Source organism: Tachypleus tridentatus, chromosome 7, assembly GCF_004210375.1.
Source record: "Tachypleus tridentatus isolate NWPU-2018 chromosome 7, ASM421037v1, whole genome shotgun sequence".
NCBI classification, from domain to species: domain Eukaryota; kingdom Metazoa; phylum Arthropoda; class Merostomata; order Xiphosura; family Limulidae; genus Tachypleus; species Tachypleus tridentatus.
This window is the reverse complement of record NC_134831.1, coordinates 11705161-11777249: the sequence shown is the minus strand read 5'-3', so window position 1 is coordinate 11777249 and position 72089 is coordinate 11705161. Positions and strand designations below refer to the sequence as shown.

At 32.5% G+C, this 72089-nt stretch overlaps 2 protein-coding genes and 1 long non-coding RNA gene across 8 annotated transcripts in view; 2 read left to right on the top strand and 1 right to left on the bottom strand.

Moving 5' to 3' along the window:
• Positions 1 to 3486, top strand: part of LOC143255121 (proton-coupled zinc antiporter SLC30A2-like) — a 23954-nt gene extending 20468 nt beyond the window's left edge. Inside the window, exon 8 of the mRNA XM_076510305.1 lies at positions 1 to 3486. This exon is cut by the window's left edge and continues 1043 nt beyond it. The gene's annotated coding sequence lies outside the window, so the exon portion shown is untranslated.
• Positions 3487 to 15197: 11711 nt separating this feature from the next.
• Positions 15198 to 23540, top strand: LOC143255120 (uncharacterized). Its single transcript, XR_013030442.1, has 2 exons — positions 15198 to 15340; positions 23327 to 23540. It is a non-coding gene; the product is annotated as an uncharacterized LOC143255120 (long non-coding RNA).
• On the bottom strand, positions 20263 to 49029 carry LOC143255119 (uncharacterized). 6 transcript variants are annotated; one of them, XM_076510300.1, is made up of 12 exons: positions 48819 to 49028; positions 45788 to 45922; positions 45032 to 45200; positions 43894 to 43981; positions 39177 to 39380; positions 32150 to 32296; positions 31650 to 31752; positions 29823 to 29954; positions 28605 to 28691; positions 25971 to 26069; positions 23721 to 23770; positions 20263 to 23356 (listed from the first exon to the last, which is right to left on the bottom strand). In XM_076510300.1, the coding sequence occupies exons 1-11, from the start codon at positions 48884 to 48886 to the stop codon at positions 23740 to 23742; spliced, it is 1263 nt and encodes a 420-aa protein (XP_076366415.1). In that variant the 5' UTR covers positions 48887 to 49028; the 3' UTR covers positions 20263 to 23356; positions 23721 to 23739. The 6 variants fall into 6 exon arrangements, with proteins under 6 accessions (XP_076366415.1, XP_076366414.1, XP_076366419.1 ...); XM_076510299.1 differs by having other exon boundaries at positions 20263 to 23079; XM_076510304.1 differs by lacking the exon at positions 48819 to 49028 and adding an exon at positions 47708 to 48111 and having other exon boundaries at positions 20263 to 23079.
• Between the last annotated feature and the right edge of the window lie 23060 nt (positions 49030 to 72089).

Sequence of the window (72089 nt, the reverse complement as noted above, 5' to 3'; positions counted from 1 at the left end):
AGTAAAAAATTACAAATGTTTTGTAAATAAAAAAGTTAGATTTTTGTAATTTACTTGTTTTTTAAAGATTGGTTTTTGAACCTATGAAATGTGAGTGTAACTTGAACTCTGAATAGTCCATGTGCAAGGTGGTTTCATGCTAAGATTAAAAACACTTTTTTCATTTTTTATTTTGTAGTTTTCACATTTCACTTTCATAACCTCTAGAACCTTGTTTTAAATATCAAACGTTTTGTTGTTTTACAGGAGAACTTTATGTTTTATCCATTATTTTCCCTACCTTAAAACCATATCAATTTGGTCAGTTTGACTTTCCCTTTAAACATTTTAAAAACAAACTATGAAGTAAATCTAATCTACCCTTTTTTTTTTCTTTCTTTCTACAATGGCAGCAGATTTTAATACAATTATAAATCCTAAACAGCTTAAGGCTTCTAACAATTCATATCTGTTTCTGTTTGAATCATATATATGATTATATAACTAATAATTCTACAATATAGGTTTCAAATCATGCAGTGAATGCATAACTTAAGATATTAAATGGCATAATGCACGAGACCTACTCGTGAGCATTTCTTGTGAAGACTTTTTTCATTTCCTTTTCTTTACCCTAACAAGTTTTTAGTTTTTGTTTTATTGGTGTTAACCCTACAACAAAACATAACTATAATTTATTACTGTAATATTACCAATAACTCCGTTTTTATTTGAAACACACTTGACATCATACAGTAAAAACATGAATAGAACAAATAGTGTTCTTTTACATCTAATTTAACTGGCTTTCTAAGGCATATGTGCCTTGAAGTAACTCCCTTAGCTATTTGAGCTAAACTTTGCAAAATCAACTTTGAATCTGTAGGCAAAATAAAATGTCTGGTAAGAATAAGGCAGGATTATAAATCATTCATTAAATTAAAACTTTCTATCTGCTATAAATAACACACTAGCAAATGTCGGAAAGAATTATTAGTAATTTGTGAAGGAGATGATACAATAGGATTGTATATAAACAAGTGGGTTGGAGGGTTATAAAAATTAGACTTTGCTCTAATAGTATCTGTACTATAGTGAGTAACTTGTGTTAAACTCAGGAAATGTTAGAGGCAGCTTGATGGAAAAATAAAAAAATGGCAAACTAGAGCAAATAAGTACTGTTACTTGGACTTCCATAGATTAGTTATTTAAATATTTCTTTTTAAGTTAAATTCAATTATTGACCCCACTTTAAACATTCTCCATAGTTCATAGTGTGTACATAGAAATTCTGGTTGAGATTGGCACAATAGGCTCAGCGTAGTTAAGGTGCAAACAAACACACATTTCATCTTTATGTGTAGAAATGTTTTGGTCAGCAGTGTAGATTTTTTACACCCTATGGGGGGGGGGATGACTTTCGCAATCACTTATGTGGACTGTTCAATTTGCAAATTGGTAATCTATGGTTATGTGAACCTGAAAGCCGTAAATATGCAGTCACAGAGTAATCTTGTTGCCACAGTACTTGCATGTATACTTAGGCCTACTGACTGATACTTACGAATTATCGCTTAGATCGAAAAGCTTAGAAACACGCCTATATTAAAGATGTACATTTCGGCAACTGAAAAAGCCTTCATCTAGGCCTAATTATGTAATTCAGTTGGTAAGAACACAAGAATCACAAGAACAAACACACAATTTGTAGGCCTGTGATGCAATAAAACAATTCATCAGACCAAACTGTAGGGGGGATGATTGTATGCACCATACCCTCCACCTAAAATGAAGGGGGGTTATTCCCCTATCCCCCAGGATCTATGCCCTTGGTTTTGGTGCAAGTTTATTTGCATGATATAAAAATAGAGTTGTGACATGCACACTTTTATTACCTACTGGTCTTGAGGGGATTAAAGACAAAACTTAAATTTGTGCAGCAAAATTATGGGGTTAAAAACAAACCACAAGCAGCAGACAATACACACACTGTTATGAACATTAGCCTTTCATTTTTTATTGAAAGTACATGCATTCTTGTAGCTTCTTCAGTGAGAATATTGTGAAAGAGTTACAAGTTAAAAAAGGAAAAAAGGATAAAGTGTGCTATATTTATAAAGTCAAGTAACATAGTTGTTAACCCTCAGCACAATATGCCTGATACACTATTACAAAAACCAGTTTGAGATTTTAATTCATGAATTTCAAACTTCTGTTTTTTTTTTCTTGTTTATAAATTTGTGAACTATGTATATACATTTACTGACATTTTACTGTTGGTATTTTTTGTTTGATTGAGAGTAAGTACAAAGGTACACAATGAACTATCTGTGCTCTGCCCACTGTGGGTATTTTGAAACCAGTTTCTAATGGTGTGAGTCCACAGACATACAGTTTATTAAAATTCTTGCAGTTCCTATAGACTATACCTTTTTTTTGTAGCTAAAGTCAAAAGATCAGTAAGTGTTTTTATATCTGTACATATGTCACATTGATCTTATAGTTGGAGTAAATGTTTGTACTTAAGTTATCAGCTCTAAAGATGTTTACCATTAGAACCAATTATTTTCAGATACTCAGTTGTTTTATACTTTTTAGCATGTTTATATGGTTTCTTTCCACTGCACATATGTTTGTTAACCTAGAACAGTCTGTTTAGTTCCAAGAGCCCAGTATTTTGATGAAAATGCTTTTCTCATATACTGGGAGGTTTTTTCTTATAATTCCAACAACACTTAGTCAAATTTGAATATTTTAATCATGAAATGATTCAGTTACACCATTTTGTTGGTGTGAAGAGGGGTGTTCAAACCATTCAGTCTTTCTAGCCAGATTTTGTTCCAGCATGATGCTAAATGGTGGTGGGTAATGTGTTGTTTAAGAACACAGACTTTGGTTAAGACTTTAGTTAATTTAAGTATGTTACTGTTTAAGGTCATATTAAAAGGTACAGAGGTGTAAGTTGTATTGTAGGGTTACTAAAGTGTGTACCACATGATGTTTAAGAACTGTAATAAAGATGGCTGTGACATGCATTATGAGGACCAGTCCTAAACTTCCACAAACTGTATATTTGGCATCCCTTCCCTGAGATATTGATGTTTTCAATTGTGATTTTAATGTTGGTTGTGTGTATTTTAACAGGTAAAAAAAGAAACATAATGATGCATCTGAGATGTATTCAGTTAATATACCGGTTAAAGGGAAATATTAATTAGTTCTATTTTTGTGTTTTTTATAAAATAAAAATTGAGTTTTGTATGAAAAATTTATACATACACTTTTTTGCAATGTCATTAATTACCATAAAAATTTATAATTTATTATGATTTTCATGCAGAAAAAATGGATTATTTTCTGGTTAAAAAAATGTTTTGCATCAACTGCAGTTTCTTATGTATTAACACGTAAGTAGATACTTAGTTTAAAGAAATATCAGTTTCTCAATATTAAGTTCTTGTGTAGTGTTCTGATTTTCTTCAATTTCAGTTTTTGAAGTAGTGTAGAACTGCACAGAGCTGTAAATATAAGAAGTTGTAAATTCACTCTTTATAGTGAGTTGTTTTTTTTTAAATGCAGAATAATTAATATTTGACCTGTCAGTACAAAATCGTTGTTCTGTGGAAATTATTTTAGCATTGAAAAATCCAACAGTCTTCTACTATTGATTTAATTGTTTTTGGTTATAGTACTATAGATTAGTTTTTGTATAGTTATTTAATTTGAAAAAGTAAATGCAATTCAGTTATATCAACTCTCATTCTTTGCCATTCCAAGCAGTTGAAATTACTTGATGTGCTATGGTACAAGTTGTCCCCTTCAATAGCCACTTGTCTAGTTCCCTCATTTATTAGTTGTTGACAGTTTATTACTCAAATAATAAATATTTGTCCACCTAATTAAACTTAGCTCAGAGTGTGCAAACTGTTGGTTTCCATAAGCTTAAATGGCTACACATTTCTACAAAGTGTTGGGCTCAATATATGGTAAATACTGGAACCTTCTTAAATAAAAAAGTGATGAAAACAAGGTGAGTTGTATGTTTCATAAATATTTTGTTTATTATGACCATGGTTTTGCCAGTAAAAGTGCCAGAATTTACTTTTGAAACTATGTTCTTAATAAACGAAATATTTATGAAATCTATAGTTGTTTTTGTTTTTCTCAAATCTGTATAGAGCTTGATATTAACAGTTATCCATAGCTTGTGACAGGTGAAACCATCAGTAATAAAACTGAATTTCTATAAGTACTTACATACTGTAACAAGTGAAAAGTGTTTAGATAAACTCAAAATGGACAAATGGCTATGAAAATTAATGTTCAAAGATCTAGTTTTTACTAAAAATGTTTGTTCTCAGAGTTGATACACTACTGGAAACATCCAGTTCTGATTTCCTTCTCAATTTCATCGATGCTCAGAAACAAGACAAGCAATAAACGTATGCATTTTTTTCCTCTGAAAGACTTTAGTGAAAAACAAAGTGTGTGATAAAAAAATTTCATATTCCTTTTCCCTAAACTTACTTAAATAATTCGTGAATTAATTATTCAATAGAAATGTAACCCAATTTTACTTACTGCAAAATGAATAAAAAATTGATCAGTGTCTTCATTATTAGTTAATTACTTCATATACTTAATGATTTTCATTGAGCTTGTAAGACCCAGAAATTTGGGTTCATTAAAAACTTTGATCAGTGAACAGTTTTGTTCATAGATTTTTCTGTTTTGATCAGTCTTCATTACCTCTATCTTGTTTTCTGTCATGAATTCCTGTTTCTAATTTTTTTCACCAGCAAATTGTTTTTTTCTAAGCATTTCATCTTTTCCTTTCTGTTGTTCACAAATGGATTACCAACTTGCACTACTAAACTGTACAGTGAACAGATTGAGATACCTTTATGTGTAGTTTTACATTAAGCATCATCACAGTTACATTTAAATCATCTGTTCTGTACCTTCTTCCTTCATTCAATTCAAGTTTATCTTGCTTCATTCATGTTCACTGTTGGCAAATTTTTATTCAAAATTCTTTAAATTTCCTTTTCATTTTAAATCTATAGTACTGACACAAGTAATCTGTGGAGAATAACTTTGTAAGTAGTTTGGAATAAGATTTTCTTTCTTTTTAGGTTAGCTTTGAATTTAAGTTACTTGCAAATTTCTTAATGCGTTCCATTGAATATTATAATTTTCTATTTCATTTATGGCCATTTTGTTTTTGTGTGGACAAAAGTAAGGTGAGGAATGTTTTATAAAATATAACATTATTCATAAATGGATCATATTATGTTGTAAACATAATAAGTGTATGGATAATGCAATGGGGTAAAGGTGATTTTTTGATAAGCAAAATAGAACTTTCAAAAGAAAAAAAAATGTACTTACTTTTCTGTGTATATTTTGTATGCCAGGAATAATAGAAGGAAATGATACTAATGTGACCAAACACTGGTCAGTGTAGTAATATAAGTTGCATAAAGAAGATAAATGTATAAACATGTACAACTGTGTGAAAAGAAATTAAAATCAAGTATTTTTTGAAAAACGTTTTTGAACTTTTTGTACCTATAATAGATTTAATGAAAAGTTAACAAAACATCATTCTGTTGTACAGTTCATGAGGAATTAGAATAAATATGTTTTATTAAAGTACTTTATTATGTATATACAGAATAGCTAATGACTTTTAAATCATATTACTAATTTAAACAATTGTAAAAAAATAGTATATTAATTATGCCCATCATTGGCTGTGATATATGTAAATGTATTCACTACTGAAATAACATTGTATGCTCTGTTATTCTGGAATGCTCCTCTATAAATAACTTGTATGCAATTTAAATGTTTATAGCACTGTCATACTAATTATATATTAAAGCTATAGCACTCGGTCTTTCTTCGGTTTGTGTACACCTTCAATCAGTGGAGAGTAGAAGTCGAATGTTTATGTGAGTATAAATTTAGTGGCAAAGAACTTTGGTAACATAAAGGTATTTAGTACAATGGCACACACTTTTACAAAAAAGAATTATTTAAATCTTTGGATGTAACTGTAAAAAACATTTTGTATATATGCTTGACTTGTTTTAATACATTATTTTAAAATAATTGGACTGTTTTGCTGTTTGTTTATTGTTAAAATTTATCACCAACAAGCCACAGAATACAAAGAATCCGGCTACAAAATCTGACAGTAGCAATACGGCTTCAAGAATCCATTTGCAAAATATTAATAGAAGTTATTGTATGCAACTATTTCAAGCCAAAGAATGCTAAGAAAGTATACCATGTATAAAACACTAAATACTGTAAGCAGCTTCCCAGTAACTATATAAACATAATTATTTTACATAAAAGAAATAGGGAGTTCAGTTGAAACCATTCTTGCAGAATGTGTGTGATGTTAGGAAAAAAGGATCTCGGTTAATGTTAAATCAATCAATCGAAATTATTTCTGATTATTCCATCAATCAAATTTCCTATTGCCACGAAAGTAATTAACTAATTAAAAATAGGATTTACAGTTATTCCCGTTTTTGACCATTCATATTATCCAATAATCGAAATGTTATCACTAAAGTTACACGTCCTGTTTTTCTTCCATATGGGATTGGTTCTTTGTTTTTTTGTCGTTACGTCTGCTGATGCATTGTTAAATCATAAAACAGGATATTATTGTAAAAGTGTTCATATGAATGTGGATTAGTTTTATGTAATTGTGTAAAGTGTCTCAGATTTGTCAAATTATCTGAGGTGATATTAGTCGGGGTTGTGGGTGACTTAGAATCAGAGGTACAATGAACAACTATACAAACCAGTATTACACCTCTGCCGTCGTAAATCGAGAACGCGACTCCAACGCAAAAAAAAATCATAATACCAGAAATTAGCGATTTTGTTTTTATTTAATTTGAAACTCCACGTTTTGTTTCACAGCTTCTTCAGGAGCGTTCACTAAACACAAACGAAAAACTGTTAGTACAAAATAAGATCGAAAATGTATACCGATGTATACTGATGATGCACAAGGTAACAAAGCTCTCTTGTTCCAAAAGTTTTCTAAAGATATTAAGAGAAGGTTGGTTTGTTTGGAATTTAGCGCAAAGCTACACGAGGGCTATCTGCGCTAGCTGTCCCTAATTTAGCAATGTAAGACTAGAGGGAAGGCAGCTAGTCATCACTACCCACCGCCAACTCTTGGGCTACTCTTTTACCAACGAATAGTTGGATTGACCATCACAATATAACGCTCCCACGGCTGAAAGAGCGAGCATGTTTGGTATAACGGGAATTCGAACCCGAGACCCTGGGTTGACGAGTTAAGTGCCTTAACCACCTGGCCATGCTGGACCGGCTAAGAGAAGGAAACAGTGGTTTGTAAAGATCCAATACGATGAAGGACCTCCATTTTCTGTAAATAATAAAAAAATTAAACTGCAAATTAGCTTGGTATTAGTAGTAGGTCCTATAATAACAACGTATTGGGATAAAATGGGACCTATCGGTTCATCTCGGGTGTCTCATCCTCTAAACTAAAACTATTAATAACTAAATTAAAAAAAAAAAATAGTTCAGCCAGCCATTATAATTCATATGCTAATAAAGCTTTCTCTGAAATGTACTTAAATTCACTGCCTCCACAACATCCGAAGACAACCCATACCAAAAGTCAATCACCTTCTTATCAAAATAACACTGTCTTATTTGATGACTCCTATCCCGAAAAAAATTATATGTGTGTCCTTGATTCCATATTATTTTCAATGTTGAGTATAAAGAAAGGTGATGCATTGACACTCCCAATTTTTCTTACAATCTGGTCAGGTGGTTAAGACATTAGACTCGTAATCTGACGGTGGGGGTTCGAATTCCCATCACACCAAACATGCTTGCCCTTTCAGCTGTGGGGGTGTTATAATGTTACAGTCAATCCCACTATTCGTTAGTAGAAAAGTAGCCCAACAGTTGGCAGTGAGTGAGTGGTGATGACTAGCTGCCTTCCCTCCAGTTTTACACTGCTAAATTAGGGATGGCTAACGCAGATAGCCCTTATGTAGCTTTGCACAAAATTCAAAACAAATCAAACCCTTACAATCTTAAAGACCTCAATCAGATACACCCTAAGCTTTTTAGGGGCAAAATCAATTTGAGATAAATTCCTCCGTCCGAGGGACCTTTCTTGTAATCCTTCTTTGAATCCTTTTCAACAATTTGGCATCTTTCCCAAAATTTAATACAACATTCCAAATGTGGCATAACTATGGTCTGTACAAAGAAATGATAACCTCTTTAGTCATGTATTCAATATTTTTGTAAGTGCAACCTAAAATTCTATTTACCACTAGCAACAGCACACTGCTTGAATAGCTTGAGAGACTGATCGACTATTACACCAAGATAATTTTCCTTCATAGCACTTTTAAGGTTATCGCCATGCAGGTTGTATTTATTCAGATTATGATAATCCACGTGCATTATAATTAAAATCCATCTGCCACCTATTTGCCCAACTCACTAATTGATTTAAATCCTTTTGTAAACTAGGAACATCTTTTCACAGCCAACAATACCCTATATCTTAATATAATCTGCAAATTTAAGTAATTTATTGACAGTTCTTTCATCCATATCATTAATGTAAAAAAAAGAGCAATGGCCCTACGATTGAGTCTTGAAGTATCCCACTTATGATATCAATCCAGTTTGACTGAACTCCATTTGTAACAACCTTCTATTTTCTTCCATCCAATTTGCTAACTTATCTCTCACACCTATAAAGATAAGTTCCTTTACAACCTTTTAAGTGGCACTTTGTCAAATGCTTTCTAAAAATCCAGATACACCAAATCCATGCCCTTAGCCTCATCTACGTAAGGAGTAACCTTTTCAAAGAATGTTAAAAGATTTGTAAGACAAGATTTTCTCTTAGTGAAAGCATATTGACTGTTCAATACAATTCTAAACTTTGTTAAATGACTTTGCAAAGCCTATTTATATTAAGCTTTCCAAAACTGATGTATGACTAATAGGTCTCCAATTACTGGAACAATTTTTATCATCTCCGTTGAAAAGAGGAGCTTCATTAGCTAATTTCCAATCCTTTAGTACCTGCACGCTGTTCAAGGACTGACACAAAATACAGTGGAGCCCCTCGCTAACGACTTCAAAAATGCCTCGACAAAAAGGTCGTTAATGAGGGGGAGTCGTTAGTGAGGGGTGGATACCCAATTCGCTACCAAGATTTAAATTATGTACGTTTTTATAAAAGGCAATCGGTCTCTGTTCATTGTAAGGGTATGGAGTATTTAAAAACGAAATAAAAAATGCAGTAATATGTAATGCAAAATATATTTTCACTAGTTCTCACTACTTTACCTTGATTTTATGAGGCTATTAAATGTTTAAACACAAGTCTATTCACCATTCTGTACACAAAAAATGTTCAAATGCAGGTTTAAAATACGATCCTAAAATACATTTCTTAAAAAAATCACTGTAAAATGTTACACGCAAAAGTATTCAAATACTGACTGGATATACGATCGTAAACTAAAGAAATCACTAATGTTCATGCAGACTTAAAATACGATCATAAAAGACATTTTCTTAAATCACTAATGCTCATGCAGACTTAAAATGCGATGATAAAATACATTTTTATAAAGAAATCACTGTAGAAGAAATGCTACACACGCACAAAAATGATCAAATACAGACTTAAAATACGATAAGAAACTACATTTTCTTAAAGAAATCACTAATTTTTGTTTGTATTTTCTTCGAAAATTGTACAGTTTCAATGTCTTTGCTCACTGCTACCATGCAATCTACAATGTCCATTTTGCCGTGTTTGAGACCAAACTGTAAAAGTTTTTCTGCATATGACATTGCAGTGGCACAGTCAATTGGCTCGAAAGACTCTACAGTTGTGTCGTCACATTCTTCACCATCATCACTCTCGATTTCTTCAGGACACGCGATAATATTGTCAGAAACTGAATCATCACAAACTGGAGTTTCGTTGTCGAAGTTGACATATTCGCCAAGAGTTACACCATTCAAGACAGGCCTGAAGTCGGGATCAGATTGGTTTTCTGAAACATTGTCTTCACTTTCGTTTGACACTTCGCCTAAACAGAAGTTAAAGCCGCATTTAAAGAAACACTTTTGAATTGTGGAAGTCTTAATTCGAAGTAAAGCGACGCGTAACCACACAATTGTGTTCAGAAGAGTGATTTTTTTGCACAACTCGGGACCTGTAGCCGTCTGGTCGTTATCCATGTGAAACAAAAGTTGTCTCAAGAATGTTTTGCGATACAGCAGTTTGACGGTCTGTATAACTCCGGTGTCACAAGGCTGTAGCTTAGAAGTTGCATTAGGAGGAAGTAAAACGATTTTTACATCAGATAGAGGGATTGCAAAATGGGCAGTGCAGTTGTCGATAAAAAGCAGAATATTGCGTTTCTGAAGTTTCATTTTGTTGTTAAATTTTTTTGCCCATTCGGTAAATATGGGAATTGTCATCCAGGCTTTTCGGTTGTGATAATAATCTACACCCAATGAATTTATATCAGAATTACGAAAGCAACGCGACTTAGCACTATGACCAATAACAAGTGGCCGAACTTTCTCTCCCGACATGCTACAGCAAAGCATTACTGTAACTCTTTCTTTCGAAACTTTTACACCGGATGTCGTTTCTCCCTTCTTGACCATCGATTTCGTTGGAAGTGATCTGTATTGTATCCCAGTCTCATCAGCGTTAAATATGTCATTAGGGGAATAGCCTTCACAGATGGATGGGAGACGAATAGTCCAATCTTCAACTGCTTCTTGAGAAACTTCAGCACTTTCGCCACAGAGAATAGCTGCTTTGATATTATGCATTTTTACGAATCTATCTAACCATCCATTGCTAGCAGAGAAGCCTTCATTGCCAAGCTGAGACGCCAATATTAATGCTTTTTCTTGAATTAGTTTCCCGGTAATTGGTAGATTCCTGGATCTTGTATTCACAAACCACTGCCACACCTTCTTATCCAACTCGTCGTATAGGCATCTTTTCTTGTTCTGCTTTTTTTTCTGGATTTTCGTCTGTTTCCCACTTTTTCAAAATTTTTTCTTTCTCTTTAATGATTGTCTGAATTTGGGTTTTACCAACTCCAAGATCCGTGGCGATTTTTATTGCAGTTTCCCCTTTGTCGTGTCGTTTAATGACGGAAACTCTCTCTTCTAAGTTAAGCAACTTTCTCTTCAACATTCTGGTGAAAAATGAGTCTGTGTTATGAGGAATCTTCATATTATGCTCACTAATCCTGTCTGTTAAATAATCCGATTTAATGTTCCTAATTCATTATGTACTATAGAATAAGCGCACTGAGCGCATTGAGAATAAGATTAATTTACCAATGAAAATTAATCTTCTTTTCGATTCGACGCACTGGAAATAGATTTATTGTTGAAGTAGATTACGTAATACTGTTTAACTACGGAATAATGAAACTCATTTGTAATATGCCATAAATGAAAAGGCAGACCGCTATGTAACTTCACAGAATATGCCACATAATAATGTCACTTAGTCGTTAGTGAGAGGTAAAATAATCAAAATTGTTCAATTTGGTAGGTCGTTAGTCGCGTTTGAGGGAAGTCGTCCACGAGGGGTCAATTTAATGCAAACAAGGTACCGTCAAAAATTTTCCGGTCGTATGACAGGGGAAGTCGTTAATAAGGGGGTCGTTAGTGAGGGGTTCCACTGTAGTAGCAAGTGGCTCACATAGGCAGTTTTTAACTTTCTCGTAAACCCTTGAAGAAATATCTTGTTTCTAAAATTATATGAAATTTTAAACTCATACACGAAATTATAGTGCTAAATGGACCTCTACATTCAATAGTCTTAGCTAATCTATATAATATTTGTATTTGAAGATTTAATATTATAATAAGCTCATATTTCCTCACTCTATATCAGGTCGTCTCTTCAGTAATATCCGATTTTAAGTTTGGAGAAAGGTAAAGGATTTCAAACGCTTTTAATGCTAATTAAGCAATAATGTATGCTCCATTACTATTTAATACTTTCTGCCAACGATTCATAAGTTCCTAAATGCCACTTCTATAAAATTCTTGGGGTTTGGAGGAAAGGAATGTTGAGAGGGCAGTTTTGACATCATGCGTTCCAAGTTCTTTTTCATCAAGATAGTTCTGCAAGCTTCGGAATTGAATGATAATCAGATGGAGCAAGGTCTGGAGAATAAGGAGGATGTGGAAGTTTTCCCAGTCTAGCTTTTCAATCTTTGCAGATGTGATTCTTGCTGTATGGGGCTGTGCATTATCCTGGTGTAACATAACACCTTTACGACTGATCAAAGCAGGGCGTTTTCCTTTAAGTGCGGCATTTAAGCACTCTAACGGTTGACAATAGAAGTCTGATGTAATCGTTACATTGAGTGGCAGCAACTCAAAATGGATCACACCAACAATATCCCACGAAACGCTTAACAAGATTTTCCTTGGATGGAGGCCCATTTTGAGCTGTGATTCAGCCATTTACCTGCGTTGAGCCATTGTTTTAAACGATTAACATTTTTATAAAATATCAATTTTTCATCTCCAGTCACTAACCTGCCCGAATAAGATGAGTTACGTTCACGAGAGTGCAGAGAAGTGCAAATGTCCACTCTTGCTCTAAGGCTGGTTTCTGTCAATTCATGGGGGACCCATTTCCCAAGTTTTAACACCTTTCCAAGCTGTTGCAGATGACGGTGAACTACTGAATGGGTTGAATTAAGCTTCTATGCTAGTTTTTAAACTGTTACAGCACAATCTTCACCAAGTGGAGCTAGCAGCATGTCATCGTTAAACTCAACAGGATGACCTGAACGTGGCGCATCACTTAAACTGTAGTCACCTGATCTGAACTTCTGAAACCACCTTCGACATTTTCTTTCATTGAGAGACTCCACATTATAAACACTTTGAATGTTTCGCGTAGTGTATGCCGCACTATTGCCATTTTAAACTCATAAAGTATTACATGCCTAATGTGCTCCTCAGACACAACCATCTTCATAAGTTTATTTGATTAATGATCTGAAAAAGTGGAGTTTAGTTTCTTTTATTTGTCCGAACATTTTTATACACGTCCTACTACATATTTTAGTCATTAAAGCCTTCTACAATGATAGAAATGATGATGCACTTTCTGTATTAACTTTTCGGGCATTACTTGTGGGATGACCTGATATGTTGGTATATAAGAACACCACTGAATGGTAGTGGTGGTTGAGACACAGAGAGTAGTCCATTGTAGTCCATATTCAAGTGATAGCACTCATCCTCAATATAGAAGCATACAAAACTGACAAAGTAGTAACAATGTCCCAACTAATAGGTAAATCATTTGTGGACAGTTTTAAGTTCTAACTACATTTTTACATGCTTAGATTGTGTGATGTTACTGAAAAACGATTGCTTTTGGGAAGGGTATGTAAAAAAGTCTTTCTGAAGTGAAATTTTCATGCACTCAGATCAAAAAGGTGTGTTCACCTCAAGAATTAACTTAGAAAACCAAGACCCTTTGTAAACAGACCTACAATAAATATCAAAGTGCAGCATTTTCAACAGGTAAGAGTCCCACAGCCATAAAAGTAATTTGCAAAAGTCATCAGTGCAACTTCTTCAAGAACGATTTCCACCTGGAAAAACAATGAAAGCCACATATTATTTGTACATGTCTATCCAATCAATGCATACCTCTAACAGCTGGAGAATGAAATAGGTAATCATGGTATGACATATGCAGACTTAGTGGTCAAGTTATCAGATACAGTGCCTATCGATTCCTATGTCATCAGATTGTTAAGTTGGTCCAGGGAAACTATTACCTTCATAAAAAAAAAAATATAGAAAGCCTCAGGGATTAGTGGTGTGATTAGGACTTGACAGCCTTTAGTAATTTACATAAATTATACATTTTTATAGAATGCTTTGTCGATACTGACAGATGCAGTGTTGTTGAAATATTATACTTTCGCCTTTTCTGTCACTCGCGGGTTCGTATAATTTATAACAAGTCCTTCTGCTTACTGCCGTACAGGATGCATCAGCACCATCATAGGTTATTCATATTAGAACAACGGTCTTAATGCCTCCATTTTATATTGCTGGATTAGTAAGACTGCTCAACCTAACGTGTACGAGGAAAAGCATTCTGCTTTCTATATCTGCATGCATTTTTTACGTCTCGCTCAAATTAATTATATAAAATAAACGTAGGTAATCTAGTAGTAAACTGACCAGTTCAGATAAACGAAAATATATGCCACTGTAGTGTACCTGTAGACCTTTTTTTTTTGTCGATTTACACATTAAATGTACATGTATATTTCGTTATAGTGGTAAAGAAAAGCTAACAACAAAGTATTATTTGTATATATGTTTTGTGTTGCTGTCACTCATTAAAGAGAGAGTATATTTAGTTTAAAAAAACAAATATAAATTGCCTATTTCACAACTTATCTGTACAAACATTTTGATAGGGAAATAATTTTTTGAAGTATTAAATGTATGACTACATCTGTGTTTACAAAATGGAGTTATGCAGTTATAAGAGGTAAATTAAAACCAAGTTTAAATGCATAATTTGTAATTATAATTCCCTTGGAAGAATATAATCTATAGGTAAAACTAGAGTTACTAAATCTAACCATACCCTACAAGTACTTTGTTTTCAACAATGTTTGGGTTTAAATTCACGTTTCAAGAGGCATTCCAGTTTTTAAATCAAAGCTACATGTCTGATGGAATTCTGAGCTAGTGGCAAGGAAAGTCTGCTACCATGGCCAGCGTCACGTCTTATGCAGCTTATTAACAGTGGAAGGAAGTTCTTCAAGTTGAAAATGTTGCACAGAAGTAAAGATCTTTCTCGACTGTTAATAAAAACCATCTGATAGCTCGTAACATCAGTAGCAGTTGTCAATGTTTAAACACTGTATAATGTTCAGCATTAAATTTAATGCATAACTATACTATGGTAATTTTTTAACATGATACATAAATTACATTAAAAATTAATAAAAAAACCTTTAAGATGATTTGAAAAATGTACACATATGAAGTATCAAAATTTATTATGAGTAGGCTTCACATGCACTTTTGTGCAACGTGTGTATACTTGGCACATTTTGCACACGCTACCCACCCTTGAAAGACCCTATGGTCTTAAAATGGTGATCGACTTGTGTTATTGCTATTTCATAGTATTGGGATACTATACCTGCTATTAAAATATTTCAATTGAGAGTACCAACTTTCTGAGCTGTTCAAATATTGGAAAAGTAAAAATGCAAAGGTCAGTGGCAGCTCTTAGTATTTCTGAATCTTTAACGGGAAGGTTGTAGTCATATCAGAATTTGAGATATCTAAATAAAACTTTCTTTCAAAGTGAACATTTAATTACTAAACATAATATTAAATATAAACATAATAAACTAAATATAATATTTATACTAAAAGCTGTTTAACAAATATTACAGATATCTAAAAAGGTTTATAGAAAAACTTCTACACCACGTACTGATTGCTATCTTTACAAGCTGTCTAAGAATCACCAGTTCACTATCCATGAACTCACATTATACAGGGTGTTCGGAAAGTCACTGTGCAGTTTTGTCTGTTAATAAATATATAAGTGCACAGTGACTTTCCGAATACCCTGTAGTTTGGTAGAATGATCAACTTATTAACAGATCTTATGCATCTAGCTTAAGATGAAGAAGATTTCCTTCAATTGACTTTACTGTGTATTTAGATTTCAGTAAAGATAGTATATTTGGTAAGAATGCTAATGGACTACCCTAGTCTTCATAGATGAATCAGTTTAATGTGCTTACAGTTGATACACAGATCTATGTCTGGAGGTTCAGATGAAATATCTGTTTAATACATATTAAATATGACTTGGGATGCAAGATGGTATTGGTATGAATGGATACAAATCTTACCATGCTTCTGAAAGATGAATTTGTATTTACTGGTTACATAACTTTTTGAATATGTATTTAGACAATACATTGTCCTATTTTAGAACAGTAGTTTATACCATACTCTCAAAACTATGAAATCGAAAAAACCCAAACAAACAAAAATCATAGCTTGACAAGCTAGAAGGCCTGATGCCACTTCATAGAATATCTCTGAGGCCTTGGAGATTAAACCACTACATGGTGGTGGCATTTCATTGGCTGAGGATAAGGACGAGATTCCTTATAATGTTCTCTGATGGACCAGGAGTCTGCTCTGTAGACATGATTATATGTATGCCAGAGATGGTCCATTATTATTAGCTTACCATCATAAATTTTAAGGTACTCATCTCATTGGTTACAACTTACAATATAATGCCAATGAAGCTAGTTCATTACCTCCACAAATTAAACTACAGTTGTGTGCAACAAAAAAAACAGTGTACCAAACCAAACTTAAAATATTACTTTTCTTGCTATTACATATATATATAAATATATATATTTGAAAACATGTTTATAAAGCAAACAATAATTTTAAATAAAGGCAAAATATATAATTAAAGCTCTACATGTTTCAGTAGAAACAAATTTCACTAAAACATGTAGGTTTAATTGCATATTTTGCTTTTAAGTTTATAGAATAAATTATTGTGTAATTTTAAAATAAGAAAGATCTTCAATGTTTATATTTTGAAGTCATTCAAGCAGAGAAGTAAATGGTTTTTATTTTTGTTGAAAATTCTGTACTCTGTTGTGGTATGTATTAATTCTAAGAAGGTACTAAAATATTAATAAAGACTACATATTTGCATAAATTTTATCCAGCTATGAACAGCCTTGAGATTTTTTAAATAGGGGATAAATGAACAAATAAAATGTAATTTTAATTACATTATCTTTGCACGTGTAAATCTATTATCATTAAAGTTATTATTAGTTTAACGAAGCAGTCCACAACTTTAATCATCTGTGGATTTGTAAATAAAATGTTCAAAGTTATTGAGTTGTAACTTGTATTCTTCTAAAGTGTTCCAATGTATTTTCTTACAAGAAGGTATTAATAAAAGGAAATGGTAAATATAATATTTATAGCTAAAATAAACATTCACTTATATTTATTTATAAAAGCTCTAGAACGTCACATTTGAAATGATTTAGTATTTGAGAGAAAAATGTTTACAAAAATAAAACATATATTTTCATAACTGTTTCAAGCATACTGTAGACAAAAGTTTTGTTGAACAAACAAAACAAACTGTCCAACAGTCTTTCACGACATCAAACAAGTGCTTGATATTGCTTGGGTGTGGAGGTTCAATTTTATTTCTACACTGTACACAGTGAACAAGTCTTTTTGCCACAGAAACAGTGTAAACCCTGAATGAAGTGTTCTGTAACCTTTTGAAGTACCATATAACAGTGATATAATAATTTTGGGCAAAAAATGCACAAGAACAAACCACTGAATTAACACAGTTGATATATTTGGATGGTTAGATGAAAGTTTGGAAGAATAAAATGTTTAATGTGATGCATCAGATGCAAGTCTATAAATTAAAAGTAGATCACATTACTGTTTTATATTCTTGTACTTACATTTTTACCGATTTTTCTTGTTTTAAATTTAAAATACTTGATAATTTCAACACCACTAAATAACAGAATTTGTAAGTTCTGCAATGAACATTTTAAAACACTGAATTATTTTATTTAATATTTTGTCAGGTTTAATGTTCATAACGAATTATGACATCTCTCAATATTCTTTTATATTTTTATCTTCACAGTTTGCTAAATCAATCTTCAGTACCTTGTGTTACAAAATCTCCGATTCCTTACTAACTCAATACAGTTCATATATTTAAAAAAGAACCCCTTCTTTCCTCTTGTCTATAATACTTTCAAAATATATGTGTAAATATAATTTGCTATAAACAAAAACAAGCCAAAACAATATAAAAAATGCTGCACCAACTGAAAAGATCCTCAGGCTACAGGCTATAATGTGGGATATAAAATGTACCAAGGTTTTGAAGGTGACTGTGAGAGTAGGATCCATACTAAAGTGGGGATACACCATCCATCAGTCTTAACTTTTGTTCACCTGTCTCACACAAAGAAAAATAAATTAATCAAAGCAATACAAATTAGGAGAGTGAGATGTGGGTACTCAAGTCGACAATGTCCCACATCTATATCACCCATCACTGCTTGCAAACAGTTGTGGGAAAGTGACTGCTCTCCAAGATACAGAAGAATAAAAAAAGAAAGAAAAATACTAATAAGGTACTACCACTTGGGGCTAAGCAAGTTAAATAAATTTACCTCCTGAAGTTGGCATTTCAGCCCCCGTTTTGGTAGTAAGGCACTAATTATTTCTTGATGACAAGAAACCCACCTGAAATAAAAATATGTCTCAGAATGGCTGGTAAGGGTATTAACACTTACTGATAAGCAGAAAACAATGTTTTGACCTTCCTAGGTCATCTTCAGGTTAAGAAAAAATGTTTGAATGTGACCGTTGATGGACACGTAAGACGTTGATGGGATGAGAGTATAAATGGGTACCAGATTGTAGGGGGCGTTGCAGGTGGATGTTAGGTTATTAATTAGTGTAGGTATAAAGGTGTTCCTTTATACTGGTTTAATTTTGGTTTTAGTTACTGTATAAGTAGGGCTTCTTTGATTTTGCATTTGTTTCCCTACCTAGTTTTTGAATAAATTTGGTGTTTACTGGAATGTTGTGTTTTTCCAAATGTTGGTTATTTTTTCACTGATGTCAGGAATGAATGTTATGCAGCAGTACAAGGTTTTGTAGTTTGTTGTATCTTGAGATTTATTGTTGTTGGTCTAGGTGTGTGTGTGTGTGTATAATTTATTCCATGGTTTTTTTGAAGAAATTTGTTATGTTGATAAAGTGTTGTTTTATTTTGTTGATTTTGTAGTTAATTTTACTGGGTGAGCATAGTTCTGTAGCTGTGTTTATTTGGTTTCTTAATAAATTGTGTATCAGTTCTAGTGATCTTGAGATTAAGAAATACTATTTGGTTAGTTTTTTTCTGTTCACAGGTGAACTTAATGTAGAGGTGTATCGAGTTAACATGATTGAAAAAACTAAGTGTGTGTTTTGCAGATGTGAATCCAGCAATTGTATCATCAACATACTTGTACCAGTTTAGTGGTGAGTGTAAGGCTGAATTGGTCAAGTAATTTTGAAATTAACAAAATAAAACAATACTTATCAAGAAACAACAAATTTCCTCAAAAACTGTAGAAAAAATTATATGCACATACCTTGACCAACAACAAACAAACAAACAACAATAAATCCCAAAATACAACAAACTAAAAAACCTTAAACCTTATGTCATATGTTCTCGACATCATTGTAAAAATAACCAACATTTGGAAAAACTTGTAACGAAACACAACATTCCAGTAAACACAAATTTATTCAAAAACCAGGTACAAAACTATGTAAAAACTACACTGACAAACACAACACTAACATAATTTATAAAATACAATGTAACAAATGCCATGACTTCTACATTGGAGAAACAAGCAGAAAAATGGAAACTAGATTCAAAGAACACAAAAAAACACCTTCACATATTTTTAAACTGCAAATCAAATGAACACAACATAACCATAGAAAACACCCAGATATTAAGTAGGGAAACAAATATAAACAAACACAAAATCAAAGAAGCCCTACTTATACAGCAACAAGAACCAAAATTAAATCAATATAAAGGAACACCTTTATACCTATACTAATTAATAATCTAACATCCACCTGCAATGCCCCCTACAATTCCATACCCATGTATACTCTCATCCCAAAGACATGTGTCTGGCAATATTCACTTTTAAACTCTCTTAACCTGAAGATGATCTGGGAAGGTCGAAATATTATTCTTTCCTTATCAATAAAAGTGTTAATACCCATACCAGCTGTTCTGAGATACAAGGCACTAATTAGTAGCCCAGCAGACAAATTATACTAGTATAAAGGGTCCCAATCACTTATCTAAACTCCTAACCACACTCATTAAGTCCACTATAACTACCAATTTTCAGACTGTTAAACAAGATCCACCTTTAGAAAGTGCTTGGGTTACTGGGTTTTTATTCATTTTTATCAAGACTTCTTGAACTCACGTTTTTATAACATTGTGAAAATACAACTGAAGGAATGTTTACAGTAACCAACATGTAAAGATGACAAAATGAACACAAACTATTGTACTTATAAAATTTTATTAACTGAGAAGCCAACAGACACTGTTTGTGTCTTTAAAAGTATTGTAAGTACATCTTTTTTTATTATCAAACTTATGATAAAAATTCACTAATTATCTAAATTGTATCATGCCATTTACTTGTTACACAGTAATCATAAAAGATATACAAGTAACTTAAAATAACCTTTCTATTGAAACTTAAACTGTACATACGTAGAACAAAAATAAATTTAAAAAACACTGTAACGTGTAAACCTTACAAAATCTAACACCAACTATTAGATTTCAGCCATGTATCAGTAGAGACATGTTTTTTAATACAGCTACGTTTTGGAAATGGGTGATAATTATTACTCCTCTCCAAACATATAAATAGTAATAATTTATGCTTTTCAAAGTTGAAGTAATGTTTTCTCAGTGTGGTGTTTCTTAATTGTATTTTCTTATAAATTTTTTTATTTATAATGAAATAAAGACCCCATGTATATTATTTAATATTTAGTACAGGAATCAAATTATATAATAAAAATGCCTATGGGACCACACTGAACATTGTATAAATACGATACAATAAAAACTCATTACAAAACACAATACAACTTAAAATTACTTCATTTAAATCTGGTTAAAAGAGATAGATGGCCAAGCATATGATCAAAACTCACAGGAAATAAAGATATACTAATAATTTAAATGCTACATTAAAATAAATATTTAAATTTTATGTATTTGAATTTCTGCTACAATGCAAAATAACATTTATTAAGAAATGGTAGTAGAAAGTATTTAGTCATCAGTTTTTATAGTCTGTACTTCTACTATCCAAAGCTATAATCTTATTACTTTAATGTTAACATACATTACAAAAATAATAAAATTGTCTTACTGATTAAATACTATACACACTAATATTTCAAAGACTAATAACAAACATGACTAGGGTTAAAATGTATGCCAATGATTAAAATACAACATACACTTTCTCCATATTGTAATTTCTGCTGTGACACATTAATCACAGCTTTAAGAAACAAACAATAACTATACTTTTCATCAGACATGAACATTATATAGTGATTCTTAACATAAACTTTGATTTGTTTTATAATAAAACAAAATGAGTAAAACAATGCACATCGAAGAAATCTATTAGATCAGTCTCATAAATTTTCATATATATATAAAATGCAAGAACAAATAACTTATCTGTGTCTAACTATAAATAGCTAAAAAATTAACAAGATATTATGACCATAATTCCTCCGTGTATTAGTGTAATAAGCTTTATTAATATAAAGCAGAAAGGCAAATAAATAAATTCTCTAATATAAGCAATAAAAATGAAATTAAAATAAATATGTTGACATACAAACATGTGAAATGGGTCCAACTATACATGGCAAACAAAGAAAACTGCAAGAGTATCATAGCCATAATTCCTCCATGTGTTAGTTAAACTTAAGTAATCTAAGGCAAGTAAATAAATGCTATAATACAGGCAACAACAAATGAAATTAGGACAAATATATTGATATACAAGCATGTTATGTGGGTTGTTAGAAATAGCAATATTATTATGACTATAATTCCTCCATGTGTTAGTCCAATAATATTAGTAATCTAAGGCAGAAAGTCAATTAAGTGAATGCTACAATATAGGCAACAAAAATTGAAATGAAAATATATTGATATACAAACACTGCTGAAATAGGTATGCAGTATCAAACTTGTTTAAGTATTTATTACTTCATACAGTGGTTAGAAGAACAGGTACACAATTGAGCAAAAGTAAAATAATTCAGCATTCCAACTTTAAATGACAGAAAAAAAACAATTACTAATTTCTTGTATACAACTGAATTAGCTACTATACCCCAACAACAAAGAATTTTTGCTACTTTTGATGAGTGAAAAGAACATTAATCTACAATAACATTTTACAAGTGTGCATGAAAAGATAAAATAAATTTAGGTCAGAAAGCATGAATCAGTCTCATGTATAATCCTATTAGTGTTCAGCAACAGTTTAAATACAATGAATAACTTGGTGTTAAAATAAATAAATTCATAAAGTGATAGAGATTCTTATGATAATTCTGATGTAACATAAGTAAAATTAATATAATTCACATTTGCCTAGCAAATATTTATGAACTGTTTTGGTTCCAAGCACAGAAGTAGCTTGCAAGTATGTTTTACTTAAAAATTACTCAATTTCTTCTAAGTAGTACAAAAACCCCAATTTTACAATTGCTACGTACTGCACATGCACTTTTTCGCCACTATATTCTTTGTAAGCACTTGTTCTAGTTTCATTGTTGCATATATCATAATTCTGCATTAAATTTTCATAATGTCAATTTATAATTAGACTAATATAATTGTCATTCAATCCAATTTTACACAGTTCATTTAAAGTATTTTGTATACACTTACTCTGTATCCTTTATCTGAGAAATAAGTTGTAACATATCAATAATTCTTCATTCTGTAACTTACAATTAACTTTTTATGCCCTAAACAGATCTCCTCTTATTATAATAAAGACTTTTATGTGCTATTTTTAACCTTCAACAGATTTTCTAATACAAACAAAATTTACTAGTTAAAATATCACTATTATGTAACAAAATATATTACTTACTCATATTTACAATGTTAAACTTTCTATGATTTCTCTGTGAAACAAGAAAGACAAGAAAAACAAAATACTTCTATAAAACGTTATTACTAATTAGTGTAATTTGGTCGAGGACCCAACTTTCCTGTTCTTTAGTTCTTTCTTCTTTTCTCGTATCATGCTTTCAAACTCCACTCTATGTCAGACATGAAATTAAAAACAATCAAGATGGTTGTACACATTAATAACTGTACACAATAAAAAACTAATCTAGTTCTTAATTTTACAAACTTATAAAAAAACAGTTAATTTTCATTTCATTAACATACTTGTGCAACAACAGTAATTTTCCTTTAAAGTCTTATTAATGGTTAATGATCACCAACAACTACTGTTAGTTCTTAAGACAATGAATACAAATATCTAATGTGCACTTCTCTCAGATTCTTGCTGGAAGCACCAATAACTGGAAACTATGACAGTGACAGAAAGAAAAGAAAAACTGAATATAAAATGCCATCCTTAAAAAATATATCAATCACATTTCTGTGATGAATAACTCTTACCAAGTGTACAAAAGATTTATAAAGGGTTTGTGAATAATCATGTTAAACAATGTTTAAATTCTGTGATAAATAAAAAGATTGAAATGATTCATCTGTTACTATAAGAAGTGAATGTTGTAATTTTGGAATTAGGGATAACAATTCAACATGTTTTGTGCATTAAAAGTGATTGAACTATGTCCTTAAAGCAAGCAGAAAGAACTGTTTTATATTTAATAAAACTCTTATATCATACACTTCAAGTAAAGACAGCAGCAATCAAGGAAATTACCTTCAGTTTAAGGGTAGTGTTACGCTTCCAGTGCCTTTTCCTCATCAAATCTTCAGTGTATTATAGATAAAATGTCAAGGTTAGTTAGTCAAGTGTTAAGCTGCTGAATTCTAGCAAGAGAGTTATATCAGCCACACATGTTAAAAACATATTACATAGATGGATTTCACATAAAGCTCACTACTGGATTCTAACTTTATTTAAAGTAGTTCACATTATAACAGTTGTTCAAAACAGTTTCTTAAAGAGAGTATCATAACAAATTCCAGCTAAACACTACACTACATTCTGTGTCTGCCTGAATACATTAATGATCAGATATTTGTTAAGCAGGGAAAAGAAAAAAACAAGAGAAAAAAGCTGATACTAACTATGAGCAAATAATAGTTTTGTTATAAATATATTTTTAAAATGAACAAAATCAGTAGGGCATTATTGGAAAATACCCCCTCTCCATTCTAGTTTTACAGAAATACTTGACAGAGTTCTGTGGAACTAACTTATCTATCTCAAAACAAAAAAACATTTCTAATCAATATAAGCTGCTTAAATAGACCATAACTAAAAATTAGCCCAGTAAAACAATTACTGTGAAATGCCCACTAAAACAGGATATAATAACATACAATTTTTGAACAGGCATATACTAAGATTTGTAAAACATTATCAGTTAATGATTTTCACTGAATTAGTGAGCCACAGATAACATTTAATGTGATTTCAAACAATTTCAATTCTCATATTAAATAATTTTGGTAATTGTAGTTTGTGACTTATAATTCACACAATACATTAACAAGCAAAGATGTTAATGATTAATGTTATGGTGTGAACCCCAACAACTCATGTCTGACTAACACAAAAACGGTTTTCAAATCATTGATACACATTTTGAATTGTATATGTGTGTCTTATTATAGCAAAGCCACATTGGACTATCTGATGAGCCCACCGAGGGGAATCAAACCCCTGATTTTAAAGTTGTAAATCTGAAGATATACCACTATACTAGCGAGTTGCTGAATTGTATATTCTGGTAATGTATTCCAACTCAACATGTATGTCACCAAGCTAACCATAAGATACCTTCAATAACAAAGTACATGCATGCATATCTAAAAAGTATAAATCTTTGTGCCATAAGCTAACCATCTTCTGAAAATGGTTGAAAGTTTTGTTGATGTCCTACCATAACTATCTATTAAAATAAAATATTGAGCCACTTATTACGTTAGGAAACATTTAATCACACAAAAATCACTTCTTAATAACAATCTTCAAGATTTGGAAATGCTGCAAAACTTTTCACTACAGTTTCAATGTAAAGTTCTGTATCGATATAATAATTACAAACTTACAGAAAAACTGAATTCATATTGCATTTTTTTTCATTTTTGAAGCATACATAAACTGCCAAAACACATACACAAATGAACAGTTTAAAAGCAGAAAAACAAGGAAAATTTGTATTTGTAAAAAAACTGATTTAAAGAATCAGAAAATTGAAATAGAAAACAAACCAACCACAATTTATTACTTCATATATGAAATCTTGCACCATTAGTAATTAATCTCTTCTGACAATCAAGTATATATACAAAGGCAATGTTTCATTATATGGAAAAAAAGAAAAAAGATGAAGTAAACTCACTTTCACAAAATTCATGTCAATACAGATTTTAACTTATATTTCCTGCAAAAGATCTACTTCACATTTTGGCTTTAGAAGAATACTACCTAGCCTTGAAAATATCAACCAAGTGTCATTAAGAAGTTGAAAAACTTTATGTAGTTATTCTATCACTCAAGTATAATATACAGTGTTTTACTAACAATCATTACCAGACCTTGTAACAGGTCTAAATTTGGGCAAGGATGCCTATCATATAATGATAAATACCAAATGACAAAAACCCTATAATCCAAGCACTTCTGAAAAGTGGCTTTACCTTTTTTCAAGGCAAACTGGGAATGGTAGTGTAATCAAATGGGTGACATACAAAGGGAGTTGAGTGACATCACAAAGTTAATCTGGTCACTCAACTTCCTTTATATATCACTCATTCAATTACACCCCATTCAAAAGTGCTTGGGTTATTGGGTTTGTACAAGTTTGTATCAAGACTTAAATGAACCCACAAGTTTTTCCAATATCGTGAATAAATACATAAACATTCTTTGTTGTGATTTGTTTATATAACATGAGAGATTTTTCCAGGAAACCCAAAATTCCTGCTGTGTGGCACTTACTGTTTCACTTTATCGGGAATGCACACATGATCCATAGGGATTAACTCAGATAACTCTTTCAAGTTGTTCACAAACTGTAGCTTCCGGCTGAACTTCGAACTGTGATTAGAAACATATGCTTAGTTTCTATAAAAGCAAAAAACTTACTTTTTTTTACCTAACAATTAAAACTAATATTCAAGTTTTCAGTTCTATAAGCATTTCATATTTAAAACATGCTTTCAAACATTAACTACAATAATATCATGAGTAACTTGTCCATAAAAAGAGATATCTGTTTGACTGCTGATAGAACCAAAACAGTATAGAAAAAATAATAAAGTTCACATCATGTATTGGTATACAGATACCTATAAACCTGTTGAAACTGTAGTTTTATTGCATTAACTTTCATATCACCCACATCTTGTATAAAAAGTAAAATACTGTATACTAGAAAATAAAATGTATGTATCTGAGCTAAAATAATACCAATAATTATATATACACCAAAACAATAATCTACCAATTATAAACATTCTGTGTATGGAAGTTTTGCTAAGGTTTATTCTATAACAGGAAACATTTTTTTTAGTTGGTAAACTGCACCTATCTGATATTTTGTTTCTCTGTCTAAATTAATGTATCCAGTTGGCCTACTAGTGATGTGCTTGAAGAATCATCATATAATCCTTGCAATGTTTCTAAACAACAAATATAACTCAAATGTATTTCACTTTTTTTTTTTTGAATATCTATTATGAAAAAATATAAATTGTGTACTGAATACGAGAAAAAAAAAAGTTGTATGCTGACGGGATACAAAACACAGTCTATAGATCACACAGAGAGAGTATAGGGTTGACTATGCTATAATAAAACAATATTGAATAAACCAGTAATCAAGTAAGGTACCAACTACAACCCATATGATGTCACAATGAAACAGTGTGTATCAGAACTATATTTTGACACTGTTTGGCATTTTCAGAGTGTGATCTATCACTTTTTTTTGGAAGAGTATGTAATTGTTCTTTCTGACATAAATATTCTTATTTCCAAGTCATTAGGGTGTGGTTCAAATTGGAAGTTTATAATTTCCACAACTGACACTGGAAAACAAAGTAATATAAACCATCTTGGAGTCACATGACCATTCAGAAACAACCCTGCAACAAATCATGCTCGAGCTATAGAAAAGTGCAGCATTTTGTGACAGGTGAGAATCCATAAAGGTCAGGGGCAAAAGCCCTCCCTTCTTGATTGTATTACATAATGTTGCTCAGGATCTCTGCTGTGTTGAAATGAGGTGAAAGAGCATGGATTCATCAAATAATACTACCAATCATGCTTCCTGTTCAACTGTTGCATACCTGAAGCAGCTGAAGAATGAAGTGAGTATTCATGTTTTTTTTATAAGAAGATATACTGGTCAAGTCACTGGAAGCAACGTCTATGGATTTCCTTGAAATTGGACTGTTGGACCATATGCTTGCAAATCATTGCTCTAATAATAGAGCTGTTTGCAATGAAAAGTATTCTACAGAGTTATTATCAAGATACACAGTCATCAAGTAGAGCAGGAATGGACATAGTGACATAGATTATAATGGAGAGATTAAGTGCTAAAACCATTTTAATATAACATACTTAGCCCTCTGTATAAATGTAAAACTAAGAAAAGCTTTACAATATTTCTTTCAAGGGGTAGAACTCACATGTTAAAACAATGCTACAACTTTTCATGATGATAAGCAAAAGAAAATAGACTGAAACACAAATTATGGTTGAAATAGAAAGCCTCATCAACAAAGCTGTTGAAAAATGCTTAATTTTAATCAGTAATAAGATGAAAATTAAGAAATCTAGTACTGTCACTTACCACTAATGAAAAGAAGACCTATTTTTTAAACATAAATAAAGAGGTTACAGATGTGGCTTAGTGTGAACAATACTGGGTTTTAAGTGCAAATGAATTGATACAAGTATTATGGTTCTCAAGTAGAAGTGGCTTGTTTATGAACAATATTGTTTTCAGTGCAAATCACACTTGTATTAAGAATACTGGTTTTTAGTGAAAGTGGCTTGGGGTTAACAATACCAGCTTTAAGTGGATGTGGCTTGGTGTTTTAATACAAATCATTGGTGTGAATAATTCTGGTTGTTAGTACAAATCACTTGGCATTAACAATATTGTTTTTATTACTAGTTGTTTGGTGTTAATAATACTGGTTTTTAGTGCATATTGCATGGTGTGAACAATTCTGGTTTATAGTACAAGTTGTTTGGTGTTAAAAATACTGGTTTTTAGTGTAATTAGGTTGGTGTCAATTACACTGAGGTTTGGTGGAAGTGGAACATTACAAATCATAGTTTGTTTTTTTTAAGTTCACATGAAGTAAAAACAGATTTCTCACTTTGAAAGTAAGGTTACATCTACCTACTGATTTTAATACTGAACAGAAGTTAAGATAAATACTGCATGACAGAATAGAAGAATATAACATGAAAGCCAACATTATATTTATGAGCATACACAAAGTCTGTATGTATAAGCAAAACTTGAAATTTAATTACAGATTAAATTAAGGAAATAATTGAAAACAGACTTAATTATTAATGTTCATTTTTAGATCATATAAAGAAGTTACTCACCTAATAAATGGTCTGGTCATGATAACAATAGTTTTTACCCAGAAGGTGGGGTGGACAAGGTACAGCCCTTTTAAATTCTTCTTTAACCTTAAAAAAAATAATAAGAATAATATAAATCTTAACCAAGCTTAAATACAATTATGCATCATCATTTTTATTCTACTGATCAACTAGTTTAATTTGGTTGAGATTTTGTTTTTTGACAGGGCATTTTAATCATGTATAGTTAAAGACCTAAGTTTTGGGAATTTTTGTTTTAATATGAAAATTTTTATTTACAAATGTTACTGTAAGACAGATGTATAGTGATAGGCTATTAAGTATTTAGTAAACATACCATCATTTTATATAAAGAATTCAACATAATGTATAAAAAGGTACACATAGCCAACTAGTAATGAAAAATCTGATTGATATAATTTGTTAATAGTAGAGTAGAATGCCATTAAAAAGTATGTAAAGTCTTTCAGGGTGATGCTGTTTTTAGTACAGTTTATATGATGTGCAATTATGTATATTTGTGTTTATTATTTTTAAGACAAAATCTATTCGTTTTATTTTCAGTTTTATAGCTCAGAAATAAAAAAAATCATGAATTTTATTATACAGCCTCCAACTTCACACGTTAGACTGACATATTTAAAGAATATTGAGGATACAACATGCAGATTAAAAATGTGTGAATATACCAACTACTATGGCAGGACTTTATCAATTCACTCTATGAATGTAACTGATGTTGCATTATAACAGATCACCATGTTAGGTCATGAATATCCACGTACTTTATTGATTACCTATAAACTAAAACTAAAAAGAGCAATGTATAATTATCAAACGTACATTCAAAATTCTACTTGACATTGATAATGTCTAACATTCATGTAATACCAAACAGATTAGATAACAAGACTTCAAACAGCACATTACAATTATTTGTTGATTAAAACAAAGGAAAACACATCTGAACATATTTCATCTAGTCTGCCAAGAACTACCAAGTTAAGGTTTCTCCAGTTTTGGATTTGAGTGATAAATTTAGTCTAAAATGTACACTGTCTAAAACATATTACCTCAAAACTAAATTTTTATTTTGTATGTCATACTTAAATTTTAGGTTTTCAGTGATCTAACAGTTAAATTTAATTATGAAAATAAACATTGTGGTTTAACTCTAATTCTTGCAAAAGTAATTGTGTATCTTTATTATTTACAAACCTTCTGTCTATCATATGGTAGCACCTCTTAAGCCAACCAAACCCCGGCATGTTACTTCGCTGAGTAGCCCCGTGAAGGTAAACCAAAATATAGTCGTCTGCTATTAGCTGATCCAATGTGGAGAGAACATACCTGAAAAATTTCGTATATTATTAAAGCAAGACAACACTAAATAAGTTAACTCAGGAATAATACTCAAATTCTTGTAAACATTAAGAATGGTCACAACTGTAACTTTAATTGTTGGATACTGAAAAAACTTCAGATGCACTCATTTACACTTAGTCAAGCAATAATATAAGCATTAAATAAAATGCAGACATGTAGTGTCTGACTGAGTTTATTAACTTTTATACAACAAAAATGTATTTATAAAAACATTCAAAGTATGCAATTTAAAAATTTCAAAATAATTTTTAAAAGAAAGATTCCTTCTAAAATTAGTGGTATCATAGAGGAATGTGTTTGATTATATTTAGCTGTAAGCATGTTTCAGACAATCCAGGATTAAACATTTCAACTTAATATTACTAATGCATAACACCCTGAATGTACTTGACATTAATACTGTCACTATATATCATTACCATATCTTTATGTATTAATAATTACTTGATTTAGGGCAATATTCTTTAAATTATAGTGAAGTCAATTGTAATACATATGAAACTTCACATTTTTCTAATATAAATGATCTTACTATTCCACAACTACTTGTGTATTTAGCCCATATTTCAGAATGGTACAGTGAGAAGAATAGCATATTCATGAAATTATCAATAAGACCAAAAAGATAGAAAGACTGAGAATGGCAAATTAAATAAAACATACAACAATGATATTGGTAGTACCAGGAGAGATAAAAAACATTAAATCACAATAAAATTTATTATACCATTTCTCATTACAATGTAATAAGAAAGCTATATTATAGCATTAACTTGTGCAGAACAGTTCATTATTTTACTACTTTAACAATAAACTAAACTAGTAAATTAAATATGTCTATCATATACTTATTGGCATCTGATTTAATTACAAAATAACAACAACAAACTGAAAGTCAACAAGATATGAGTAAATGCATCACAATTTCAATAAATGTTGAAATAAAGTCTACCAAAGTAAACAATGTATAACAGTTTCCAGTCATAATAGTTTATATCATAATGGTAACAAAAAGAAAATGCCACACACAATGCACACATATATATTTTCAGTGACATAAGTTAATATTTAATGTTAATATTTTTTATTTTAAATACATAATTATATTATTTTCCAATCCCTCACCTATTGATATTTATTTCTAAAAGAATTGATAATTTTGAGGTTTTCATACAGTGAATTAATTCTTAAGACTATCAAATATTCTTAGTGTAAAGAAATGTTGTTAAATTCTTTTAAGTTCATATTTTATGAAAATTTTGGAGAATTTAAAGCTAAAATTTTGTTTTTATAAATAAAATGCTGCTGGACTTTGAAGTTATCATTTATCAAAGTCAATAACGTATAAACATCTTCAATTTCAAGATTTAGCGTAATGCTTTTACACAGAATGGTTTATTCATGATGACGAGAAACCCACTTGAAGTAAAAATGTATTCTAAAGACATCTGGTATGAGTATTAAGCTGAAGATGACCTCAGAAGGTCAAAACATTGTTCTGTACATTATTTTAATTAAAGTTTTAATTCCAACACCAACTGTCTTTAGAATACAGAATGATTTGTTATTAAATACATATTTTTTTGTATTATTTTTCAAGGGAGAAAATTAATAATATCAAAGCAGAGTAAATAAATGTGCAAAAATAAAAAAACTTACAAAAATAAATTATCCATAACGTAATCATAATCTTTCCGGCTACGGTCAGGAAGGTAACAAGCACTGAAAACTATTATGGCATTTCTGTTTGTGCCATAGTAACCTGGAAGATCAAAACTGACATCAGTATTCATGAAAATAATTCTGAGTAGCAATGTTTTTGTATACTGTTAGCACTTAACAAGGAAGAAAAAAAGAAACATTTTATGTGTAATAATTTATTGAGGTCAACATAAAAGAGTTTGGAATTAATTCTTTCATCATTTAAACAAATTAGGCACAAAATGAATTATGTTTATGACATAAAAGTTAAGTAGTTATTTAAATTATACAAAACAAAATTAAACTGTCATATTCATGACAGTAAGAAGACAACAATTCATATCATGTCATTAAAATAATTCCACATTATACACACGTCATATAAACCTCTAGTTAATTCTTCTTTGTAACACTGTGGTCTCTTTGTTATATACATCCATTTAGTAACATTTTTTTACCTCCATGAGACATGACTTTTTTATATGGTTCAATAACTTTAACATCAATTTTTCTTTCTACACCACCAACTGTACAAGTCTGCCAGCTTCTTGCATCATCCATCTCCTCAACAGCTGACAGTTCAGGAATTGGATCACTTGCTGTACCTAACATCAACAGTACAAAGAAGTCTATTAATGGTTACAGTGATAAAACAGTTAAATGCAAGGATGTTTCCAAATTTTGTTCACCTTGTTGTAGCTGGCAACAAGATAGTTCAAACAAGTCTACCAATTCTCACACATGGAAAACTAAATGTTTTTAAAATTCTTTTACCACCATTAGAACACAGACAGTGATCGCGACCTGTGGTAGTAGTCACAAATTATTACAGTGCCTCCCTCCCTTACCCTTTCAGAAGAATTCCATGTGAACACACACAAAACATTATTCTTTTATATCACACAGTTTAACCCTAGAGCCTGCTTCAAATACTGCACTGACTACAGCCACCCTTAATGCATAGAATACCATCATAAACAGAATGCATGGTATTGATTTGTCTTTTAGGCCTAATCTATATTAAACTTTTGTAGTTGTACTTTCACTATTACAAGTTTTAGAGCTTTTATATCAAGTTAAAGTTGTAAGTTAGACTTGAAGCCAAGTCATTAAAAAGACAGATATACTGAATCTGTGCAATGAATATACAGAATATCCCACATTTAAAAATATTATTTTAAAAAATACTTTTCCACTTGTCCCACAAAAATGAAATTTTGTCAGAGGTGAACTGTGAATAATATTTAACTTGAGAAAGTTTAGACATGGTACAAGATGTTTGAAAGTTGTCACAGAAGGTATTCAATATACTTTCCATAATTTTCAATCACATATTAAGTTTGCCACTATATGATGTTGCTGTAAACATTTTATGTTCTGAATAGCCTTAAGTGATTTTCACAATCTCATACTTAACAGCATTTTGAAATCCTCCAATATGGAGGATTATTTTGAAGACTATTCTGATATATGTTCCCTTTGAAGAAGTATTGCAGCTAAAAACTTATGGTTATCAATCTTGTTATCTTGCTATTTACAGGGTAAACATCAATTGTCTCTATAGATTAATTGCAATTTGACCACACGAAAACTACCACATTATTCTGAGAGCAAAATCAAAGATAACCCACATGATTCTCGAACTGACTTAAAATCTGTTTATCAAAACCACCAACCTCATATTGTTGAAACAGAGAAAGAATAGAAACAAAAGCAGTACAAGTATGTGAAAGAACCAACTTTCATGTAGATAAAATACAAATTTAGCACATACCCTTACCATGTAAAAAACTTTATTTCCTTAGCACTAGTATTTTTATGATATAATCGTTATAAATATAGTAGTTTCTTTATAATCACTCTGTAGCTAACTTTAATATCAACACATTTCTAGCAATGTTCTCAGTGCAATGAGTCACATAATTTAAAAGAGTTTTTTTGTCAACAAATTATTTTGTTAAAATTGATTTTTTTCAAAATATAAAAAATAGTTCTTTTTCATTCATTCTCTAAATTTAGGTTATGGGCCTTTGACAATGTAGTTAAACATCAAACTACACATGGAATTATCTATGTTGTGTCCACCACAGATACTGAAGCCTAGTTTTTAGCACTATAAGCCTACAGACTTACCACTGCAACACTAAAGTGTTGAGTTGGTTGATTTAGTATTTTATGGCACAAAGCAGCTAGGCTATCTGCACCAAACATCCGGTAAAAAAGGTAAAAGTAAAGTATATGTAGTAAAATTCATAAAAGGAAATGAAGGTAAAACAAAACAGAGTTTAAAAACATAAACAGCATAAAACCAATGTTGACATCCAGTCTACAATGTTAAGAGAGAAACTACAGTAAAAGAAGTTGTAAATGACTTTCTGTAGCATAATGGTAATTATCATAACTAGCCAGGAAGACTAACAGGTAAGTACAAGAACCACCGTCAGTCACCTAAAGTTGGCCTTTCCAGTCCTGGTTCTGAGTTAGGTGTCATTATGGCCATTTTCAAAAAGTAAAGTAATAAAAGTTTTAAAAGATGTGTAGCAAAATTTTAATAATAACTTGCCAGGATGACTAATGGGTAGTTGAAATGGATAGTTCAAACAGCAGTGTTAGTCACCTGAAGTTGGCCTTTCCAGTCCTGGTGTTGAGTTATTTAATGTTAGGGCCATTTTCTAATTTCAAATCAAACAAGAGAGACTGTAATTCTTAAAAGGGAACCACATTAAAAAATGTTTAATGCATAAATTAAAAAACTTAAATGACATTTAAAAGATTGATGGCCTTTAAAAAACTAAAAACTTTACCAAGGTGGACAGTGTCACCATCACCAATAACACTGTCTAACATTACAACCAAACCTTGGGACAGAACATGTTTAATATGGTGCTGTCATTGAGAGTCGTAATGATGGCAAGAAAGTAAAATGTGGCTTGTTGTGATCTGAGTGTCACACAGACTACAAACTGGTGCATAAGTTCCAGATAAAAGAAAACGATGAGTTAAAAAACTGTGACCAATGCAGAGTCTAGTTAAAACAACTTCCTCCTTCCGATCCGTATGGAAGCAAGATGGCCAAAGTCCAATATATGGTTTCATTTGGAAAAGCTTGTTTTTGTGTTGCTCACTCCAAGTCGACTGCCAGCTGGCATGGAGCCAAGACTTGAATGCAGGACCATAGTCCATGTATGGAATAGGCACAGCGGTGATAGCGCCAGAGCAGATAGATTTAGCTGCCATGTCTGCGTGGCCCAATATCCAGAAAAACTGGATAGAAGTAGATGTTAAAGAGAAATTGGGCCAGTCGATTTTGAATATTGGCGAGAACAGGGTGTGAACCAACATAGAGCAATTCCAGGGCCACTAGAGAACTAAGCGAGTCAGTATAAATAGTGCAGTTCAAGTACTGCTTAGCTTCTATGCAATCCAGGGCAAGAGAAATGGCGTACAGTTCAGCAGTGAACAGAGAAGCTGTGGAGGGGATTCCACAGAGACAGTTCGTCAAAGAAATTGGACGGTAGTTTGAAGGAATCTTGGGATCCTTCCCAGGCTTAGAGAAAGGTAGGAGAATAGCCTAGTACCAGGCATCAGGAAACACATTCTCCTGCCAGATCTGGTTAAAACAATTAGAAGAATAGCAAGAAAAGCAGGAGATAGATGGCGCAGATGTCACAGTGTACATCATCTGGTCCAACCGATGTACTGCCAGACTGATAAAGGGCCAGTTTCAGTTCCAACAGTGTAAAGGGACAATTATAGTCAAAAGTCAGTTCGAAAGGACTTTGCCCGAGTCTTGATGGCCAAGAAGGTGGAAGAATAAGCAGAAGTGCTAGATACCTGGCAAAAGCTTTCACCTGGAGTATCGGCAATGCTCAGAATGCCAGCTACTTCCTGGCTATCAGAGAGTAAAAATGAGAGGGGGCAGAATTTTATTGCCCACTGACCTTTCAAATCTTGTCCCACATGACTTTAGAATTGGTGGTAGAAGATATGCCAGTTGTGAACTTGGTCCAAGATTCCTTCTGGCTTTGATGTCTTACCCACTGAGCATATGCATGGAGCCTGCTTGAAAGCGATGTGGTTTGAGAGTGTAGGATATCTATGAAAAGTATCCCAGGCCCGTTTTTGAGCCTTCTGTGCCATGTGGCAAGCAGGATTCCATCACGGATGAGGATATAGTGGAAAACGTGTCATGGTTTTAGGAATACATTGAGCAGCTTCTTGTATAATACAGTCAGTTACTGCTGCCACGCAATCGTCTATTGGTGGCTGACAGACGATGGCAGGATCAAGTTCTGCAAGAGCAGTGAAAGTGGGCCAACCTGCCCGATCCAGCTTCCACCTGGGCATGCGGGTCAGTGGCATCGACCACAACCAGTCTCTCTCAAAATTATAGGAAAATTATCAATGCCTTGTGGATTATTGTCAGCCCTCCATGAAAAATAGTGGCGGTGCCAAGATATTTTCGTTGGGGGGTGGGCTGGGGGAGCTGTGGTAAATTATGGATGGGCTTCCCAAAATGCCATCAATATGAAGTATGGATGGTAAATTATAATAATGTAAATACCAAGATACATTTCAAAAGGTGTGCTATTTTGAACTGCATTTCCAATGCAGTTTTCATTGGAAACTCACACTCTGATTAATAATTCATTATTACAAATTAGAAATAATCTGTTTATGAAAATATGAGTATATGCAAAAAAGAGGAAGCTCACCTAAATTCCACCCAAGATAATACGTAACAATAAAGACTGAATTAGACTGAACATTTAATATACCATTAAGAGTAAAGCTACAAATCAAAAAAAATATAACATAAAGACATAGTTTGCACAGCAGAAAGTTAATACACTCTAAAGAAACATAAGGTCACTATCAGGCAAACTATCTTTCATTATGTTGTGTTTATAGTCAATATTACTTCAAAACAATGCACCTGTTCTGGTGACTGGCAGCAAATTTTGGATTGCTGATACACAATGCAAAATGATCTCACAGAGGACACAACACCGACTAAATGCTTCAGAGTTTTGACCTACACACAATACACTTATACATGCATGCAATGTTTTACTTTTCAATAAAAGATAAATGAAATTAATGGGTAAATACCTGTGAAACATTTGGTTTATCAAATAAAATCCCTGATGATCTGTTGTAACTTGAAATCAACGTGGTTGTCTAATCTTTGTCAAAGTTCAAGATAGAATGGCATTACACAGAGAGCGGCAATACAGCTCATGAGTTTCAGTGCATTCAGTACGTTGCTATGGGACGCATGACACATACTTCCGTCTTAATGAAGATGTTGAGTTCTACAAATCTATGTCTCTTTGATGTTAATTGTTAAGCAACAACGACAATTGTGTTTTCCATATTTTATGAATATATGTAGGTAATAATATTGGGGGGGCTGAGGGGAATTGGTTCATTTGAGGGGCTTAAGCCCCCACCCTCACCCTCCTGGTGCCACCACTGATGAAAAATGGGAGAGTAATGATGGGGAACAAATTGAAAGATCAATAGCAGTAAAGAACTGACTAGGTGCATGGAAATAAGTAGAAGAACCAGTACTGAAAACAGAAAAGTTGTGATCAGAGAGCATACACTCTACAGAGTGACCCCTCCTATCAATAACAGCACTTCCCCAGAGGGGATGATGTCTATTAAAGTCCCCCAGGATTAAAAAGGGAGATGGCAACTGTTCAGTGAGAGCATCAAGGTCTGATTGATCATATGTCTCTCTAGGTGACAGATAAAGAGAACAAACAGCTCCATTGTATCAAGGTGGCCATTTTTAATGACATGTAGGCAAATTTGGCTGGAGAACCCTTCTGTTTATGACCACGTCTTTTTTCCTTACTGTCCTTATTTGAGGGAGGTCGTTAGACCTCTGTGGATCCTGCCGTGGGGCGGTTGTGCAGGTCTTTGTTGTTGGAAGGGAATTCCAGTGACTGAGGACGAGAACGAATGATTGTTTTGCATCTTGGGGTGGAAGAAGATGTCTCAGAGGAAATGCCTGTACCCAAACCAAAAGATGTGGATTTTGGGGTTTGTTGGAATGTATGTAATTCCAGAGATGGGTGTAGAAGTTAATTCACCAAGTTTTTTAACCATGGAGGTCAAAAGGCTTTTCATTTATTTTGAGAACAATTCCCTTGGAGGCACAGAGAGATCTGTCTGCACTCCCATTGTAGTTGTGGAACAAAGTGTAGCAGCATACGTTTGAGATGAAGCAGTGGACAGCAATTCTTGAGCCTCAGGATAAGTAACGTTATGAATCACTTTCAAATGCTGCACCTCTTTTTCTTTCAACCATTTGGGGCAAGAACAAAAGTAGGACGAATGAGAGCCTTTGCAATTGACACAATGCAGGTCCGTTTCACACTCATAGGCATCATGGTCCCTGCCACCGCAAAAGCATGTTGGAACCACAACATGACGTCTTTGAGTGACTGAACCTCTGACAATGGAAACATCAGAGAGGGTTTGGAATATACGGCCATAAACTGCAATTAAATATTCTGCCTTGAAGGTGGCAGGTGCACATGGTGATGTAAATGTTAGAACGAGAATACTGGTTGGCAATGTAACTCCATCTTTGTGAGTGGAGATACACCTCACTGCAGAAACTCCTTGAGTGGAGAAACCAGCAAAAATCTCTGACTCTCTGAATGCAAAAGGAGTTCACTGTGGTGAGATGTGGATGTTTCTACCAATATGTCACCAGATCGAAGCTTCTTTACTGACTTTGGAGAGCCAGCAAGTCCCTCCAGTCCCTTCTGAATAAAAAAGGGGAGACATTTGCTCTAAAGGTTTGTCTGAAAGTGAATGCAATATAAGAAAATGAGGTACAACAGGTGGTACAAATGGTGAGGATTGCTGCTCAGAAATTTCAGTGCCCACTGACCCCACCCACCATGGAGCCCTATGAGGGGATGCATTACAATGTCAAAAAAGGACACTGCAGCAACACCAGGGTTTCATGAACACTATACCCAAACATGAGCATCAGATACAATGTCCACAACGTCTGTTGAGAACATTCAACAATGTTACTTGGTTGACTCTAGCCTGCATGGACCAGCCGAATGACCCAAGGGGGCCACCCCAAGGCTGCCCATCTATAGGAATTCAAGGCCAAAGTGGTGTGTTACAGTTGGAACCCTCAACCACCAGTTTCCTCTCCTCCCTTTCACGGATTGCCACGCACGGCAAACACGTGGGTGGATGTTTAGATCCCAGAGGAAGTAAACTGAAAGAATAGAACCTTCCCTGGGAGGTCCCCTCTCCACGTACAGGAATCCACACTGAGAGGAAAGGGTTGAGAGAAAAGATTTATTTACAATCACACAAAAAAAAAACTGTAAAAGAAATAAATATTACATATTACAAACTCAGAGAATTTACAACTATATTACTTCATGCTTCTAATTGTTATATTAGAACCTAAAACAAACTAAGTGTTAAACATGAAATTCTTACATTCTAGAATAGTTTCATCCAAGTCATCAGGGGTATCAATATCATCTGCAGTGAAGTCGTCAACAGGCGATATCACATCTGCATCACTTTTGTTGCTGACTGACGAAATACTCTTTTGGTCATCATCATTATTATCTGAGGCAAGAATATCTGGATGAACTGATATCTTTTTTTTCCTCACAGTTGAAAGACCTAATGGATTCTCTGAAAAGTATACCACAATTTTTAAAAACCTTACAAAGAAATCACACATTATGTATATCTATGTATTTTTATTAAAAATAGTTTTTTTTTTAAGTAGACCTTCACTGACTTTGGAAGACAAAAAAATAAATAAATGGATAATTTGCACTTAAATATAATCCTACTGATATACTTTGTATTCATATTTTTGGTTCTAATTTCTTGTGTCATGTATATGGAAAATATAGAAAATAACCATATAGGTTTATGTTGAAGTAAAATTATAACTTTAACATAGAGAAAATTTTAATTGTCCTAAAATGCTTAAATTTGTTTTAGGATCAAAATTTACTTTTTCTGAAAATGTTTACAATTTGATTTTGGTCAGGAGATTTTTTCTCCCTTAACTCCAGCTAGGGGAAGGTCCTTTTCAATTATGGAATCTACCTTTATACTTTAAGCCATAATAGCATCCCTGTACTTATAATGCAATTTTCTAAAATTTAATTTATTTTAAACTTAACATTATCAAGCACACATTCACAAGGATTTTTCTTCCACTGCTATATAATTCAGTTGATTTCATAAATGTCTGTTCTTAAAAGTGGTATGTGTATTTTTCCCTTGAAACATTTTTCAGAAAATAATTTCATAACATTTCTTATCTAGACTCATAAAGACTAAGTGATACACAATAATAAAAAAGCTATAAAGTTAGTTCCTAAACAAACACCACACTACGTACTGCACTAAGTAGCAGTATACATTGTCATCATGACATCTGGGAATTAGACAATACTGGAGAAGAATAACTAAAAATATTCTAATAGCTAAGTTACATTAGTTAAAAACAATCAGCAGACATTTAAGTAATATTCCCACATGTATAAGCCTCATTTGTTACAAAGGCTAAACAACAATTTAAAAATGCAAGCAACTGTTTAGTAACAACCATCACATCTCTTTATTAAAAAGAATTAAACAAATTTGTGAAAAAAAGATTGTTCTTTGGTTACTGCTTTAATTATTTATGTAGTAGAAAAACACAAACAGTTAAGTAGAGAAATGTCTTGGTTAGATGATTTCCACATTCATCACAGCACAAGTTTTGACCCTCCGAACAGTTTTTAAGAAAACAAAACTGCATTTGTTACTTGAAAATTTCTTTAGTAAGTAATATTAAGGTTTATATACAAGACATATTAGCTAGAAGAATGCCACTATCATCCTATGTAGTATATCAAAGTTTAACATCAATAACAATTCTTACGTCTGCTTCAACAACATCACTGTTGGAGTAAGCACTTTCTTCTTTTTAACCAACATCACTGTTGGAGTCAGTACTTTCTTCTATTTTAACCAACATCACTGTTGGGGTCAACACTTTCAAACACAATTGTTAACTTTAAAAGTATTGAAGACAAGTTATGTTTCAAGAATACTGTCTGAATTTATTATTGATGTTATAATAGGATTTTCCTACTCAACTAAAGTTATATCTTGATCAAGTTGAATGGTATTAAAAACTATAGACTTTCTAAGTAAATTACAAGCAAAGAGATGCTTGCCATGTGAAGCATTATTATGATACGTAAGCACAATTTCTACTTTTAGAGAAATCTTATTTAAACATTCTTCAAAAAAAAGACACAACAACAGAAAAATTTAAACATCAATTAAAATTAGATAAATTTTTAAAACATGATTTATTTAAAGACTTGTAGTTTACAAAGATCCACCAAAAAGGTATCTTTATCAATTAACCATAAAACAACATAACATCACTTATGACACAAAGACAAATTTAAAATGTTTTGGGATTATGTATTACTAGTAGTCATGAAAATTTCTAAATGCATGTAAACTGAAGTTATATTAATCAAATTTGAAAAATTCCAAAACCAAAATGATATGATGATTATAAAATTATGCATTATTCAAAAACAAACTCCTATTTAGACAAGTTTACTTGAAAATTTCCTTGAAGGGATGGTTGAAATCATAACATTTTGGAAAATTGTTAAATAAAGCTAAAGAAAGACCTACAAGTAGATGAACAGCTATTGGTCAGTAACATATTTAAGGTATTACCATGTTAATCATCAGTAAACCAGCCTTGGGAGAATTTTAAAAAATACTGTCTTAGTCGATATAAAAACAATTACTATCACAAATATATAATTACTGCAGGTTTAAGAAAGCACTGACACAAGATGTTATTTACACAAGATATAGCCATTGTTGATTTTGGTGATGGTGCAATTATGTGTCTTGTCTATTGTGACTGGCAAGACAAAAAACAGTTCAGCTTATCAGCAGATATGAAATACTGCGGAAGTATCTTACTCATGATTGTGATGCAAAGTAGGGTAGTAATGCCAGATGGTGCTAATTTAGTGTTATTTACTATCCTAAATTTTAATTTGTTCTCAGGCACCAATTCTGAATAACTTTTCTATCATTTGACTATTGTTATATAAAGTATATATGTAAATATATACAAGTGTGATAAATCAAAGGCACTGGCCAGAAATATGCCACCAATCTTGATACGTGACAAATTTACTGGGTTGTAATTCAGTTATTTATAAAGAGTAGAGAAGTCCTTGGTACTACACCATTTACACAAAATAATTTTAAAGTACACAAACCTAAATATTTGTTTTTATGAATGAAAGTAATATTTTTCAGTGTTTAATAAGAAAAAAAGTTACACTGATTTTATGACATATAGATCTCATTACAGAGTCATTGATTTTGGTTTGTTTCAAATGTCATGCAAAGCTACACGAGGGCTATCTGCACCAGCCACCCCTAATTTGGCAGTGAGAAACTAGAAAAAAAGCAGCCAGCCATCACCACTTACTACCTGCTTTTGGGCTACTCTTTTATCAAGGATTAGTGGGATTGACCATCACATTATAAAGCTTCCACAGATGAAATGGTGAGTATGTTTGGTGAAACAGGATTCAAACCTGTAACCCTCAAACTGCAAATCAAGCTCTCTCACTAGATGGCTATGCCAGGACTATTTATTCTGTTATAAGTCCACATTTGCAGTATATTACTGTCTACATATACAAGCCTCTTTACAGAAAGCTTTGTTTTGATATGAGCCCTACATTTGAAACATAATACTACCTACAAAGAAATATCTTTAAAAAAAATATAAAATTTTGAATTTTATACTGGTGTAAGGACCTATATTTACATACATACATATATATATATATATATATATCTTGTTATGACGTGAGTTCCACATATAAGTCTTTTAAAGCGATTAATGTTTAGTGCAAATTCCAAATTTAAAGTATAATGTCATAATATTAAATCTACAAGTCTCTTCACAGAGAGTGTATGTTTAGACTGGTGCAAGTTATATATTTAATAATGTAGTAATATATATATTCAAGTTTCTTCAAAGTTAAACATGTTTACTGCATTTACTTGGTATCTTAGTTCAGGCTAACTTCACATAGATAGCCCTTGTGTAGCTTTGTGCAAAATTCAAAACAAAACAGGCTAACTTTACTTATAAAATTTCACTAAAGGTGACTTTTTGTACTTAATTATACTTCATTTTTAGAATATTGCCTCCAATGTTAATTTGGAAAAAAAATGCTTTTATCTTTATATAAAAGTAGTTTTAATCAATAAATATATTCCAATGGCAATGTTGAGCCACATAAAGAGGAAATGGTGATGTACTTTTAACACTTTTAGAGTTTTAAAAAAATACACCTTAGAATACAAAAATTCATTTACTTTCTCTGTTTTGCAAGTTTACTTTGTGGTATAAATCTGAGAAGCAAACACAATATGAAATATGATTAATTTCTTCACTGTATTAAATTCTATCATAGTTAACCACTAGGTGTCACTGGATGATTAATTTCCTCAGTGTACTAAATTCTATCACAGCCAACCAATAAGTGTCACTGTATGATTAATTTTCTCAGTGTATTACATTCTATAATAGTCAGCCACTAGATGTCAGTGTAAGGTTATTTTGCAAGTACAACTTACAATAAATGATTGATGTTAATTTCATCCCTATTACCATGTTAAGCTAGTCTATCATATTAAAACAGTGTAACTGTAACATACAAATAATTGTTAATTTTCTTAAATTAATAGAGCAGCCTTAACAGATAAACAGATAGGTCAATTTTATCAAATCATATTTCAGATTTGTAATGTCAAAAGTAACAGTGTTAGCACAGACATTAACATCAATTATAAAAACAGTAACATATATTTGATAACTAATAAATGTACTGAAAGACAGCTCAGTTACTTCAGTTACCAATTTTGTCTGCACAGAAGCATTACAAACAACAAATGTTTTTATTGTACTTTCCTTAAAAATCACATAACACTTCTTCCTGTGCCAGGTTAAAAAAGAAAAATTATTAGATGTTTGAACCATACTGAATTAGAAAACTAAAGTTAGCTCTACTACTAGCATTTGATTTGTTTTTTTTATTAAATTTAACATCAAATAGCAACAAATTAATACACAGGTTTTTACCTTGTCTGGAAAGTTGCTCATCAGTGGACTGTACTGAATATTTCTTATGTAAATTCTGTGTTAAGTCATCATCATCTGGACCCAAACCCTAATGAAGAAAACTGAATCATTTATTAATGAGGATTATTATTTTTATTTTCATAAGTACTTGGCAAAAACACAATAAATGTGTACACTTTATGTGAGTAAAGTATACACTGGTCTAAATTTTGATATCAGTGAGAAGTCTCCAGTAACACATAAAACAATCTGTATTTCATATCAGTAATATCTATTTAATTTCCTAAATTTAAACACAAAGTTGAAAGTTACTCTTCAACCGATTAGTGTTTTGTGATTTGCCTATAAAATCAATTAAATGTAGATTTTTAACAAGATAACCTTGAAAGAAATAGAACACATTACACAGAGAGTTCAAAGTCCAAATATTTTGATACTATGTATGTTATTTCATTAGGGACTACACAAATATTTAAAATGACTTAAAACTGACATTTCTTGTAGTCAAGACAAAATTTTTAAAGCAAATACTAGCACCTGTTACTAAAACTGATTTTTAAACACTTAATTATACTTATTAAGTTTATATTTGGATGTTTTAGGCAATTTGAGCTGTTCTACCACAGCTTTGCATTTAAATTTGTTTATTTCTGGTCTATATTCTTCAAAACTTGACACACATCCAAGATGGGCCTTTTGGCAAATTATCTACCACAGCTTTGCATATAAATTTGTTTATTTCTGGTCTATATTCTTCAAAACTTAACACACATCCAAGATGGGCCTTTTGGCAAATTACTAAAAATAATATAAAAAATATAAACATTACGATTTATTACAGATGTTTTGGGAATAGTGATTTATCTGGATGAAAGTAACTTTCTTCAAAATTCAACATAAATGCTGTATCACTAATTCTTATTAGAATTAAATAAAGAACAAACAAAAAGTAATTTGAAAATTTTTTGGTGTTTACATAAAAAATGTTAGTATATTAAATCATACATTATAAAAAATACACCATTTGAGCAATCAATATGTATATATATCACATAATAATCTTTTATATACAATACATTATTATTGTTAACCATTAAATCTTTCTCTAACCCAAAGTTAAAGACTTTCATTTAGCAACCTGAGCCTCTCGAGTTTTTTGATTTAGGAGTTTTAAGTGCTGTGGACTCTCTGGAAAATCTACGGTTTCAGCTTGATAACTGTTGGCATCAAAGCCAAGATCTTCCTCTTCTTCTCGATGATGGTTACATTCCTCTATGTCCTTTTCTTCTTGTTTCTTCTCTGTACCACTATATCAAGACATTTTAACAAAACTTGATATAAGTAAGAGAAACAGAACATAATTATTTTTCAATATATTATTCCCTATCTTTCCCCCTACACCTATGAGTTATTTGTTGATCCACATTAAAACACAAAGTATTATACAACTTTCACTTACACCAATTTGTTATAATCTTCTTGTCCAACTGTAATCCATCAGATGCAACTACACATACCTACAACTAATCTCATAAAACTATACACTTATTATGAGCCACAAGTTGACATATAAAAGAAAATTTCACATACAAATAAGTTCTCACAAGAAAATCTCATTTTAATAAGTCAAGCAAATGATAAATTATGGCTGCTCAATGTTTCCATCATTCACAATCCAGACATTCATTGACAAAAGGTTGGTCCATATGCACAATCTTTGAATTCTGTACTTTTTAAATAAAAGATTTAAATTTAGAAAATAATCGTTATCATGCTAGTTCTAATACTGAATCATTAATGTGATAGAGGCAATATTATGATAAACCAAACAATTATGGAACTATTACATTATGCTCTGGTATTTAACAAATTTGCTTGCCTATATGATGCATACCTGTCTTTTGCAGTCTCTGAATCACAAACATCTGGAGAAGTTTTCCTTGAAAGCAGTGATGGTTTATGACTCTCACTGCCAGAAATACTCTCACTCTTAACAATGTTTAGAGTAGCAGTAATAGTACTGTCCATTCTACAGAGAAACAAATACTTATGATATAGTTAACATTCTTAAAAAACTCAACTGCTTGAAATTCACAAATTAAAAGTAATGAAAAAGCTGTAATAAAGAAACAACAGCTACTTTAACACCATGTAATGTTATAAACTGACAATATTAAGATTGACAACCAAACACTAAACAGCAATATTTACAGCCATTATACCTCACAGAAACTATTTCCATAAATAGATAAGATTCTTCTAAACAATGGAAAACATTATAGTTAGTGATTAATTTTATCTTCTTCATCAACATCAAAATAACATTTGGAAACAAGTTAAACCACATGAAATTAGAATATCATTAAAATATTGCATGAAAAACCTTCCATCCTAATTTTTGTTATCAACCAACTCATTTATCAACAGTTATATTATTAACATAAATTTTAACAAATTCAAAGACAGTTACCAATATCATTATTTAGGACAAATATACATGCAGGATTCCACTGACAACCCAATACAATAAATTATCAGGAGATACTAGTTGATACGTCACCATCCATAAAAGGTTCAATATAGTTTGAAAATACTCGAGTAAAAATTTAAGGGTGATTTTATTTTACTGCAACATGAACACATGATTGATGGAAATTATTTCACTGAATATAAATAAAAATTAATTTCACAAGCTTTGTTTAAAATAAAGAAAACCATAGATGGAATAAAAAGTAAGTTAATGATGCTATATGCTGTTGGAAAAGTACAAAATTAAATTACAAAACCTTTACAAATATCTTAGTTGTATCTCATGCAGTATGAATAGTCATTGCTTTCCATAAACCATAATTAATAAGAAATACTCAAAATATTTCAACCAATCAATACTAGTCATACTTCATTTTATTGTGACCACTATTTTCTAAAGTGCCAATGGAATATACTGGAAAGTTCAACATAAGTGGTAACTTGTGTACATGTTTACTAACAGGCCAAGTTAGAGATCTGTAGAATCAGGTATAGCCATCCCTAATTCTAAACTACTAACCAGACAGAAATTTACCAGCCAGAACCACCTACCATCCCAAGAGTCTTATCTAACAAGTAATGTGAATTTTATAATATGTATGCCTCTATATATGTGAAAAAAATCCAATGCCATCACACTTTCAACCTCAGAACATTCAATCCACAGCTTGGTTGACACTAACTACCCTTAGTCCTCAATGAAATAATTTTGATATAGAACCAATAATAATAACTAGAGGTACAACAATGGATAAATTACAATACCTCATTGTACTGCTTAATCATTGAAAATAGCATTATTTAAGTTATATAATGTGCAAGAATTGTTCAGTTGTTAATTTTTAAATGTCACATGCTCATGTATGTATGACTTTTTAACACTGCTAACTATGGTTATAACTTATAAGAACTCCTATACCACATACTTCCTCAGTTATTGATGGAAATTGGTTTAAGGTATACCTTTGCATTATTTACCACAATACTGAAATTGACTATTAAGGATTACATACAGTAACTGTCTTTCAGGAAAACTTGTTTGCCCAAAACATATATATGTATAGTATTAGTAATGGAGTAATACAAGAAAATAAGTTTTGGAATATTAAAATATCTACTTTTGATTCTCCAATTGTCAAAACTATTAAAAATTTGGGAACTTGCCAATACATGTATCTTTGAATGAGACTGACGCAGAATTAAAGGCACATTTATAACATTCATAATACTAACTGTAATACATGTAAATAAACAAAAACACCTACAACAATAATATATTACATACCTTTACTGTAAAAAAATACCTTTACAATGCATCCTGTTTATTTTTCCAGTTTTAAAAACCGTTCATTTGTTTTACTTATACCCACAGAAAAACCCATCATAAAATTTATTATATAAATTAAAGAAACGACACACTTTTTTTCTCTGCAACACTAACAGATTATCACAGCTGTTCTTAGGCTTAAGATGCAAATCTGCAAACGGATGTTTTGCGACTTTCTACTGAATTTTTTGTCATATTTTGTTTTGTTGATTAATTCTTGAACTGGAATCAATTTTACCTCCAACCTTATCACATTACTGCCATTATTTTACTATGATACTTTAATTTAAAATCTCTCACAATTTATCTATCGGAAGAACGACTCAACTATGACGTTAAACCTCAAAAACAAATGTACATGCGCACCTGCTTTCGTATTCGCAAACCACAACATTCATGTGCCCAAATTATTCTGTATACAATTCTAAGTCGATCACTCAATGCGTGAAATCTTACTACAGTTCACTATACTTCCAATATTTTCGTGCAAATCATGTAATGAAATTGATTTACACACCAAACTATTACAGTTGCTATGGTAACCAAATCTTTCATATTCAAGCATTTATAGAGCAGATCTAACTATAAAATGTGAAACAGCTCATTTATCTATATTAAATTTATATCCTAAACACGTCCTGTGTTTAAAATTTCATTGTTTGAGGATGCAATATAATAGACTCTCTCTTTTCACAATAAGTTTATTAATGCAAATACCACATGGGCAGTAATAAAATTAACATTAGAAACGCCTATGTAACAATCGATTATTCTTAAAGTGGTATATGTGCGTGATGACATACAAATACCAAAATTTCACTAAAGGTCAAAGAGCAAATCATGGCGTATAATTTTAACACGATGTTTCAAGGGTTTCTACAGGAGAGAAAAAGAACGTAGGTTTGGATTTATATAATAATATATTCATATAATAATTAATCCGCTGAAAAATAACCTTTAAGAAGTGACATACTGATTTCTGAAACAAGAGAGTAAGTTTTATTTCTGTTTTAAACTGAAAATGGAGATCATACCAAATGTGCTGTGTTTGTCTTAACAAAGTTCCTACCTTTTACCAATACTTTGATCTAATGCTAACGTTTCTGAAGGAATGGTCTGGCTTTCGAGCGTTGGCATTCTCTTCACAAGTCAAAACAACCTAACCCTAAAGTTACGCCTAATTTCTGAAACAGATATCAATAAACTCCAGGACCTTCGTTACAATGACTTGGATACAACCAAAGTTAGGACTGACGCCAGATCTCCGACACGAAACCAATCAATAAGCTCACGTACCGAATTATACGCTGCCATGTAAAAAATTGACCACGAGTAAATTCAACGTACGACATCGAATGTAGATGTTTATGTCCTTATATTAATTGGAAAAGACTAAGAATTAATCGTATTTTTCAAACTATTCTATAAGGTAAATGGTTTCACATATATGTAGCTAAATCGGTGATATACGTGCATGAAACCACGAACTTTGTTTTTTTTTTTTGCTTAACAGTAATCAAACTCAACGGTCTTGCATGTACGCATCGAAGCAAAGCGCATGTACATCTTATCTCGCATGATATTTTCAATGGCAAATGCCTCAAAATAAGCGTACAATGAAGAAGTTCACCTGTAAACACTTACAGCGAATTAAACGTACGTGTATACAAATTTGTGTGTGTGCGTTTATATATATACACACATATAAACATATATATTAACATGAAACTCGTCAGTGCCAGATACCAGATAGGATTAGTTCAACGACACTCAGAACAATATAAATTTATGTACGAATGACGGAACACATGAAATGATGTTGAACATATTAGTTATAAAAACACAAACAAAACAGTGAGGTGTGAAAGTAAACGTTTATTTATTTTTTTAGCTTTATTTTTCGTTTCTTTATGAAACAGTAGTAAACTTATAATCAAAATATTTTATATTAATCAAGGGTTTCAATCGGATCTATATATAGAAGTTTTAAAAATGTAAACCTTTAAACTTTTTTCAACAGAAAAAATCAACAACGGAAAACATTATGAATTATATGGAACAAACAGTACATTGACTATTAGGTTATTTGTTTTCTTTTGTTATTTTTGGTATGTGTCACACAGTTTTGCACATAATTTGCTGAATGGATCCCATGGAACATTTATTGATAATGCACCTGCAGATGATTAAATTGAAACGAACTATATAAATAGAAAGCAGTTTAACAGTAATGGGATTAGTTGACTGGAATCTGCATAAACAATTAACATGGACAGAAGCGCGCTTGGTAGTTTTGGTTGAAGTTTGAGCTCAAAGTTTACCCTCAAATGTTGGTCTTCTGCAGTCCCACAGCTTTTCAAACCGTTATGAGATCAAGGTTCACATCCCCCACTGTCTGTAGTGGAGAAAATGCCATCTTCGTCAAATATATTCATTGGTGAAAATCAAAATTCTCAACAGTAGAACTGACCTTACCAAACTTGATCAGTAAAAAAAAAAAAAAAGTTAATTTTTTAGGGCGAACTTTTACATCAGATGATCTCTTAAGACTGTGAGAGAAGTTTAAATTGTCCATAATTAAGTTCTCATTATAACATCTAAAGTTTCCACATTTGAAATTTGTTCGAACTTTAATTGGCTGACTTTCGATCCGTATAATGTTACACATTTATATTCTGGTATAGTTCTATGTCAGGGTTGGTCAACATTTGTTTTAACAGCGATTTTTCTAATTTTTCTTCACCACTGAAAGTTAAACATTTTGCTTGCAAATTAATGTTTCTACTTTCATTGAATCTGATTCTTATTGTGAATTAAATCAATGAATTGATTCATTATCATTTTGGATAATTCAGGATATAACTATTTGAATGGTTCCTTGCTCTCAACAACTTCTATAATTACTTCTAATCTTTTTTTGCATTATAATTTTAGTAACTGTTCATTATATCTCACCCTGATGGCTCTTTACAAACGAACTGAAAAAAACAAGACACTAATGCCTGACAGTCATTCCCCAAGTCCTGTGGTTTGGCATTTATTATTAGTTTGTTGAGTCCGGATCACTTCAGGCCCGGCATGGCCAAGCGTGTAAGGCGTGCGACTCGTAATCTGAGGGTCGCGGGTTCGCATCCCCGTCGCGCCAAACATGTTCGCCCTTTCAGCCGAGGGGGCGTTATAGTGTGACGACGGTCAAACCCACTATTCGTTGGTAAAAGAGTAGCCCAAGAGTTGGCGGTGGGTGGTGATGACTAACTGTCTTCCCTCTAGTCTTACACTGCGAAATTACGGACGGCTAGCGCAGATAGCCCGTGAGTAGCTTTGCGCGAAATTCAAAAAACCAAACCAAACCGGATCACTTCAGGTAAGGAGAAAAGATAGTGATTTGTGTAATAATAATAAATTAGAAGTGCCATACACTGTACGTTTTCATTGCAACCTTTTCTTATTGTTCTTTCATGAGTTGTGTCTCGCAAATGCTGAAAGATTTTAGAGCTGACTTAAGGTGTTTTATTGATATGAATGTGGTAACTTGTGTAGCTTCTGGTTAAAATTACCAGTCAATGACGAAGACAGAGAAAAAGATGTATGAGAGTTAATTGTAATGTATTCCATTTGACACTGAAAAAAATACCTTGTGTTAATATCAAGTCAGTGAGTTGCACATTGAATATTTATGTCCACCACCACTAAAGTAATCCGGTTATTTCAGTAGGGAAGGTCCCATATGTCAATTTTTGTTAGAAATTTCTTGTCAGACTTTTGCATAGTGTCCTCTGCAAATGTGGGAGGAACACAGTGTTCAGCTTGCTTTGCCGCTTCCCAAAGTTTTTTTTATATGACGCTACTGCCCAAAACATTTACTATATCTGTTCAGAAGACAAAATTGAGTGTTCGTTTCCAAACGTAGACATTGCATAACGTAAATTTTTAACATTAATGGTCACAAATTGTACAGCTGAGTGTTCATTTTTCTCAACTCAAGCATATTAAAAGTCCCAACATAAAAACAATGTGACAAGACAGGCTGGATGTCTTGTCTCTGCTTAGTACAGAAGCAGATTTGTGACGTCAAATTAGTTTTGAGGACTTGATTAAAGACTTTGCAATTAAAAATCTAGAAGAAAACTTTTTAAAATCTAAATAAATATTAAGATAGAAGTAAATAATTTGCTAACAGGGTTTTAAGTTCAAAGTGAAAATTTTTTGAATAAAAGTGTTTTGAGTAAATTTTTCATTTTTGTTGACATCAAAGTGTGCATTTGTTAAAATCAAAGTGAGAACACTGCACAACAATTTTTGGAAAGTTTTGCTTCCTGAAAAGTTTTACTGATTGTGACAGGTACCTGGTGGGTATGCACAAATATAGTTTTAGTTTTGTTTCATCACGTAGGAACTCTGAGAAATAGACAGTTAACTGTTTACCGGCAATAACGTATTTAATTGCGTTTATGTTTTTAATACGCTTGATAGTTCAACATAATTAAAAGTGTTTTGCTCCTGATTTTCGTTTGTATTCAATATCCGGTGCATCACGTTGCAGTGTCCAACAGTAGTCAGCAAGCATTGACGGATTCCAGTTGTCCTGATATCTTTTTTCCATTGTAGCAATGTCCCGGTGAAACCTCTCACCGTGTTCGTCAGTGACAGCACCGAGATTTATGGGGAAGAAGTCCAAGTGTGAGTGAAGGAAATGAATCTTGAGTGGCATGTTGCACTTCATTGTTTTGTATGTTTTGAGAAGTTTGTCTTCCAGCTGAATGTAATGTGGGGCTCTGTGACTGCCAAAAAAATTGTAAACGACGTCTTTGAAGGCTTTCCAGGCAATCTTTTTCGGCCCAAGTAACAGATCTTCGAACCACTTGTCACTCATAACATGTCTGATCTGAGGGCCAACAAAAATGCCCTCTTTGATCTTGGCCTCAGTTATTCTTGAGAACATCTGTGTTAAATAACGAAAACCTTCGCCTTCTTTGTTCATTGCTTTCAAGAAATTCTTCATAAGTCCCAATTTTATGTGAAGAGGAGGCAAAAAAAATCTTTGCCGGGTGGACAAGCATTCGCCACATTTTTCTGTCCTGGAACTAACTTTTTACGGAGTGGCCAGCTCTGTCTCGAATAATGTGACTCTTTGACACGACTGTCCCATTTACAGATGAAACAATAGTACTTTGTATAGCCGAGCTGCAGACCCTGGCCTGGCATGGCCAAGCGTGTTAAGGCGTGCGACTCGTAATCTAAGGGTCACGGGTTCGCATCCCCGTTGCGCCAAACATGCTCACCCTTTCAGCCGTGGGAACGTTATAATGTGACGGTCAATCCAACTATTCGTTGGCAAAAGAGTAGCTCAAGAGTTGGCGGTGGGTGATGATGACTAGCTGCCTTCCCTCTAGTCTTACACTGCTAAATTAGGGACAGCTAGCACAGATAGCCCTCGAATAGCTTTGTGCGAATTCAAAAACAAACAAACAAACAGCTGCAGTCCCAGTAACAGAGCAACGACTTTCAGATCTCCGCAGATATTCCAGTTCTACTTGCTGTACAGGATGTGCTTCAGCAACATTTCCATGTTCTCGTAGATTTCTTTCATGTGTGCTGCATAGCCAACAGGTATTGAAGGGTGAACGTTGTCACTGTGTAACAGAACAGCTTTGAGACTTAACATTGATGAATCAATAAAGAGACGCCTCTCTTGCGGGTCATGGTCACAACCCAAAGCAGAGAACAATCCTTCGATGTCAACACAGAAACAGAGACTGTCAACTTGTGCAAAGAATTTGGTTATATCATCTTGGCGGCTTCGAAAAACACAAATTTTCGTACCTGGTGACAGCAAACGCCATTCCTGCAGTCTCGAACCCAGCAATTCGGCTTTTACTTTTGACAGACCCAAATCTCTGACCAGATCGTTTAATTTTGATTGTGTTATGAGATATGGATCGCCTGAGGAGCTCGGTTCAAAATCCAGATCAACGCCACTGCCAGTTCCCTGTATTACAGTTTCTTCTGGTTCGTCTAAGACCCATTCCTCTGGTGGTTTTGGAATTGGAAGACTATCGTCATGTGGCACAGCTGTCATTGCTGAAGGCAGATTAGGGTATTCAATTGACTTCTTTTTTTTTTTTTAGCAGAGAAACCAGAAACATTAGTCAAACAGAAGTAACAGTACATCACATGGTCTTTCTGTTCTCGTCATATCATCGGGACAGCAAACGGCATTGTCTTTCGAGTGCCTCTGAGCCAAGCTCTCAGACACACAGCACATGCCGCACAACAAATGTGAGACGCCCATTCCTCGTCTTGACCATCAATTTTGCAGCCGAAGAACAGATGATATGCTTTCTTCACAAAAGCAGTCATTGAGTGTTTCTGATGAACAAGCGTTCACTCGCCACAAATATAACAGAATGTATCTCGGCTGTTATGACATTGACGAGTCATATTGACCGACTCCAATCGTCCTGTAAAACGTCTATAACATCTAACTTACTTGTTACAGTGCCACTGAGGCAATGCTATGTTCTGAAACAATACGTACAAACTATAAGGTCTATATTAATCCGATGAGCAGCATCTGTGTATGTAAGCCACTTTTATACCCTGCTGAGACAGTGTCAAGCTGGATCCGATGCCCAGGCATGCCCGGGCTGCATACTTCCACAAAACAGCTTCCAACCTGGCCCGATTTTATGCTTGGACATGCCCAGATTGTACAAAACATTGTTCATAGGTCTCTTACAGAAACGAATATTTTGGACACAAATATAAGAAAAACATGACAAAACTGAAGATTTCGAAGAAACGGTACGTGATGGACAAATTTGGATGTGATTTTCGTGATCAACAGCCAAAAATCTATAAGGAACACCCAACAGTGTTCAAGAAGCAAAAACTTTGTTGTGCAGTGGAACTGTTAACTCAGTGAAAACAAATATACAGTAAAAATAATTCTTTTTAATTATCAATAACCAAGGAAGTGATTTCCCTCATCATTTGTAAATTAAAGGCCTCAGTCATTCTTTGATTTTAGTCCATGCCCAATCTGTTAAATAAATAAAAAAGTTTTTATTTAATGTAGTTGTGTGGTCTGACTTGGAAGAAAACTGAAGAAGGGTTATAAATTAATAATCTGTTTGTGAATTAAGTAATGGAGGGACCGAGGGGGGCACCATTGTTGGGCTGTGCTTAAGGCAACAGTTGCCTTTAATCTGGCCTTGCATAACACCTAATATAATTGTCATGTTTGCTTATATCGCAATGTCCTTTTCGACAATGTCGAACATGTATAGTTAATCAACACTAAGTAAAAAATGTTGTCAGACATTTAGCGATAAATTAATTTCTAAGTACTAACATGAATATTTTATTCTATATTTGCTTTTTGGGAACGAAATAATTATTTCTGTATCAAAAGGATGTTCGTCAGTAAGTGTTACCATATGTACAATTTTCAATACATTTCTTTATAAAGAGTTCATTATTGTTACAGAATGAATGTTCGTGACATTTTATCTCCAATGTTGAAATTCCTTCAACTCTCCAATAAACTGGCCTACAAACTGCTACTTTCTTTGTCGCACTGAACCATCTTTATGATCAACTCAATATCAAATGATACAAATAAACGGTTTAAAAGAATTACAGATATTTAATCAAAAGTGATGCCAAAAGAACGACTGAAAGAAGGGATGTGACAATATATGTATAGTTTCATATAATGCAAAGATATATATAAATCTTTGATATCCTCTGAGATCAAAAACGAGAACTGCAAAATACTGAAAATAGCAAAACTCCATGTAATAATGGTAAAATGGATGACAGACTGGACTTCATGTTATTTTTTTAAGTTGGACATCTTATCTAACTAAATAATATATAATTAATTAGAATCGCCTTATACGTATATTTTTAAATATTTCATATAAATAATGGATTAGTGTAGGAGTAAAAAAAAGTTTAAACAAACCATTCACATAATATACAAAATAACGCTATACGCTGCCTTCTTGTGGTGATTTTAATGTTTTCTTTTCAAAAAATTTCTTATTATAGATTAAGTTCCTTCAGAGATACGGTTAATCAATAAGTAACGAATCAAAACTTAATCGATATAACATCTTTCACAATTGTCCTAGTTGCTTTATAAAATCAATTACTTTCGAGAATAGGGAGTATGTAAGATTAATCGTACGATTTCTTAGAAAACTAGTAAGAAATTTCGATGATTTAACATCTAAGTACTTACATGAGCATTTTAATTTGACCTGTTGTTTCTATTCATTTATATGAAAACTATTCTAGACAGTAAGTGTGACCGTTAATACACTTTCAAATATCTTTACCTATAAAGTTTCGTTTTTGATTTTTTTAAATTCGCGCAAAGCTACAAGACAGCTACCTGCGCTAGCCATCCCTAATTTAGCAATGTAAGACTAGAGAGAAGGCAGCTAGTCATCACCACTCACAATCAACTCTTGGACTACTCTTTTACCAACGAATAGTGGGATTGACCGTCACATTATAACGTCCCCACGGCTGAAAGGGCGAGCATGTTTGGTGCGACGGGGTTTCGAAAGCGCGACTCTTAGATTACGAGTCGAACGCCTTAACCAACCTGGCCATGCCGGGCCCACCTAGAAAGAGTTCACTGTCGTTACAAAATAAGTTTTGACGATTATTTTTCACCAATATTAAAAATCCCACAATTCTTCAATAAACTGACCATAAATCGCTTCTCATTTTATCGTCACAAACAATTTTATAACCAACTTAATATCAAATGGTAAAGCCCGGCATGGCCTAGCGCGTTAAGGCGTGCGCTTCGTAATCTTTATTCGTTGGTAAAAGAGTTGGCGGTGGGTGATGATGACTAGCTGCCTTCCCTCTAGTCTTACACTGCTAAATTAGGGACGGCTAGCATAGATAGCCCTCGAGTAGCTTTGTGCGAAATTCCAAAAAAAACAAACAAACAATCAAATGGTAAAGATAAGACATTTTAAAAGAATTACGGACATTTAAACAAAACCTTATCCCAATAGAGCATCTAAATAAGAAAGATATGATAGTATGTCTATATTTTAATATACACAAATATATGTATGTATATATATGTATAAATCTTTTATATTCTATGAAATTAATAACAAGAGATGCAAAATACTGAAACAAATATAACTTCGTGAAAAATGGATGACGGACTGAATTACATATTTATTTCTTCGAAAGTTGGACAACTTATCTTGCTAAGTAATACACAAGTATTAGTCAGTATGGTTTTCTACGCGTATTCCTAAATTTTCAATATACATATTGGGATATTGTAATGTTAAAAAACGTTTAAACAAACCATTCATATAATGCACACTAGAACACAATATGAAGTTTTCTCGTGGCGATTTTAAAATTTTGTCAAACTTTACTAACTGTAGGTTAAGTTCCTTGAAAGATATAGTTGATTAATAAGTAATGCATAAACAATTTATTCAGTATAACACTTTTCATAATTGTCATAGTTCCTTACAACATTCCATTCCTATCGAGAATGGGGAGATGTAACATTAACTGTACTATTCCTTAGTAGATAGTTTTATTGTCTTCTTATAGCAAACGGCCCGGCATGGCCAAGCGTATTAAGGCGTGCAACTCGTAATCTGAGGGTCGCGGGTTCGTATCCCGGTCGCACCAAACATGCTCGTCCTTTCAGCCGTGAGGGCGTTATAATGTGACGGTCAACCCCACTATTCGTTGGTAAAATAGTAGCCCAAGAGGTAGCGGTGGGTTGCCTTCCCTCTAGTCTTACACTGCTAAATTAGGGACGGTTAGCACAGATAGTCCTCGAGTAGCTTTGTATAAATTCAAAATAAACAAACAATCTTATAACAAACCCATATCGGGCTATCTGCTCTGTACAGCTATTGGATTAGAACTCCTAATTTTAGAGTTGTAAATCCGCAGACTTATCGCTGTTCCAACGGGGGAGTCCTCAGCAGAAAACTAGTCCGAGGTTTAACCATGGTTTAATGTCCAAGTACGGATGTGACCTTTTCATTTTGACCTGTTGTTCATATGAACAATAACAATTATATATTATATAAAACTATTCTCAACAATAAGTGTGACCATCTATGTAATTTCAACCGTGTTTATCTATAAAGATTTCACTGCCATTATAAAATAAGTTTTGACAATTTTTACATCCGAAATTGAAAATCCTTCAATAAACTAACCTGTAAACCTCTTCACTTTTATCACGCTACACCATATTGTGACCAAATAAAATGAAATTGTACAGAGAAGACAGTTTAAAAGAATGATGGACATTTAAATAAAATCTGATTCCAAGAGAACATTTAAAGAAGAGGATTATGACAGTATGTCCATCTTTCAATATACATGTAGGTAAATATATATATATAAATCTTTTATGCTCTCCAAGATTAATAACGAGACCTGAAATATACCGAAACAAATATAAATCCGTGCAAAATAGAAAGATGGACAACTTATGTTGCTAAATAATACACAATTATTAATCAGTATGGTCTTCTACGCATATCCCTAAATTTTCAATACACATATTGAGATATTGTAATGTTAAAAGACGTTTAAACAAACCATTCATACAATATACCACATATGAGGTCTTGTGGCGATTTTAAACGTTTCTCAAATTTTACTGATTACAGGTGGAATCCCTTGAAAGAGATTGACTTTAATAATAAGTAGTTGATCAAATGATATATAGGGCATAACGTTTTATATAATTGAAATGGTTTATTATGATGTTCTTAATATCAACAAAACTTATATCACAGAGAAAATTTCCACGCTGTTTTATTATGTGAGAGCGGTATGACAGTGTGTGTGTATATATCCTTCGAGATCAATATGCCAAAGCATATAAATATATTTGTTGATTTTGTATAATTATTACCATAAAATTGGTAAATCCTCTTTAATTACAAAGAGTCTATTAGAAATAGAAATTACAATAGTCGATAAAATGGTGAACTACTATTTATAACAACGTTTATATGAGAAATAATTGTTATGAATCAGTATTCGTACATTGTTAGTTTCATCCTTCAATAACAGTACATTACTATAAACCTATTCACTTTCTAGTATTTTGTTTAGAGAACACTCACTGGTGGGAACAAGTTTTAACGTGTTGGTATTCCTAACAAATGACCCACAAATATCTGAGAACATTGAGCTATCTGCTAAGTCCACCAAGGAGTATCGAACCCCTAATTTTAGTGTAGTGTTGTAAATCTGTAGACTTACTACTGTACCAACGGGGGACTATAAGTAGTAAAGAAAATCATACAGTTAATTTTGTTCTCGTTTCCTCAGTTCTTTTGTCATCCTCCATATATAATACCTGCTGTCTACGAAAAGTTGTTCAGCGCTAGTCACTCCAGCTAAATGGGAAGTTTCTTAGAAATTGAGAAAGGTTGGAAAAATATTTTGTAGTGAGAGAGATCAACTGAAACATTTTTCAAAGTTACATTTGGAATAATTAAAAAATAAATTGTGGATTTCAGTTTGTGTGTAGTCTATTATTGTAGTTTATACAAACTAGGTTATTGAAAGATTTAATATTACTTCGTAACTAACATTTTCATTCAAACTCTTATTATGAAGTTCACCTCTGCGACATAGCTCATGGTAATCGGTATTTTGGTTCACTCTATCTTATCAAGTGAACCTGTCTGAAAACGTTCATAGAAATCAATATTTTGATTCGACCTTCTGCCATCATTCAAGTTGTTTAGAAAGAAATCGCAAAGTGTTTTAGTTTTTTAGAGATTTTATGTCGGTTAGAAAGAATTTCGGAATCTTTAGCATGAAATTACACACAAATTAAGGATAGCTGACCAAAAACCATCTACTTTATCATATTGCGAAGAATAGAAATAGGTAAGAGTACATGCAATATAGGTACTCCTCCAAAAACACCACAATTATATTGCCAAGTTTAGGTCTGTTAGCTCCAGAATAGTGGGAGGTCTCACCGGAAACTTACACACAACGTTAAATAAAGTGCTACCCATTGTGCCAACAACATAGATAACCTAAATAATTTTTTTTTTAATTTTGCGCAAAGCTACACGAGGACTATCTGAGCAAGCCCCTAATTTAAACGTATAAGACGAGAGGGAAGGCAGCTAGTCATCACCACCCACCGCCAACTGTTGGGCTACTTTTTTACCAACTAATAGTGGGATTGACCGTCACATTACAACGCCTTTACGGCTGAATGGGCGAGCATGTTTTGTGCGACGGCGATTCGGACCCGCGACCCTCAGATTACGAGCCGAACGCCTCAACCCATATGGCCATACCGGGCTCTAAATAAAATTAAACTTATAAAAACGTATACTGGAAAAAGTACACATAATATGCTTTGTACGAAATTAACACAGCCCTGGCATGGTCTGGCTATTAGAGATAAAAATTCGCCAAGTTAGATATCCACACCCTTTCTGGCAAGGTAGTGGAATCTTTATAATATTATACTATGTCTAATATTTCTTTCTAAATGACCTGGCTTTATTCTTACCGAATAAAGTAAAGTGTGCAAAATTCTTAACACAGAATGGTGTAGATTTATTTATAAATTTCAATTTGTTTATTTGTACCTAAGCGCAAAGCTTCACTTTAGGCTATCTGCCCTCTGTCCACCACGTGCATCAAAACTCTGTTTTTAGCTTTGTAAGTACGGAGACATACCGCTATGCCATTAGAAAGCTTTATAAACCTATCATATATGTAATAACACAAGCCATGTGTACATTTTTTGTTGTTGTTTTCTCTAGTCATTTAGTAATACTCTAGAGAGAGAGATTTTATTTATTTAACGAATGCCAAAAACTGTTGTAGAAGTTATTGCTGTGATTTGTTCAGGAAAATAAACATTGAAAATTAAAATATATTCTATAGAAATAGAGCACTATACAATCAATGATTAAAATATGCATTAAAAACGAAAAAACAATGTTCATAGACACTGAAATAGGCTCTGCATGGCTTGGTGGTTAAGGCACTCGACTCGTAATCCGAGGTCACAGGTTCGAATCCCCGTCACACCAAACATGCTCGCCCTTTCAGCCGTGGGGGCATAATGTGACGGTCAATGCTACTATTCGTTGGTAAAAGATTAGCCTAAGAGTTCGGATGACAAGCTGCCTTCCCTCTAGTCTTACACTGATAATTTAGGGAAGGCCAGCGCAGATAGCCCTCATGTAGCTTTGCGCGAAATGCAAAATAAATAAATACATAAATAAAGATAGAGAAATAGACATTTTTGTATTTCGATAATTTCCATTACAAATTACATAAATCACTTCATGGCAGATAAGGAAAATATATTTACATACAATACTTACAAGTTATATAACAACCTTTCATGAGTCTAGGTAACACAGCACAGATTCATTGGTATGTTTAAAAGTAAAATCTGGTTATGAATAACGTTGACATTCAGTAGTGATGATATTTGTCAGTTAGGCGTGGCACAATCTTAATAATTTTGTAATTAAACTTCTGGAACAGGAAACCCAACAATGAATGCTGTGAGCTACGAGGGTTGCAATAACTATAGCGTGTAAAGCTATTGAAAAACAGCCAGCAGAATGACAGTTAGAATCCACCCAGAGACAGACTTGCTCTTCATCACATCAGTTCTTAATAGAAGGTGATGTATGATTCACCAAGAACATTACAGAGAAAGCTTGACATGTCTATTAAACAAGTTTAATGCCAACACAAACCTAATATTCAACAAATGAAAGAATAAACACTAAAAAAGAAAATACTGAACATTTTTCGTGTGTTGTTAATTTACTGAAAGCAATAAACATTTTTTGCAGGCTGTGTTGAGGTTTTAAAGTCCAATTTTGAGAAAGTTTCTCAAGAAATTATAACAAGTTTTTGGGAAAGAAAGAAAGCAACAATTTTGTGAAGCTTATACAAATGAAATTAAAGCATTTGCTATATCTTTGTAGTTTTATTCCTCTAAAGCATATGATTTTATCACGAAAATTAATGATCTTTCTCCACCACACTCTAGGTCAATAAGATCCTGATAAAGTAAAATAAATGGGTAACCTGGTTTTACCAAGGGTTGCCTTTGCAGGTCTCCAAACAAAGAGCTGGGCAAGCCCATCAGATAGGGAATAAAAATATTTGTGTATTAATACTGGTTAAAACGGCCATAAGGAGACACATTGAGTTTATTAATAATAGGTATTTGGGTTTTGTAGCTGTTGGCAATGGATAATATGATGATGATGCTCTAGTAATGAAAGATGATTTTGTAAATATAACTGTTTAAGTTAAAGACTGTTTGAAAATACCTTGGATAATTCTTGGTAAGTGGGCTTATTGGTGAAGAGATGGCCAATATTGTGATTGAGTTTCTTCATTGGTTACATCGTGTTGATGTCACTATGTGGTCATTTACATGTGATAGCCCTTCTGTCCATTTGATGATGATGAAAGTGCTGGGTGTAGTTTTATGAGTTGAAAGTTTGAAGCCATGCTTTCCTCATTTGTCTGGCCAAAGCAGGTTGATACATGTAATAATTTATCCATGTAATATGCTTAAGTTGGTAAAGAAATGATTTGCAGAAAGTGGAACATTTTCTGACATGCATGATCTGGTTGCACAATGATCACATATTGAGAAGTTGTGTAAATTACAGGAAATACAAGGACTTTTGCTCAGCAGTAAGTTGAAAAATATTCATTTGCAATGGAAAAAGAGTATAATGAAGGTGGATTTTGCTGCTCAGGTCAAAAGTTCAAGTTTTGTTAATGTTAATGCATTATAGTACTGTGGCATGGTGATGCACCTTTCACATTTCAAGGGTTCAAAGGGGACAATAGCATTAATTTTTTTTAATTTTATCTGATATTTTAAGCACTAAAAATCATTTTGGAAAGGGAAGTGAAGCTCCAATGGGTGTAGCAGACAACAACAACTGGATGGGAGTATTTAAGGAAACTGAGAATTGCATCATGTCTCTGGAAGATAAATTAAGTAAAGCAGTTTAAATTGGTGTCCTCATTTGTCTTGAAAGTGTTCATGGTGTGTTTCATGACCTTGTGAGAGATTCATGTCCATATATAAGGTATTTATTGATCTATAAAATGAGTCAGGATTACCTTGAGTTATTCTTTTCAGTTATCTGTTTTAAAGGTTGCTTCAACAATAACCCCACTGATCAACAGTTCATGGCTGCATACAAAGGACTACTTTTGCATCACAGTATAGCAGCAGATGTGGGCAATTATACCCCCAAGAACATAAACATTTGTACTGTGTTACTTGATGTTGTAGCTGATGCTCCCACTTCACTGCATGTTCAGATATTTCAGTCATCAGAAAATATGACCTACTTTATTAAAAGTTAGTCATAAATGGGCATGATTACGCTTAAGTACCAAATTTAATAAACTGTATTTTTACAAGGAGATATCAGTGTCCTATATTGCAGAGTATAAAGTTTGTATGGTCAGCAAAAAAACTAGAAAGTTTGTGTTGTGTGTACACAATGTCTAATAAAGAAAGAAAAGCTTTTGTACTTATAAAGGACAGAGAGGCTTGAAAAGGTATCTTCAAGTGTTGTAAAAATGTAAAAAATGCTTGCTTTCATTCATGCCCGATAGTGATATGTTCTGTGGACTTATACTGCTAGAAACTGGGTTTTGACAGCCAGAGTGAGCAAAGTACAGATAGCCATTTGTGTAGCTATGTACATAATGACTTAGCAACAACTTTCTTTCACAAAATGAACAATTATCTTAGCTAAGGCCCATTTCATTATATCATAAAAAACAAACAAACTTTATTTACTAAACTTATAAAATCTGGTGTTTTTAACTAAAAGGTCACCAAATTATTATTAACTACTATTGAAGTTTGTATAAAAGTTGAATTACACATTTAATTTAGAAATAAAAACATGCTCACAAAAAATTTCAATGATTCATTTGTAATACTAAATTATTTATTATGGCAATGAACACTCTTTCAGTTGATTTAGGCTTCGATAAGATATAATTAAAACTGTTTCCATACAAAATAAAACTACAGTGTTCATACATATAAGTAATGTTAGCTTTCAACAATAATAGAAAGAAGAATGTAGTAAAAAAAATATGATGCATTATTCTGTAGCTTTTTGTTTTATGATGATGGCATATTTTCTCCAACTGATGGTATGTAGCAGGCAATCCATATATATAGATAAGTGGCACATAAGCACATGAAAATATCAGCAAGAAGCAGATATAAGCTAATAATCCACCTAATTAAGTTGTATTTAACTCCACGTTTAGAACAACCACACACCTCATACTTTAGGAATATTTAAAGTTCTCAACTCCAGAACTACAGATTATGAACACATTATTTTTGAAAAAGCCTCTTCATTTTAATGGTTTCTAAACATTAAATAATACAAACTCCTCCATGTTTTCATTAATATAATGAATTCCAGATTCTCAGTGTTTTGACTTTATTTTACTTGAAATGGGTAGTAATGTTAAATTAAGTAAGTTTTGAGACACATGCCTTTGTACACATGTGTAGTTCCAAATGTTTATAAGAATATTTCCTTTTAGCAAATATTAATTTATAATACGACAATGCATCAATATTCAAATAGATGGTGATGTAAAATTATGTAAGTTTTGAGACATTTTTCAACATGATCTGAATATTTTGGTTTGTTTTTGACAAAGTTTCCTTTTAGTATAGATTCATTGATAACACATTACTCTTGTAGTTTTATGAAAACATGGTTGTGTTGGTATTTGTTAGTTTAAACCAGTATTAAAGTGATAGTCTATTTTTCAAAAAACCAACAAGTAAAGAACTTATATTTGTTTCTAGGTATTATAAGTTATAACACACAAATGGCAAACACCAAATAAATATAGAAATTGTTCTATATTTTCTTTCTACCTAAACTTTAAATTTTGAAACTTTGGTTATTAGGAAAACACGTTAACTGTGGATGTTTCTTATTTTTCACATTCCCCTTTCATCTATTGTGACTGAAAATTAAGAGGTGTGTAAGAAACAAAATTACAATCTAGGTATATCTTTTACACACCTCAGATTTTGAGCCACAAGGAACAAAATGTTTGATATAAATGTTTAACTTACAATATTTCAGTGGCCTACAAAATTTAAATTACTGTATTACATGTGTATATAATCTTTCATCAAAACTTTGTCTCTCATCATTTTGGCTGGAATATATATCCATGCTTTTCTTTTATTTATTTAAATAGTTGCTGTTATATTTTTATTTTTATTTTATGCTGTTGTTCTTTATGTCTTCATTTTACTTCAATATTAAATTTTAAATATTAATAAAAAGTAAGCTCTTTTTCATTTGTGTAAATCATTGAGTATTGTTTAATCTTGAATTGATTATTTTGTGGTAAACTTATGATATGCAATGAAGTAAAACCAATTACATCACATAGCTATGTATTGTACTGTCATAACTTGACAAAGAAACCAGGTTTTACATATGCTTATTAGCAAAATACAATTACATGCCAAATGACCTGCCAACACACTTTGTTGAAATAAATTATTATAGATCATTTGAAAGTGTATGAACAAGAATTATTTCTGGTTGAAATGTATAATCAATACGAGGAAGAAAGGAAGTTTCACAGCAAAAATAAAATAATGTCACTCTCAAACTGTATTTATGACTGTTGGCTTTAGATATTTGGAAATTATAAAATAAATTGTGTATGGCGGTGAATTTTACATTTTTTAACGCCAGCAACTTGAAAAAACATTTTATTAGAAACCATTAATATTGGAACTAAGCCTCAAATGTATATAAAATGAACAGATTTGTAGCAATGAAAATCCTCTCAGGGTAGGTGTTGCCAACCAGTATTACAGCCAAAGAATAAGAGTAAATAGAATTTCAACTTTCTCATTATTTCAATGTCTCCTCATTTCTTTTTTTGTAAATGTTTTGGTTTTAAAATTTATAAAATAGTTGAATTAGAAACAAGTTTATAAAATCTGGGGAAAAAATAAAACGAAATTGATTAATAAATCCAATGGAATCTTCCTGTGGATAAAATTTCAGCAACTTCAAGATATTTATTTGTCTTGTTTTAAGAACAAAAATGGTTCTACATTAATATTGCTCATAAACGTTATCATTGTTTGACAATACCCAGATTCTTAAAAGTTATATTTTTTACTTGAATACATAGTTGTATGCTTCATCTAAAATGTTTTCCAGCTACTATATGGTAAAGCTAAAATAAAGATAAAAACAAGGCTTTATATAATATTCATACATATAGATGTATTGAAAGTATTGATGAACAATAGAACAATAGCAACAACAAATCAATATTTGACCAGTGTGTTTATAGCAACAAACATTTAATTCTTGAAGTTTACAAAAGTATATATTTCATCTTCAGCAAACTATGTTGAATAGTGTAATATATTAGGTATAGAAGTTTATCAAGTTCAAAATTTTATAAATGAACCCACAACTTTAAATAATAACATAGCTTTGCTACAATTACATATGGTCTGAAATTGTTACAATCTTTGCATTATCCTATCATTTCTGTTTGCTTTTATAAACTGACTTCATCTGTTTTCTCTGTAACTTAATTTTTTCTTAAATGTTTGAGTTTTATAAATTTTTATGTCTAATATTTTACCATCTTCAATATAGCTTGCTGAAAAATGATAAGCTATGTTACAGTGTTTACTACATTCAGCTTTTTATACACACATGAATTTGTTCATCATTACAAGGAATTGAAAACAAAGCTTGTAAGGCTTCTTTATTTTGTCACAAATGAGTTTCTTCGACCTTATTTTGAGCATTGTTTGTTTAAATTTGCTGTAAGTTCACAGTTCTTGCTGTAGATTATGGGATTAATTATTTTTGCAATGGAATTTGGAACAATTTAGACATTATATGTGTGGGCTTCCCAAATGTTTGTGCATACTGATATCATGGTTATCAAGGGGCAGGAAATCCAGTAACAGTACATGAAGTAGACAGTTTGAATATTTTGTACATAAGGTATGTTATCTCTGTAATGGTAATGTTAGTGACAGTATTGGTTAAATTGTTTAATACTTATGTATTTTTTATATTATCAGAATTATTTAGTCACCAATTTACACTTCTTATTCAGGCATTGTATCTTACAGTAACAAATGGAAAGCCAGACATTAAAGAAAAACAATAATATGTTTACAGCCTTCCAAGATTTCCAAGAGAAGTGTTTAGAAGTGATGTAGATAAATAATACACAGCCTCTGAATTGTGAAAGATATGGTATAAATTGTTATTATTTTGCAAGGCTATTTTGTTTTACTTTAAACCTATCATCCTAATGAAACACAACAAAAATAATATCAGTAAATATAAAAATTCACTGTTATGCATGGCTGTTCATCTGATGTGTAAGTTTTAACAATTCTGGTAACTTTACAGCTACCACAAATGTATCTGCATACGACCCATGAGCGCATTCAGATGGATAGGGTGTCTATGGGTTTGAACATGCTTTTAATTTTAAATGCTGACTTAAATCCTAAATGTAGTGTAATTTGTGGGTAACATATCTTGTTTGTATCCATATTTGGGCTTGAAACTTTCTTTGCTCATAAAAAAGCGATAAATATTAACATATATATCGATACGTGTTATTTTTCTATAGGTTTTATTTTACTTGCTCAAAATGTTGGGCCCCCTAGCGGTACAGCGGTATGTCTGCTGATTTACAACGCTACAAATATATTTTCAATACAGCTGGTATGGGTGTTAAAACTTCAGTTAAAATAAACTACAGGACAACGTTTCGACCTTCATAGCTCATCTTCAAGTTAACTCTTTAACACGTTTTAATCTTCAGTGGGTTTATCGTCATCATGAACGCTGCAAACCAGGGTTTGTAATGTGACGGTCAATCCACAGATAACCCATTGTGTAAAGAGTAGCCCAAGAGTTGGCGGTGGGTGGTGAACAAACAAACAAAACTGTTTGTGTTACACTGCTAATTTATTCTCACGACAGTGCTTCAACTCAAGTTTGCAACTTTCAAAACTTATGTTTAAACAAACAAACATAGACCCAGCATAAACAGGTGGTAAAGGCACTCGACCCCTAATCCGAGGGTCACGGGTACGAATCCCCATCACACCAAACATTCTCGCCTTTTCAGCCGTGGGGGCGTTATAATGTGTCGGTCAATCCTACTATTAGTTGGTAAAAGAGTAGCCCAATTGAGCTGCCTTCCCTCTAGTCTTACACTGCTAAATGACGGACGGATAGCGCAAATATCTCTCGTGTAGCTTGGCGCGAATTTCAAAACAAACCAATACTTTGCAAATTAAATAAAAGGTGATGTTTCGGTCTCGCGTGCTTTGCCAGATCGTAGTTTTCAACAAATGCGCATGCGTATATTTTTAAGAACTGCATGTATAGTGTGTGAAATGTCGGCGATTGTTCAATCTTTCGTTTAATATATTTTGGTCGGCTTTAACTATATGTCTTTAAACTATTCTTTCGTAACAGCTTCGTTTTGAATTGAATTTTCGAAGTTGTAAATTGTAATATATTGTCACAAGTTCAGTGTGGAGCTATATATTGTTGTTATTGCCATTAAAATAGAAAAAATAGAACTGTCTTTCTTCAAACAACAATTATCTATCTGATATTGTAGGCACGTCACGTTACTTAGAAACTAAAAAATTAGCTATAATCATCGATGTAAAATATAAACGGTGCGTTAAAAAGTGTATTAAGTAATCTGTTTCAAGAAAATGTTTTCGCATTTGATAAGATCTGAAAAGTTTTTCATTAAGATCAATCTGTGGTTGATGGTTGCTGTAGGAATTGGTGGTGGTGTTGTTTATCATATTTCCAACATTAACAAGTTTCTGTAAGTGATGAGTTTCATTTTAAACCATTGGTTTGGTTAGTTCATGTAAAAAGTATTTGATTGCGAAAAACGTGGAATTAAAGCAATAAAGATTATATTGTCTCTCTTTATTGAATTTAATCCGTAATTCTGAAGTAATATCTTTAAATTTGTTTTGCAATAAATAATTATTGAGGCATACCTTTGGTGTTAATTTGCATAATTCGCAATTACTCATTTACGGTATACTTACACTAATGTAATTGCACTTGTTAGTCCTACGGATGTTTGTAAAGATATGTATGTCTATTGTTGGTATGTATACTAAAATAATAAGTTATTCAACTCGTTACGAACACATTACAAATCTGACATCCTTGAATCGCTTTATTTTGTCAGTTATCCTGAGAACTGCAAAAATCAATGCTCGGTCGTGGACACCCTTTCCGAGTTCTCAAGACACATTAAAATCATCATTGGGGCGTTCATGACATTCATATGTCTTGAATTATTTGTTTTCATACTTGAGGAATTAAAGGTGAGATTTTATTTCAAATCGCCTAATGTAGGAATTTTACTGATAATCATTTAGTCAATTGAAGAAAACTTTGATTTTAACATGATTACATGATTTATTTATTGGTGGTTATCGCATAAATTAAATTTCAGGGTTACCTGTTTAAAATTTATATTTTTATAGTGATTAAGTTAATTTATGTTTGCCAAGCATTTTTTTGTCTAGAAGTATACAGTAATGCAGTGAAATATATAGGTGTGCTGGACAAAGTATCTAATTTGTTAGTGGTAGTAAATTTAGCAATAAATGAACAGTACGCTTATGTTAAAATAGTGTATAGTTATATGTACAAAAATAATTTAAACTGTATATCATAGTGTATTTTAAATCCCACACTGTAGAGTTCTCTTTTTGTTGTCAAGAAACTACTTTAGAATCCAGGTGAAAAGCTCAACTATCTTTCATTATTTTTAATTTAAACAATAACAGTGTATAACTCTTATTTGGTTTACCTTTATGGTTCCTTTTATCATAACAGTATCTTAACTTTTGATACACGTCTTCTGTTTTACGAAAGGCAGGTTCAGTGGTCATAGAAAACAATTTGACGATACAAGTTATTCTCTCAAAATGGAAGAAAATTGTTAATCTCCCTTTAACATATTAACCGTTTGGCTATTCGTTCCTACGACGTTTAACTTTACTTTTTCTAACCTTCCTCTGAACGAAATTATCTTTCAGTTAACTAACTACTTTTTGCTCTCTTCCCGTTCACTCGCTTGGTAGCAGCCTATTTATATATCTCTCTCACTAGGCCGTTAACATTTAGATCAGTAACTCACAAACAACTTCCAATGATCGTCTGCTTTTAATTCTGATTACCAAAAAAAAAAAAAAATCGCACAAAATAAATAAATGAATACTACTTATACCAAACTGCCTTTTATATCTGAAAATGATGCAAGAACAAACCAACAGCACAGAACAATACAGGAATTATTATTTATGTTAAAAAAATGAAAGATGGATTTTTTTTTGCGTAACTAGGAGATTTAATGTTATTCACATCATTTATGGTGTAATTTGGAACGTTCTATATAGCAGTCGAAACATATAATTAGGCTCAGCATGGTCAAATGGTTAGGGCACTCATCTCGTAATATAATGAAAGTCGCGGTTTCCAATCCCCGTCACACCAAACATTCTTTCCCTTTCAACTGCAGGTGCGTTACAATGTGACGGTCAGTCCCACTATTCGTTGGTAAAGGAGTGGACCAAGAGTAACTGGTGGATGGTGATGATTAGTTGCTTTCCCTCTGGTCTTGCACTGCTAAATTAGGGACGTCTAGCGCAGATGACCTATGTGTAACGTTGCATGAAACTCAGAAACAAATAATATAATTTATCTTTGTTGACAAACACTTTTTTTTATATTTGTTTTGTATATTCACTGTTCTTCTATAATATTTAATATTATGTGGTTTATTAAAGACATTGTATTACTGATATTAAATTTCTTGAAAATTTGTTTAAGTTTTAGCACAAAGCTATCTGGGCTCGGCCCACTTCGAGTATTAAAACCCGATTTCTTGCGGCATAATTCTGCAGACATACTTCTGTTCTACTAAGTGGCTTTCATATTCATTTTTCTTTGACTCAATGGACCCTCAGTATTTTGCTTTGCAGCTTCTTGAGGAGTGTTCCAGTAAAACACAAGCGGTAATTGACAATTTAAGGAATAGTTGGTTTAAATGATGAATTTCAGTTAATGAGAATTAACAAATGTGGTGTTACAAGATAATTTGTTACTAATATCAAAATACGATATGTTGTTTTACATTTTATAAATGTTATAATCATCCTCAAGAGCAAACGTATTTCGAAAAAGTACTTTCTATCTCGCTAATAAGGATTAACTTCCGCCTTTGAGCCGTGGCCCGGCATGGCCAAGCGTGTTAAGGCGTTCGACTCGTAATCCGAGGGTCGCGGGTTCGAATTCCGGTCGCACCAAACACGTCCGCCCTTTCAACCGCGGGGGCGTTATAATGTGACGGTCAATCCCATTATTCGTTGGTAAAAGAGTAGCCCAAGAGTTGGCGGTGGGTGGTGATGACTAGCTGCCTTCCTTCTTGTCTTACATTCCTACATTAGGGACGGCTAGCACAGATAGCCCTCGAGTAGCTTTGTGCGAAGTTCAAAACAAACAAACAAACAAACAAACCCTTTGAGCCCTCTATATGCGAACGTTTTTATAACGCTTGCCACAATAATTCCGCACCATCCCTATTGAAATCAAAGTTTCCAATATATCTTTCGTGCATCATCTCTCCACCAATAGCACATCTGAGTAGAAAAATAATCGCAAACAGATAAATAACAAAATTAAATCCCACAGAAGAAAAGTAGGTGAATGAAGATGCATGTCATGGTGTACAATTGTAACCAACATCCACGTGTGGGTAGGTTGAGGATCAAATGTAAATGATGTATCTACATTTTAAGCCATGAAATCAGGAATGTGAGGAAATGTCTTCTTCCAGAGCATGACACAGGAGAGGCATTGACCCATGGATCTGAGATTATGTCATCTGGTATCCATGAGAAGCCCAATTCATCGCATGAAATCAACTCCTGCGACCACGAGAGTGGTACAAAATATTTAGAGGTTAGAAATACCACCATCACAAGAGAAAACAAGATAATGTCTAGGACAGAGGCAGAAACAATTCCCATGTACCCTTTGTTACCCACAGCACAGAAAAAAGAATTGTGGGAGACAGCTGGATAACTAGAAACCAGTATGAGGACTTACGTTGATTGTTTCACTTCAAAACGAGTTCACAACGTACTGACATTTGTGCAAGGGCAGGGTAA

Bases quoted from the DNA above. Each gene is read 5' to 3' on its own strand.
- LOC143255119 (XM_076510298.1), bottom strand. From the start codon at position 48,886: ATGCCAACGCTCGAAAGCCAGACCATTCCTTCAGAAACGTTAGCATTA. The intron at 43,982-45,031 runs GTTGCTAAATGA...TTTCTTCATTAG, and splicing joins AAAAAACTCGAGAGGCTCAG to GGTTTGGGTCCAGATGATGA. The intron at 29,955-31,649 runs GTAAGTTTTTTT...GAAATTTTTCAG, and splicing joins GTTATGGATAATTTATTTTT to GTATGTTCTCTCCACATTGG.